This window comes from Capricornis sumatraensis, chromosome 1 (assembly GCF_032405125.1).
Source record: "Capricornis sumatraensis isolate serow.1 chromosome 1, serow.2, whole genome shotgun sequence".
NCBI classification, from domain to species: Eukaryota; Metazoa; Chordata; class Mammalia; order Artiodactyla; family Bovidae; genus Capricornis; species Capricornis sumatraensis.
The window spans coordinates 48,180,547-48,252,635 of record NC_091069.1 but is presented as its reverse complement, the minus strand read 5'-3'; positions in this window follow the sequence as shown (position 1 = coordinate 48,252,635).

Sequence of the window (72,089 nt, the reverse complement as noted above, 5' to 3'; positions counted from 1 at the left end):
CTCTTTCTTAGCATGTATAATAGATACAGGATATTCAGCTTGTGGTAAATCCTCAAGCTGTGCAATTTAATTTGTGGACTTTTTAAAAATATGGCTGCCTTATGATATAGACATAGACATAAAATTTTTAAAAATTGATGTGAAATATATTTTTAAAAGAAGATTTTTAAACAGCCTGAATTCAAATCCTTACTCACTTTGATAGCTGGGGCTTCCATAATTAGCATGAGGAATCCATAACTGTCATTTCACTTATGAAAAGCCTCTATCTACTCAGTTGTATGTGTGTATGTATCCATGTAACAGGAATTAGAAAGTTTTTAATGATCACCAACAGTACTGAAACAGTTAATTAAGAAGAAAATAGGTATTATCAAGCCAAAAATTCAGAAAGAGAGTATGTTTTTTGAAGAAAATAATCAGGTTTGAGTTATTATCCTTCAGAAAAATAAGAGATTTGATCTATTTGAAAGAAAGAAACAGCAGTCAGAGACAGAGACAGAGGAAGAGAGAGAGAAAGGAGACCTGTCTTTGAAACATTAAGTTCTTTAAGTAATTAACATGTATTTAGTCTAGCTGTTGATAAATATAACAGGAAAAAATAGTTACCATATTAGTCACATGAAAAAGTTGATGAGCTCTCCCATAAAATACTCCTACACAACAAATAGTTAAAAAGTATGAAAGAAAATTTAAGATCAGTAATTGATCCGGTGTTTCCAATATTCATATTCATTTATTAAGATTTTAACCAAAGGAAGATACAAGATAAAATACACATGCAGAAATACAAAAGCACAATTGAAGAAAATATGCCAAAACTTATGGGAAAAAAAAATCATGGAAAGAGATCAAAGTGTATTTCAAAGGTAGTATCATAAATGTGAGAAAACACATTAATATGTACAAAAGAAACAGTTACTGTAAAGATAAAGAGGAAGGAGTAAGTGCCTTATAACTTGACGAGAAGGAATATATATACAAAATGATTATGTTATGGTTCTTTTCAGACCATTTTTCAGAAATATAATGTACTGAAAATAGTGTAACACTTACCTCAAATTTAAGAATAAATATTTTAACTTAGTATCCCATTCTTGACCAAACTTTTGATCAAGAAGTAAGCAAGATCTTGCCAGTTAAGGATTCAAAACATCACATAGTCTTTCTGAAAAGAAAACTTATATACATATAAAAAAGGAGAAAACATGGGTATAAGAAACATGAGAAGCCAAGTAAGCACAAAAGCATATAATTAGTCTTAAATCCCACAGACAGAGGAGCCTGGTGGGCTACAGTCCATGGGAATCACAGAGAGTCAGACATGACTAAGTGACTTAGTTCAGTTCAGTTCAGTTCAGTCGCTCAGTCCTGTCCGACTCTTTGTGACCCCATGAATCACAGCACGCCAGGCCTCCCTGTCCATCACCAATTCCCGGAGTTCACTCAAACTCATGTCCATTGAGTCAGTGATGCCATCCAGCCATCTCATCCTCTGTTATCCCCTTCTCCTCCTGCCCCCAATCCCTCCCAGCATCAGAGTCTTTTCCAATGAGTCAACTTTTTGCATGAAGTGGCCAAAGTATTGGAGTTTCAGCTTTAGCATCAGCCCTTCCAATGAACACCCAGGACTGATCTCCTTTAGGATGGACTGATTGGATCTCCTTGCAGTCCAAGGGACTCTCAAGAGTTTTCTCCAACATGACTTCGTATGAGGAATAATTACAGAGATTTCAACAGTGAAACTTAGTAATGTTAAGTAAGAATTCTAAAAATAGAAGAATCAAGATGTTTGAATGAATAAACTTTCCCCCCTGTAATACAGAAATGGAAAAAAAAAAAAAAAAGGCCAAGAAGATTTTAATAAAAAGCAATGAAGAAGATATTTTAGGCAAATATAACAACAATAAAAGCAAGATCTATAATATTAATATATAAAATAAAATTACACACAATTGTATTAAGCAATCTGACAGTTAACAAAAAATTCTGTGTACCTTAAATTGATAACCTTAAACCATAATGATGAAACATTTGATATAAAAGGACAATGGATAATCCCAATGGGCATATTTAATAAACTCCTTTCTGATTTGGTAAGTAGATAAGATATGACTCATTTTCTGCTTCCCACTGAATTTCATAATTTGTTTCTTGGTTTTCTCCTATATTACAGAGCTATTTCCCTCTGGCCTGCAGCCTGAAGCTTCCTCCTTTGTGTCTTTTGTTAACTTTCTATCATCTGCCTGTTCTTTCCTAGAAATGCACTGAAACCTTTTGCCCATTATTGCTCAATTCCACTGCTTCCGGCTTCTATGGGTTGGTTCCCTTTGTATTTCTTTACAGAAAATTAAATGTGGCCATCAAATTATTTGAAGCATTAGTTTAGTTCTCCATCTTGAATTAAAAACCACTAAGAGTGTTCAGTTTCTATCTTGCATTAAGAATACAGCTATGGGAGTCTTCCTGATAGGAATGTAAGGACAGCAATTTTACTAAAATAATTTATTTTTGTTTGGGTATATGTGTTTTGAATAGCAAGTAGGTTCATGACTAGTTACTAAATAAAACAATATTAAGTGTTTTGCATTTTATTTCATCTACTGGTTTTAATTTAAATCATATGATGAGACACATATAAAAACTAATAATCTTATTTAAATTATCCTTTCTACCGGATGTTACCAAGAGTGATGATAAAAAAATAAAGTGTACTTTTTTCCAAGAAAGGCAAACATTTACCTGGAAAAGCTTATGGTAATTGACCAAATGATCAAAAATATTTCAGTTTTAATTCTATAATTGTGCATCACTTTGAGCTTACTTATTAAGAAAAGCTTCCTAAGAATACTTTATTATTCAGTAAAAGAAAAAGAGAATAGTTTCACTTAAGTAAATGTCTCAACACCTTCCCCATGTAGCGTTTAATTTAAATAATGTTGGAAAGGAGAGTCAGAAAAAAGAGAAAACATAAAAAAAACTAGCTGGACAATCTTGCAAAGGATGCAAAATGAATCACTCTCACTAAAAGTCTCCAGATAATTCATCACTATCCCATTCTATGAGCCCATGATAAAAACTTGAGCATTTACTAGAAGACAAACAATACAGTTGTCAAAGCTGAGATTCCAGGGCAGAGCTGCTTTGTATCTTCCTAAGCTAGGAATGGCAAATGATTTAATTAGTTAATTCTCTTGCACATGAAAATTGTCTCTAGTTTAATGATGTCTTATGGAATTTGCTTATTTATGGACATATAATATTAAATTATCATTTCTTAATGTTATGATATCATAGTTATTTGAAAAAACTATCTCAATAAGTCCTTTTGTGCTTGTCCATGATAGAGCAAAAGCAGCCATAATTCCTTGCTAAAGAAAAGGCATTGTTTAGCTGTCTTAAGTGACTTCTGGCTGTTTCTAATAAATAATGAAAATTATGATGCGATAATGTGTTTGGTCTTATTGATTGGGGGATATCCAAGTGTTCTTTGAAGTGAGAACATCAGGAAGGTTTTGAAAGGCTAGTACATGACTCCATCACCAGATAGACAGCACTACCTTTTCCTGTCTAATCTATGTCAAGCATACCTGTGTTTCTTTCTGGCCTAAAATATTTCATCATCTGCATAATATTTACAAGCATTGATAAACTACTTTTTCTGTATTTTTTGTCTTGTTCCTTCTTTGTGACCTATATACAGTATTACAATTATTCAGTTCAGTTCAGTTCAGCTCAGTTCAGTCATTCAGTCGTGTCCAGCTCTTTGCGATCCCATGAATCACAGCATACCAGGCCTCCCATCTCATCTTCTGTCGTCCCCTTCTCCTCCTGCCCCCAAATCCTCCAAGTGTCAGAGTCTTTTCCAGTGAGTCAATTCTTCACATGAGGTGGCCAAAGTATTGGAGTTTCAGCTTTAGCATCAGTCCTTCCAATGAACACCCAGGGCTGATCTCCTTTAGGATGGAGTGGTTGGATCTGCTTGCAGTCCAAGGGACTCTCAAGAGTCTTCTCCAACATCACAGTTCAAAAGCATCAATTCTCCAGTGTTCAGCTTTCTTCACAGTCCACCTCTCACATCCATACATGATCACTGGAAAAACCATAGCCTTGACTAGACGGACCTTTGTTCGCAAAGTAATATCTCTGCTTTTTAATACGCTATCTAGGTTGGTCATAACTTTCCTTCCAAGAAGTAAGCGTCTTTTACTTTCATGGCTGCAGTCATCATTTGCAGTGATTTTGGAGCCCCAAAAAATAAAGTCTGACACTGTTTCCACTGTTTCCTGTCTATATCCCATGAAGTGATGGGACCAGGTGCCATGATCTTCATTTTCTGAATGTTGATCTTTAAGCCAACTTTTTCACTCTCCTCTTTCACTTTCATCAAGAGGCTTTTTAGTTCCTCTTCACTTTCTGCCATAAGGGTGATGTCATCTGTATATCTGAGGTTATTGATATTTCTCCTGGCAATCTTGATTCCAGCTTGTGCTTCTTCCAGCCCAGCGTTTCTCATGATGTACTCTGTATATAAGTTATATAAGCATGGTGGCAATATACAGCCTTGATGTACCCCTTTTCCTATTTGGAACCAGTCTGTTGTTCCATGTCCAGCTCTAACTGTTGCTTCCTGACCTGCATATAGGTTTCTCAAGAAGCAGGTCAGGTGGTCTGGTATTCCCATCCCTTTCAGAATTTTCCACAGTTTATTGTGATCCACACAGTCAAAGGCTTTGGCAAAGCCAATAAAGCAGAAATAGATGTTTTTCTGGAACTCTCTTGCTTTTTCCATGATCCAGCGGATGTTGGAAATTCGATCTCTGGTTCCTCTGCCTTTTCTAAAACCAGCTTGGACATCTGGAAGTTCATGGTTCACATATTGATGAAGCCTGGCTTGGAGAATTTTGAGCATTACTTTACTAGCATGTGAGATGAGTGCAATTGTGTGGTAGTTTGAGCATTCTTTGGCATTGCCTTTCTTTGGGATTGGAATGAAAACCAACCTTTTCCAGTCTTGTGGCCACTGCTGAGTTTTCCAAATTTGCTGGCATATTGAGTGCAGCACTTTCACAGCATCATCTTTCAGGATTTGAAATAGCTCAACTGGAATTCCATCACCTCCACTCGCTTTGTTCATAGTGATGCTTTCTAAGGCCCACTTAACCTCACATTCCAGAGTATTCTACACATGGACATCACCAGATGGTCAACAGCAAAATCAGATTGATTATGTTCTTTGCAGCCAAAAATGGAAAAGCTCTATACAGTCTGCAAAAACAAGACTGGGAGCTGACTATGCCTCAGAACATGAACACCTTATTGCCACATTCAGACTTAAATTGAAGAAAGTGCAGAGAACCACTAGACCATTCAGGTATGACCTAAATCAAATCCCTTATGATTATACAGTGGAAGTGAGAAATAGATCTGAGGCACCGGATCTGATAGACAGAGTGTCTGACGAACTATTGATGGAGGTTCGTGACATTGTACAGGAGACAGGGATCAAGACCATCCCCATGGAAAAGAAATGCAAAAAAGCAAAATGGCTGTCTGAGGAGGCCTTACAAATAGCTGCGAAAAGAAGAGAAGCAAAAAGCAAAGGAGAAAAGGATAGATATACCCATTTGAATGCAGAGTTGCAAAGAATAGCAAGGAGAGATAAAAATGCCTTCCTCAGAGATCAATGCAAAGAAATAGAGGAAAACAACAGAATGGAAAAGACTAGAGATCTCATCAAGAAAATTAGAGATACTAATGGAATATTTCATGCAAAGATGGGCTCAATAAAGGACAGAAATGGTAGGGACCTAACAGAAGCAGAAGACATTAAGAAGAGGTGTCAACAGTACACAGAAGAACCTTACAGAAAAAAACTTCACGACCCAGATAATCACAATGGTGTGATCACTCACAATTACTCAGTTTCAGCCAAATTTCTCTCTCTGTGAAGCTTTTTTGTTCCCTGCAGGTGTTTTTTTCAGTTACCAGAAGTTTAATTGCATTTATCTTCTACCTCCCTTATTAAATGAAATTCGTGCAGCTCCCTATTTTGTATTTTCACTGAAGTATGGCTTCCCATGCAAATCTTACAAAAAAATACTATGATTTTTACTTTCACTCTATCATGACACTTAGCCCAGTTCTTTATACATACAAAGCTTATAAGATACTAAGACATAATTTTGAGAAGTGCATCATTATTATTTAAAACTAGGTTTTCTACTTAACCATGTCACCCGAGTTTGACTTACTTTATAACTTCTGATACATTTACAGCTATAGACAAGAAGTTACTTTTATAAAAGTCACTGTTATAGATCTGCAAAAAATATAATAGAAATATATATAATTATTTTCATATAAAATATATAATGCTTTATATGTAATATATGCTATATATAATGGATAGTATTTTATATATAATGTGATAGTAAATAATTCTGTAAATTCTTCAATTTATCCATTCAGCCATTTTTTCACTGTTCTATTTGGCTAATGTATATTGATTATATGCTGTATATCAAGGTTTTTACTAAATTGTAGGCATAAAATATGACATATATTCACAAATAATTTTGTCTTATGAAGAGATAAGCATGCACTTACAGAAGAGCTTGGTGAGAGATACGATCAGAGATATATCAGATGCTTTAATAATTTAGAGTTTATATCACATGTCTAAGGTGCATGACCTCTTCAAGTAGGCCACTCAAGCTAAGATATAAAGTAAAATAAAAGCAACTATATAAAAATCAAAATAAACCAAGATCAGGAACCATCATGTAAATAAAAATGTTGCTGTATATCCACAGTGAAGTATTTTGTCAAGATGTTTTAGTGGAGAAGGATCCTTGTAAGTCATAGTAAGGCCTTTGGATGCTATCCAAAACTAGGTTCAGCAACATTGAACAGTCCAAATCAGAGATAATTTTATGATTAAACTCAACTCATGGCATGATTCTGCCTGGATTCCAATCTCAGTTCTGCCACTAGAATTCATGAATTTATGGCAGGTAACTGCTGACTGCTTCCATTTGCTCATTTTTTAAAATAATGCAGAATACCTAACTTACAGACTCATTTGGAGGCCAAAATGAGTTAGTATTTGAAACTTAGAAAAGTGTCTAGCACATAGTCAGTGTGAAGAGAATGTTTGAAGATAGGAGAATTGGAAAACCGTTGTGGTAACATAGTCTAGAAATGGTGGTGATTTACTCTTGAATTGGTATGGCGATCTGTAGCTAAGCAAGCAAGCCAAGTTAGAAAGGGGACCCAGAGACAGGAAAACCAAGAGCCTGTCAGAAGAGAAGGGAGGCCCCTGGAAGAAGGGCAGGCTCGCTGATTTCTGTAAAGGCTCCTTTATGAATTTACAGGAATTGTAAGGACAGAGCCTGGACATGTTGAATGCAAGGCATAAGCTTTAGCTAGATGGATAGGACAAAGAACGGTTACACACTTTGAGCACATTTTACACTGTATTTTTTAAAGTAGCGTCTCCTCATGCTTGTTACCAGTTGTGAATTTAAAAATATGTATATATAAGAGAAAGCCTTCTGAAAATAATCGACTGACAAAACAGAGAAAAGACAGTCAAAATATGCTGGATATTTTCCCCTAAAACTAACGACACACAGTTCTTGTCCACAAACTCTCCATGTTGATAGATTTCTTTGAACCAAGGTTTCCTTAAGAAATTGCTTTTAAATATGGAGACATGTACAAATAGAAATAAAATATTATGCATCAATTATTTTTTTGAACTTCTTTATTGGTAATATTTTTTGTCTTTACTTGGAAATGAGCTATTTTTGTTAAGATGTTAATTTTGCAATTAAGAAATTAGCTAATTAACAATATTTTTCAATGTCAGTGAGAACGTAGGTTTTTCTTCTTAACCTGGTAGTAAACTAATCAGAAGGAGAAGTTTTGAAAGCAGGTACTAGTCCAGGAAAAGTCATGTTATTCACTCTTCCTATAATTTTAAGAAACTAGTAATATTTACTCCTCGGCATTTTGATACTTTATTCATGATTCATTAAATGATAAAATATTTGTTTATAGATAAGATGAATTGTGGCTCTTACAGAGAATTTCATTTGCATATTAACTTCTTTAATATGATTTCAGCTCTAGGTGATTTTATTAGCAGTTCACTAAAGAAACTAAATGCAAGAGGAAATTCAGGATGTAAAGTAGAGACTTTTCCCCCTGAAAAAGAGCATTAACGTTTACATAAAATAAATGTATCTTTGTTTAAATCTTGGGCATTAGTTTTGTTAAACTCATCAGTATCACCATTATTATTATTACAAAAATATCAGTGAAAAATTATAAAATCTTTCTTAAAAGATTACACTGGTATACTCTTCACATACATCAGCTTAAACGTTAGTAACCTCATCTCTTCAAAATGTTTAAACTTTAGCATATTTAGCTATATGTTCATTAAAATTGTATATAAATGTAAAATGCTTATAATACAGACTTTTGTTTCCTAAATGATTTTTTTTCCAGTTTTGGTAATTGTCTGTTTTAATTTACAGCTTCCTTGACCTACATTGTGAAAATGCATTTCTGTATTTTGTATATTAAAGTTCATAGAGGAGATCTGAGAGCTCTCTTCAAGTGGTTTACAGTTCATAAAATATCCATATTTAATGATAAGTTTAAAAGTATAAGCAATTTAAACTAATATATATTTTAATTATTAATTTTAAAGTATAAAATTAAAATCATGTGAAGTGATTCAAGAGAATATATACTATACACTAATGATATAGGCCCTTAGACAAAGCTTTATCAGTTGTTAAAAATAGTATTACATATCTAATCTATTAATTTTCCATCTAGTTTTTCTTCCTACATCTTTGCCAATCCATTTCCAGTTGAGTACTATGAGTATTAATCTAGACATAAATATAAAAACCGCTAAAATGTCTTATGATTTAAATGTACATTCACATACTTTGATATTTTTCTAAGCTATTATTACTGCATGCTGATACAATCATCTTCCCATCTTTCGTTGGAGCAGAATGCACTTATTGTGGGTGACTCAATATCACAACTATATGATTTCAAGTCAATGGAGCCAACAGGCTATATGTTGACTTTTGCTCTTTCTGTTGTTCAGTCGTTAAGTTGTGCCCAAATGTTTGCAACCACACGGACTGCAACAAGCCAGTCTTCCCTGTCCTTCACCATCCCACAGAGTTTGCTCAAGCTCATGTCCATTGACTTGGTGATGCCAGCCAATCATTTCATCCTCTGTCACCCACTTCTCCTCCTGCCCTCAACCTTTTCCAGCATCAGTATCTTTTCCAGTGAATCGGCTCTTCACATTAGGTAGCCAAAGCATTGGAGCTTTATTTCAGCATCAGTTCTCCCAGTGAATATTCAGGGTTGATTTCCTTTAGGATTGATTGGTTGGATCTTGACTTGGCTTGTCCAAGGGACTCTCAAGAGTCTTCTCTAGCACCACATTTCAAAGGTATCAATTCTTCAGCACTCAACCTGCTTTATGATCCAACTATCACATTCACAAAAATCATAGCTTTAACTATTTGGATCTTTGTTAGCAAAGTGATGTCTCTGCTCTTTAATACACTGGCTAGTCACAGCTTTTCTTCCAAGGAGCAATCATCTTTTAATTTCATGCCTACAGTCACCAACTGCAGTGATTTTGGAGCACAAGAAAATAAAAATCTGTCACTGTTTCCATTGTTTCACCTATTTGCCATGAAGTGATAGGACCCAATGCCATGATCTTCATTTTTTGAGTGCTGAATTTTAAGTCAGTTTTTCACTCTCCTCTTTCACCTTCATCAAGAGGCTCTTTATTTCCTCCTCACTTTCTGCCATTAGGGTGGTATCATCTGCATATCTGAGGTTGTTGGTTTTTCTCCCAGCAATCTTGATTCCAGCTTGAGCTTCATTCAGACTGGCATTTTGCATGATATACCCTGCATATAAGTGACAACTGTATGACAATATACAGCCTTGATGTACTCCTTTCCCAGTTTGGAACCAGTCCATTGATCCAAGTCCAGTACTAACTGTTGCTTCTTGTTCGGCATACTAATTTCTCAGGAAGCAGGTATGGTGGTCAGGTATTCCCATCCCTTTAAGAATTTTCCACTGTTTGCTGTGATCCGTACAGTCAACAGTCAAAGGCATTAGGTTAGTCAATGAAGAAAAAGTAGATGTTTTCCTGTAATTCTCCTACTTTTTCTGTGATCCAGTTGATGTTGGCAATTTGATCTCTGGTTTATCTGCCTTTTCTAAATCCAGCTTGTACATCTGGAAGTCGTTGGTTCATGTACTGTTGAAGTTTAGCCTAGCTCTTAGTCATACTACTTAATGAAGAAATGAGATGATAGTTGCTATAATAACAGGCATTGGTAAGACTGGGATGAGGTGATTTTTATAAACCTCATAATAGATTTCTCATTAAATATTTTAGCATTAATAGTCAATTTTCCATCATGTTAGATGTGGAGGATAATCATGTTACTGCTTTGTTTATATATTCTTTCTTTAGCCATCTAAGTGTTTGAGACAAGAAAATAAAATATTTAAGAAATAATTTATTACTCAGATATTCAAAAACACTGCCAAATGTCAGTATTCAGTACTTAAAGGATCAGGAAATTCACTAAGTTAAAGTAAAAAAGGAATTTGGAGAATACCTATGTGTGGGTTTAATCACTTTGAGAGATATAAGAAAAATTTATGCCTAATACAGCAAACATTAATCTCCTAGAGAACAATAGCTCAGTCAGCTGCAGATAGACAATCTGAACTTGTCTTATAAACCTTATAATGTCTTGAGTAATTTACATGAATCTTCTGTATCTTATCAGGTAAGTTCAGGTGCTCAATCATGTCTGACTCTTTGCAACCCCATGGACTGCAGCATGCCAGGCCTTCCTGTCCATCACCAACCCCCAGAGTTTACTCGAACTCATGTCCGTTGAGTCGGTGATGCCATCCAACCATCTCATCCTCTGTAATCCCCTTCTCCTCTCGTCTTCAATCTTTCCCAGTCTGAGGATCTTTTTCAATGAGTTGGCTCTTTGTATCAGGTGGCCAAAGTACTGGAATTTCAGCTTCAGCATCAGTCCCTGCAATGAACTTTCAAGACTTAATTCTTTTATGAAGGACTGGTTGGATCTCCTTGCAGTCCAAGGGACTCTCAGGAGTCTTCTCCAACACCACAGTTCAAAAGAATCAGTTCTTTAGCACTCAGCTTTCTTTATAGGCCAGCTCTCACATCCATACATGACTACTAGAAAACCAGAGCGATGATTAGATGGACCTTTGTTGGAAAAGTAATGTCTCTGCTTTTTAATAAGCTGTCTAGGTTGGTCATAACTATTCTTCCAAGAAACGAGCATCTTTTAATTTCATGTCTTTAGTCATCATCTGCAGTGATTCAGGAGCCCCCAAAAATAAAGTCTGTCACTCTTTCCACTGTTTCCCCATCTATTTGATATGAAGTGATGGCACCAGATGCCATGACATTAGTTTTCTGACTGTTGAGATTTAAGCCAATTTTTTCACTCTCTTCTTTCACTTTCATCAAGAGGCTCTTTAGTTCTTCTTCACTTTCTTCCATAAGTGTGGTGTCATCTGCCTACCTGAAATTATTGATATTTCTCCTGGGAATCTTGATTCCAGCTTGTGCTTCATCCAGTCCATCATTTCTCATGATGTATTCTGCATATAAGTTAAATAAGCAAGATGACAATAAACAGCCTTGACGTATTCTTTTTCCTATTTGGACCAGTTGTAGTTCAGTATCCAGTTCCAACTGTTGATTTTTGACCTGCATACAGATTTCTCATGAGGCAGGTCAGGTGGTCTGGTATTCCCATCTCTTTAAGAATATTCCACAGTTCATTGTGATCCACACAGTCAAAGGCTTTGGCATTGTCAAGAAAGCAGAAATAGATGTTTTCCTGGAACTCCCTTGTTTTTCTGATGATCCAGTGGATGTTGGCAATTTGATATCTGGTTCCTTTGCCTTTTCTAAATCCAGCTTGAACATCTGGAAGTTCACGGTTCATGTACTATTGAAGCCTGGCTTGCAGAATTTTTAGCATTATTTTGTTAATGTGTGAGATGAGTGCAATTGTGCATCAGTTTGAGCATTTTTTGGCATTGCCTTTCTTTGGGATTGGAATGAAAGCTGACCTTTTCCAGTTCTGTGGCCACTGCTTAGGTTTCCAAATTTGCTGACATATTGAATGCAGCATTTTCACAGTATCATCTTTTAGGATTTGAAACAGCTCAACTGGAATGCCATCACCTCCACTCACTTTGTTCGTAGTGATGCTTCCTAAGACCCACTTGACTTCACATTCCAGGATGTCTGACTCAAGATGAGTGATCACACCAGCGTGATTATCTGGGTCATGAAGTCCTTTTTTGTACAGTTGTTCTGTGTATTCTTGCCATCTCTTCTTAATATCGTCTTCTGTTGTTAGGTCCACAATGTCCTTCATTGTGCCCATCTTTGCTGAAAATTCCCTTGGTACCTCTAATTTCTTAAAGAGATCTCTAGTCTTTCCCATTCTATTTTCTTCCTCTACGTCTTTCCATTGATCGCTGAGGAAGGCTTTCTTATCTCTCCTTGCTAGTCTTTGGAACACTGCATTCAAATGGGTATATCTTTCCATTTCTCCTTTGCCTTTTGCTTCTCTTCTTTTCATAGCTAATTGTAAGGCCTCCTCAGACAACCATTTTGCATTTCTTTTTCTTGGGGATTTTCTTGATGATTGCTTCCTTTACAATGTCATGAACCTCTGTCCATAGTCCTGTACCTTATACCTGATATCTATACTATACAGGAAAATAAGTACTAAGTTATAAAGTTTTGTAAGAAAAATGTTAGGGCATATGAAGCTTTAGATATGAGTTGCATTGACTACTTCTATGGTTATCAATATTATGTGAACTTCTATAAGTCTTGTTTAACAGCAAGAACACCAGGGTCTATTAAACAATAGGACTGTTCTTATCCATGTTATCTAAAATCCAGGCAAACACACCACACAAGACTTTATTCACATTGGAAGTCAATCAGTACTGGGGTGTGGAATGTAAGGGAAGACAACATTGGAAGTGAATCAGTATTATGGTATGGTATGTAAGGGAAGGAAATATGGGGCTAGAAATGTAATACTAGATGTATCAGTTGACATTACTTCTGATGGTTTTTATGCATCTAATCCAAATATAATAAATTTCCCTCTTATTTTACAATACTGTTGATACCTTCTGCCTCATACTTGGCTTGCTTTTACCTAGACTGTTCTAATACCTTCTGAATGAAACTAGCTCCTTCTATTCTTCTGCACCCAACCGTATTAATTGCACTTACTCTGCTAGTGAGATTAATAAGTAACATTTGTATACAGCTTAATAGTAAATAAAATGCTTACACAGTAATTATCTCACTAAATTTAATTTTCCCACTTATTCCAGTTCAGTTCAGTTCAGTCGCTCAGTCGTGTCCGACTCTTTGCAACCCCATGAACTGCAGCATGCCAGGCCTCCCTGTCCATCACCAATTCCTGGAGTTCACTCACACTCACGTCCATCGAGTCAGTGATGTCATCCAGCCATCTCATCCTCTGTCGTCCCCTTCTCCTCCTGCCCCCAATCCCTCCCAGCATCAGAGTCTTTTCCAGTGAGTCAGCTCTTCCCATGATCTGGCCAAAGTACTGGAGCTTCAGCTTTAGCATCAGTCCTTTCAAAGAACACCCAGGGCTGATCTCCTTCAGAATGGACTGGTTGGATTTCCTTGCAGTCCAAGGGACTCTCAAGAATCTTCTCTAACACCACAGTTCAAAAGCATCAATTTTTCGGTGCTCAGCCTTCTTCACAGTCCAACTCTCACATCTATACATGACCACAGGAAAAACCATAGCCTTGACTAGATGGACCTTAGTCGGCAAAGTCATGTCTCTGCTTTTGAATATGCTATCAGGGTTGGTCATAACTTTTCTTCCAAGGAGTAAGCGTCTTTTAATTTCATGGCTGCAATCACCATCTGCAGTGATTATGGAGTCCCAAAAAATAAACTCTGACACTGTTTCCACTGTTTCCCCAATCTATTTCCCTTGAAGTGATGGGACCGGATGCCATGATCTCCGTTTTCTGAATGCTGAGCTTTAGGCCAACTTTTTCACTCTCCTCTTTCACTTTCATCAAGAGACTCTTTAGCTCCTCTTCACTTTCTGCCATAAGGGTGGTGTCATCTGCATATCTGAGGTTATTGATATTTCTCCCGGCAATCATGATTCCAGCTTGTGTTTCTTCCAGTCCAGCATTTCTCATGATGTGCTCTGCATATAGGTTAAATAAGCAGGGTGACAATATACAGCCTTGACGTACTCCTTTTCCTATTTGAAACCAGTCTGTTGTTCCATGTCCAGTTCTAACTGCTGCTTCCTGACCTGCATACAGATTTCTCAAGAGGCAAGTCAGGTGGTCTGGTATTCCCATCTCTTTCAGAATTTTCCACAGTTTATTGTGATTAGATAACTTTATTTTTCTTAATGCAGCTCCAGTAAAATCAACACCAAACTTTCCCAATATTCTTATGCTACACCTAGATTTATTAGTGTTAATTGTTTTAAAAATCATTTTATAGTACCTAGGAAACAGGGACAGATTTTATTTTCTTGGGGTCCAAAATCATTGTGGACTGTGACTGCAGCCATTATATTAAAAGACACTGCTCCTTGGAAGGGGAGCTATGACAAACCTAGAGAGCATATTAAAAAGCAAAGATATCACTTTGCCAACAAAGGTCCATGTAGTCAGAACTGTGGTTTTTCCCAGTAGACATGTACTGATGTGAGAGTTGGACCAGAAAGAAGGCTGAGGGCCAAAGTATTGATGCTTTTGAACTGTGGTATTGGAGGGGACTCTTGAGAGTCCCTTGGCTGCAAAGAGATCAAGTCAGTCAATCCTAAAGCAAATCAACACTGAATAGTCAAGGACTGATGCTGAAGCTGAAGCTCCAGTACTTTGGCAATCTTATGTAAAGGGTCGATTCCCTGGAAAAGACCCTGATGCTGGGAAAGACTGAGAACAGGAGTTGAAGAAAGCAACAGAGGATGACATAACTGACTCAATGGACATGAGTTTTAGCAAAATCCAGGAGATAGTGAAGGATAGGGAAGCCTGGACTGTTGTAGTCACGGGGTCACAAAGAGTTGCAAACCACTTGGCTGAACAACAACAGAGCTTTCACTAATAATTAAAGAAATTAAAAATACAACTTAAAAAATACCCATAAAAATATCATCAAGCAGTTAGTGCTCAATTTTTATTTCTCATCTACACATTTCATACATTCTGAAATTCTGTTTTTGCGAAGTATCCAGCAACCATTTGTGTGAAAGGTTAGATAATTGAAGCAAAACCACTTAATGAATAGCCTAATATCTACTGCTTATTTTTGTTTTTATTTCTTTTTTTTTTAATTTTTATTTTTACTTTATTTTACTTTACAATATTGTATTGGTTTTGCCATACATTGACATGAATCCACCACGGGTGTACATGTGATCCCAAACATGAACCCCCCTCCCACCTACCTCCCCACAACATCCCTCTGGGTCATCCCCGTGCACCAGCCCCAAGCATGCTGTATCCTGCATCAGACATAGACTGGTGATTCGATTCGTACATGATAGTATACATGTTTCAATGCCATTCTCCCAAATCATCCCACCCTCTCCCTCTCCCTCTGAGACCAAAAGTCCACTATACACATCTGTGTCTTTTTTGCTGTCTTGCATACAGGGTCGTCATTGCCAGCTTTCTAAATTCCATATATATGCGTTAGTATACTGTGTTGGTGTTTTTCTTTCTGGCTTGCTTCACTCTGTATAATCGGCTCCAGTTTCCTCCATCTCATCAGAACTGATTCAAATGTATTCTTTTTAATGGCTGAGTAATACTCCATTGTGTATATGTACCACAGCTTTCTTATCCATTCATCTGCTGATGGACATCTAGGTTGTTTCCATGTCCTGGCTATTATAAACAGTGCTGCGATGAACATTGGGGTACATGTGTCTCTTTCAATTCTGGTTTCCTCAGTGTGTATGCCCAGCAGTGGGATTGCTGGGTCATATGGCAGTTCTATTTGCAATTTTTTAAGGAATCTCCACATTGTTTTTCCATAGTGGTTGTACTAGTTTTCATTCCCACCAACAATGTAGGAGGGTTCCCTTTTCTCCACACCCCTCCAGCATTTATTGCTTGCAGATTTTTGGATCTCAGACATTCTGACTGGTGTGAAGTGGCACCTCATTGTGGTTTTGATTTGCATTTCTCTAATAATGAGTGATGTTGAGCATCTTTTCATGTGTTTGTTAGCCATCCGTATGTCTTCTTTGGTGAACTGTCTATTTAGTTCTTTGGCCCATTTTTTGATTGGGTCATTTATTTTTCTGGAATTGAGTTGCATAAGTTGTTTGTATATTTTTGAGATTAGTTGTTTGTCAGTTGTTTCATTTGCTATTATTTTCTCCCATTCAGAAGGCTGTCTTTTCACCTTGCTTACAGTTTCCTTTGTTGTGCAGAAGCTTTTAATTTTAATTAGATCCCATTTGTTTATTTTTGCTTTTATTTCCAGAATTCTGGGAGGCGGATCATAGAGGATCCTGCTGTGATTTATGTCAGAAAGTGTTTTGCCTATGTTCTCCTCTAGGAATTTTATAGTTTCTGGTCTTACATTTAGATCTTTAATCCATTTTGAGTTTATTTTCATGTGCGGTGTTAGAAAGTGATCTAGTTTCATTCTTTTACAAGTGGTTGACCAGTTTTCCCAGCACCACTTGTTAAAGAGATTGTCTTTACTCCATTGTATATTCTTGCCTCCTTTGTCAAAGATAAGATGTCCATAGATGTGTGGATTTATCTCTGGGCTTTCTATTTTGTTCCATTGATCTATATTTCTGTCTTTGTGCCAGTACCATACTGTCTTGATGACTGTGGCTTTGTAGTAGAGCCTGAAGTCAGGCAGGTTGATTCCTCCAGTTCCATTCTTCTTTCTCAAGATTGCTTTGGCTATTCTAGGTTTTTTGTATTTCCATACAAATCTTGAAATGATTTGTTCTAGTTCTGTGAAAAATATCGCTGGTAGCTTGATAGGGATTGCATTGAATTTGTAAATTGCTTTCGGTAGTAAACTCATTTTCACTATATTGATTCTTCTGATCCATGAACATGGTGTATTTCTCCATCTATTAGTGTCCTCTTTGATTTCTTTCATCAGTGTTTTATAGTTTTCTATATATAGGTCTTTAGTTTCTTTAGGTAGATATATTCCTAAGTATTTTATTCTTTTCATTGCAATGGTGAATGGAATTGTTGCCTAATTTCTTTTTCTACTTTCTCATTATTAGTGCATAGGAATGCAAGGGATTTCTGTGTGTTGATTTTATATCTTGCAAATTTACTATATTCATTGATTAGCTCTAGTAATTTTCTGGTGGAGTCTTTAAGGTTTTCTATATAGAGGATGATGTCATCTGCAAACAGTGAGAGTTTTACTTCTTCTTTTCCAATTTGGATTCCTTTTATTTGTTTTTCTGCTCTGATTGCTGTGGCCAAAACTTCCAGAACTATTTTGAATAGTAGTGGTCAAAGTCAGCACCCTTGTCTTGTTCCTGACTTTAGGGGAAATGCTTTCAATTTTTCACCATTGAGGTGCTTTCAATTTTTCACCATTGAGGATAATGTTTGCTGTGGGTTTGTCATATATAGCTTTTATTATGTTGAGGTATGTTCCTTCTATGCCTGCTTTCTGGAGAGTTTTTATCATAAATGGATGTTGAATTTTGTCAAAGGCCTTCTCTGCATCTTTTGAGATAATCATATGGCTTTTATTTTTCAATTTGTTAATGTGGTGAATTACATTGATTGATTTGCAGATATTGAAGAATCCTTGCATCCCTGGGATAAAGCCCACTTGGTCATGGTGTATGATCTTTTTAATGTGTTGTTGGATTCTGATTGCTAGAATTTTATTGAGGATTTTTGCATCTATGTTCATCAGTGATATTGGCCTGTAGTTTTCTTTTTTTGTAGTATCTTTGTCAGGTTTTGGTATTAGGGTGATGGTGGCCTCATAGAATGAGTTTGGAAGTTTACCTTCCTCTGAAATTTTCTGGAAGAGTTTGAGTAGGATAGGTGTTAGCTCTTCTCGAAATTTTTGGTATAATTCAGCTGTGAAGCCGTCTGGACCTGGGCTTTTGTTTGCTGGAAGATTTCTGATTACAGTTTCAATTTCTGTGCTTGTGATGGCTCTGTTAAGATTTTCTATTTCTTCCTGGTTCAGTTTTGGAAAATTGTACTTTTCTAAGAATTTGTCCATTTCTTCCACGTTGTCCGTTTTATTGGCATATAATTGCTGATAGTAGTCTCTTATGATCCTTTGTATTTCTGTGTTGTCTGTTGTGATCTCTCCATTTTCATTTCTAATTTTATTGATTTGATTTTTCTCTCTTTGCTTCTTGATGAGTCTGGCTAGTGGTTTGTCAATTTTATTTATCCTTTCAAAGAACCAGCTTTTGGCTTTGTTGATTTTTGCTATGGTCTCTTTTGTTTCTTTTGCATTTATTTCTGCTCTAATTTTTAAGATTTCTTTCCTTCTGCTAACTCTGGAGTTCTCCAATTCTTCCTTTTCTAGTTGCTTTAGGTGTAGAGTTAGGTTATTTATTTGACTTTTTTCTTGTTTCTTGAGATATGCCTGTAGTGCTATGAACTTTCCTCTTAACACTGCTTTTATAGTGTCCCACAGGTTTTGGGTTGTTGTGTTTTCATTTTCATTAGTTTCTATGCATATTTTGATTTCTTTTTTGATTTCTTCTGTGATTTGTTGGTTATTCAGAAGTGTGTTGTTCAACCTCCATATATTGGAATTTTTAATAGTTTTTCTTCTGTAGTTGAGATCTAATCAATGCATTATGGTCAGAAAAGATGCTTGGAATGATTTCAATTTTTTTTAAATTTATCAAGGTTAGATTTATGGCCCAGGATGTGGTCTTTCCTGGAGAAGGTTCCATGAGCACTTGAGAAAAAGGTGAAATTCATTGTTTTGGGGTGAAATGTCCTATAGATATCAATTAGGTCTAACTGGTCTAATGTATCATTTAAAGTTTGCGTTTCTTTGTTAATTTTCTGTTTAGTTGATCTGTCCATAGGTGTGAGTGGAGTATTAAAGTCTCCCACTGTTATTGTGTTATTGTCAATTTCCCCTTTCATACTTGTTAGCATTTGTCTTACATATTGTGGTGCTCCTATGTTGGGTGCATATATATTTATAATTGTTATATCTTCTTCTTGGATTGATCCTTTGATCATTATGTAGTGGCCTTCTTTATCTCTTTTCACAGCCTTTGTTTTAACGTCTATTTTATCGGACGTGAGTATTGCCACTCCTGCTTTCTTTTGGTCTCTATTTGGGTGGAATATCTTTTTCCAGCCCTTCACTTTCAGTCTGTATGCATCCCTTGGTTTGAGGTGGGTCTCTTGTAAGCAGCATATAGAGGGGTCTTGTTTTTGTATCCATTCAGCCAGTCTTTGTCTTTTGGTTGGGGCATTCAACCCATTTACGTTTAAGGTAATTATTGATAAGTATGATCCCGTTACCATTTACTTTATTGTTTTGGGTTAGGGTTTATACACCCTTTTTGTGTTTCCTGTCTAGAGAATATCTTTTAGAATTTGTTGGAGAGCTGGTTTGGTGGTGCTGAATTCTCTCAGCTTTTGCTTGTCTGTAAAGGTTTTGATTTCTCCTTTGTATTTGAATGAGATCCTTGCTGGGTACAGAAATCTGGGCTGTAGGTTATTTTCTTTCATCACTTTAAGTATGTCTTGCCATTCTCTCCTGGCCTGAAGAGTTTCTATTGAAAGATCAGCTGTTATCCTTTTGGGAATCCCCTTGTGTGTTATTTGTTGTTTTTCCCTTGCTGCTTTTAATACTTGTTCTTTGTGTTTGATCTTTGTTAATTTGATTAATATGTGTCTTGGGGTGTTTCGCCTTGGGTTTATCCTATTTGGAACTCTCTGTGTTTCTTGGACTTGGGTGATTATTTCCTTCCCCATTTTAGGGGAGTTTTCAACTATTATCTCCTCAAGGATTTACTCATGGTCTTTCTTTTTGTCTTCTTCTTCTGGGACTTCTATAATTCAAATGTTGGAGCATTTCATATTGTCCTGGAGGTCTCTGAGATTGTCCTCATTTCTTTTAATTCATTTTTCTTGTTTCCTCTCTGATTCATTTATTTCTACCATTCTATCTTCTATTTCACTAATCCTATCTTCTGCCTCCGTTATTCTACTATTTGTTGCCTCCAGAGTGTTTCTGATCTCATTTATTGCATTATTCATTATATTGACTCTTTTTTATTTCTTCTAGGTCCTTGTTAAATCTTTATTGGATCTTCTCAATCCTTGTCTCTAGGCTATTTATCTATGATTCCATTTTGATTTCAAGATTTTGGATCATTTTCACTATCAATATTCAGAATTCTTTCTCAGGTAGATACCCTATCTCTTCCTCTTTTGTTTGGTTTGATGGGCATTTCTCCTGTTCCTTAACCTGCTGAGTATTCCTTTGTCTCTTCATCTTGGTTATATTGCTGCATTTGGGGTGGCCTTTTAATATTCTGGTAGTTTGTGGAGTTCTCTTTATTATGGAGCTTCCTCACTGTGGGTGGGGTTGTGTCAGTGGCTTGTCAAGGTTTCCCAGTTAGGGAGGCTTGTGTTGGAGATCTGGTGGGTGGAGCTGGGTTTCTTCTCTCTGGAGTGCAGTGGAGTGACCAGTAATGGGTTATGAGACGTCAAAGTTTTCGGAGTAGGTTTGAGCTGCCTGTATATTGAAGCTCATGGGTGTGTTCCTGTGTTGCTGGAGAGTTTGTGTGGTAAGTCTTGCTCTGGAACTTGTTGGCCCTTGGGTGGAGCTTGGTTTCAGTGTAGGTATGGAGGTGTTTGATGAGCTCCTATTGCTTAATGTTCCCTGAATTCAGGAGTTCTCTGATGTTCTCAGGCTTTGGACTTAAGCCTCCTGCTTCTGGATTTCAGTTTTATTTTTACGGTAGCCTCTAGATTTCTCCATCTATACAGCACCAATGATAAAACATCTAGGTTAAAGATGAAAAGTTTCTCCATATTAAGGGACACCCAGAGAGGTTCACTGTTTTCGAAGACAATGGTCTGCTTTTCTGGTTGCCTGATGTCCATGCCAGATTCAGAAGTTGTTTTGTGGAGTTTGCTCAGCGTTGAAATGTTCTTTTGAGGAATTTTTGAGGGAGAAAGTGGTCTTCCCGTCCTATTTCTCCTCCATCTTAGCGCGAATCCCTACTGCTTATTTTTAAAGTTGACATTAACACAGGCTTCATTCAGATGATTTCCTGGTTCTTTATTTCCAAAATTATTTTTTTATTTCACAAAATTCACTTTCAAACTAAGTACCAGAAGGCTTTCATTATTAAAGTTTAATAACATCTTTAAATAACTTATGAGAAGGAGATAGCAACCCACTCCAGTATACTTTCCTGGAGAATCCCATGGATGGGAAGCCTGGCAGGATATAGTCCATGAGGTCTCAAGAGTCGGACAAGACTTAGCAACTAAGCCACCACCAAATAAATTAACAGGTGATCCTCCATGACTCATCTACTTTACAGTGTTCCTGGCTATCCCCTACATAATATACTTTCAATATGATAATGGTAACCAATGAATATATATGGTCCTGTATGCGTGTTTGTGTGTGTGTTAACCTTGGAGTATTCTTAGTGTGTTTTAGATGCTTCACTTATTTATATATAAAACAATAACTTTTTCTTTGTGGTTAATTTTAGTTTTTCATACACCAATATTTACTTCTTTCCAAAATCAAATTTCCTATGACTAAATGTATTCTTATCTTAATTAATTAATTTAAATAGTTAATTTAAAGTATATAGTAGGACATTTTATCTATCATTTATCTATTTATCTATCTAATCTTGTAAATGTACAATGCTATTCATTGCAGCATCATTCGTAAAATATAGTACAATAGCCCTAAGAAGTGTTCATTATGGAGCACATCTAGGTATGGGAATATCAGCTGTCCAGGAGGTCCAGGCTGATCCTTTTAACCTTTTTCTCCAATGGAATAAAACATTTAATCTATGATGGTAAATGCAACACTCAGGGCTTTCATCTTGATCTCTATCTCTCCCCTTTTAAAGATACTAAACTTTTGCAACAAGTAAAAATGTAAAATAGGAAAAATGAGCAAAGGGCAAACATGCTTAACTAATTCATGTCCATCAGAACAAATGGGGAAAGAGTGCACCAAAGAAGCTGCTGAAAGGTAAACACTTACTGAACCTGAAGAAGAGAATAAGGAGGACAAAACAAGGCTAGCTTAAGTGCAGGAGGCTGAACAGGAGAACCTAAAAATTCACACTAACACTCAGGGAGAGTACCTTGCCTAAAGCTTACTTACCCTTATTCAGATAGCAAAGCCCATGTTCTACCGTTAAGTTAAGAAACCCCAAATTATAAGGAATAGGATACAGTTGGAAGACACTGGGGACCTGAGAAAGCTTGTAGTTTGTTGTTGCACTGTTTGTCTTCTAGGTACAACAATCGAATTCCTGTAGAGAGAATTTGTATGGTTTAACAGACCATATCAACTTTTTTTTAAGATTCCTCATGTAAGTGATACCATATGATATTTCTCTTTGTCTGTCTGAATTACTTCACTCAGTAGGACAACCTCAGGAACTCTGCTCAATATTCTGCAACAACCTAATTGGGAAAAGAATTTGAAAAGAATGGATACATGTATATGTATAACTGAATCACGTCATACATCTGAAATTAATGCAACGTTGTTCATCAATTGACCTTCAATATAAAATAAAAAGTTAAATAAATAAATAAACAGATCTTACTAGTTCTGTTCTGAGTATTATTAGGTCTTTCCTTTGTGCCATACTTCTGAGAGGTCTCTACATAAACTTCTTTACAGTCATGAGATTTTTTTCCATAATAATTATTTATGTAAGTATTTTGACACACAGAAAACTCAGTTTTTATATAGTTTGTTAACAACTGCATAACTGTCCTGTCAATATTATAATGATTTGTAAATTCATTTTCAACCGTTTTCTTCAAGATTATTATCAGAATTTGTATACTGAAAAGCCAATTGAGTAGACAATCTTAAGTGTTCATTAAAAACTCATAAGTAGAGTGCAAAGTTATAATATCTTAATTTGGAAGACTCATTTCATTTGTTTATTTTTCTAGTTCTTTAAAAAAAAAAAAAAAAACATGAGGAAGAACCTCCACTAATTCATATTACCCAAAGGCAGCCCTAAAGTGCTCTGCCAATATGTGACATAAATAAAACCTGCCCTACTCCCTTCTATTGTGATTTACTTTTAAAAAAGAAAAACTGCATATGCAGTCATACAACTATCTAAGGTTAAAGCTTTGAGCCAGAGTCCTTTGTATTAATAAGAGAATGAATTCAGTTCTGTTAAACTGCCAGAGGGGTAGTTGGTTAGTTGATGACTGGAGGATTTTTATTTAAATTTGTGTGTTTTAACCTGGAAAAAAAAAATTTACTAGCACAAAATCTTCACAAGCTACTTCTTTCTTTCACACGTTCCATTTAGTGATAATTCCTGGAGACAGCACTGTTACTTTATGGAGTTTCAACTGATACATATGGAGTTTCTCATATGTATCAGTTGCAGTAGAGGGATGTATTCAGTTTTTCAGGCTATTTGAATGCTAAGGAACAGACACAAAGCACACTTCCAGAACTGCTGACAGGGCTTTGGGTCCAGTTAATTGCTGGTAAACAGAACTGTCTCTAATGCTCTTTTTAGTTCTGTGTTGATGTCTGCCAGCAGTTTTCAACAGGGGTTTTAAAATTTCTTTATCTCTGACTCCAGTTGATTGACAGGTAAATCATGAACTGGCAGTGTTTGAAGAACTGCACTAGATTTCTATAAAGCTGTGACTATTTCTTAAACCTTACAGAACAAGTTCTAAATACTACATTTTCTGCTGTGATTCTCTAATGCCTGAAAATCACTAAGCTGAAATACTAGTCAAATATTTTAGTGAGTTTATTCCTTATATAATCCTTTGAAAATGCATTCTATAAGTACAAATTTGATAGTAAGCCATGCTTATTGCAACATTTATTAGCACAGCTTTTAACTACATATTTGTTTACATTTTTGTTTATCAATATAGGATTCTTGCTTCCATTTTGATTTACATTCCAATTTATAACTAGTAATATTAAGAAACATGGGCTTTCCCAGTGGCTCAGCAGTAAAGAATATGCCTGCAATGCAGTAGACATAGGAGATGTGGGTTCAATCCCTGGGTTGGGAAGATACCGCCTGGAGGAGGGCATGGCAATCCAGTCCAGTATTGCTGCCAGGAAATCCCATGGGTAGAGGAGCTTGGCAGGCTGTAGTCAATGGGGTCATAGTGAGTTGGACACGATTGAAGCAATTAAGCATGCATGCACATTAAGAAATATATCTACAGAATATATTTTAAGTTTGCTCCCTAATTGATTATGTTTGCCAAGTTACAAGTAAACCAGTTACTACTAATTTTGAGGAGTTAGTGTAATTGTGATTTTCTATTGAGGGGACATGTAACATCTGTGTTTGAAATTTAAAGATCACAAATTACAATGTACATTCTGTCTCTCTCTTTTTTGTTTACCTCTGCTACCTTACTGTAATGAAAAAGGGAAGAAATTTTATTCATGTATAATTCTCTGAAATATAGGAATAGTGTTATTTATAGAAATGGAATTAAAACAGACTATATTACGTATTTTGACCACAAATTATCTGTTTTAACATAGTAGCCATCTTTCATCTGAGAGACAGTAATTAAGACCTTTTTCTCCCTATTATGCAAATCCTTTAAAAATTGTGAAAAAGAACACAGTGACAGGGTATAATCCAATGTGGATTGCAAAGGAAGTAAAATAAATGGAATGTGTGATACCAAAGTCTTTCTTTTATGCTACAGATTTCAGCATTCTGCAGCCAATCTTTTTGAAAAAGAACTTCAAATATTTCTTAAATGCAACTGCACTTTTTGTTTATCATCCATTCCAGAAGTGTAATTTTTTTAAACTTTTATTTGTAGTATTTAATATTTTCATAAGCTGATTTAATATGAAGTCGTTTTAGGTGTTGGCTGTGCATGTGGACACCACAGTTGATAAGTAGTTCTGTGAAATCAAGAATCAACATTTTTTTATCCTGAAAATAACACAGACTCGTTAGAGACTTGACTTCTTATGCGAATAGTTTGCTTCATTTTAAATAGCATTTCATATTTTCTACATATGATTTAGGGCTCACTCTTTGGTTCTCTTAGTGGGCTGAAGAGAAAATACTAACTCTCAGAGCTCAAACTACCTGCACATATGAAAATTAGAAGTGTAAGGCATAAAACATAAGGTGAAATACAAACTTCCTTAAGGATATAAATATCTGATCTGGGCAGATATGCAAGGTTACTCCATGATTTAGGACTTCACTAGTTAATATGTGAAGGTCTCAAGATCATCATATCTAAATAGGAGGTTTCAAAGTAATGATCTTAAAGGACTTTGTAGCCTAAAGATTTTCTTATCCAGGAAATGCACATGTTGTCTTTGTAAATGATATAGTTATTCCACATGCACATAGCAATGCTGAACAATAGCGTACGCTTGTTCTCATTGTTCTAATGAAATGACGTGTGTTTTTACAATGTTACTTTACAATTATTAATTTAAAAATCAGCAACAAAGAAAAGAGTAGCTAATTAACTATATGACAGTGACAGAAAAAGTTATGCATGTTGGAAAATAAAGGCTTTTATTCATGCCTTGGAAAAATTCATTTTGATTTGTAAATCAAAGTAAATAATACTTAAGCAATAACTCTTGATCAAGTTATCTAACCACCTAGAATATTGAAATTTGATGACTATATGCTGCCTTCTAGTAAAACAGATAGAATATCAGAGCAAAATTAGCCAACTGAGGAAAAATGAAAAGGTACACAGTTCTGCAAACATAAATTCTTTCATAAGAGCTATATGTTATATTATTATGATGTACACCTTAAACTGATGTAATGTTATAAGTGATTTATATCTCAATAAAACTGGAAATAAAATTGTGGAGAATTTACTATACTTTAAAAAGTGTCCAATTATTTGGCACTTAACAGATTTATAAAAAATAATAATATAAAAAACAAACACAAAACCAAAGAGTAAGAGATCCCATGTATATATGGGATATACATATATTACAGATGATTATTAAACAATGTTTAAAATGATATTGAAATGATATCCATCAATTTGGAAAATAGTTAAGTTTTTAACCTATGTTTTCTCATATACATAAAAAATTAAGATAAATGAAAGATTTTACCAGAAGAGTACATACACATATATACACACACAGATGTATAAACATGTATGTATTTGCATGCTAAGTCACTTTAGCTGTGTTGGGCTCTTTGCAATCCTATAGATTGTAGCCATAAAGCAAATCATCAGTTGAATTAACCATATGGAAATTAAATCAATTTTAGGTGGCAAAGGCAATATGAGCATTCTGAAAATATGATGTTCTGAAAAATAAGAAAGACATTTTTGAATAAATAATGGACTGCTAAGCTTCTAAATCACTTCAGTTGTGTCCAACTCTGTGCGACCCCATAGATGGCAGCCCACCAGGCTCCCCCGTCCCTGGGATTCTCCAGGCAAGAACACTGGAGTGGGTTGCCATTTCCTTCTTCAATGCATGAAAGTGAAAAGTGAAAGTGAAGTCACTCAGTCATGTCCAACTCTTCACGACCCCATGGACTGCAGCCTACCAGGCTCCTCTGTTCACAGAATTTTGCAGGCGAGAGTCCCGCAGTGGGGTGCCATTGCCTTCTCCAAAATAATAGACTAGAACAGTAATACAAATATTTGTGTCAAAGCTATAAGGAAAGAGGTAACTTCATTGGTGGCTGAGATGGTAAAGCATCTGCCTACAATGAGGGAGATGGGTTCAATTCCTGGGTCCAGAAGATCTCCCAGAGAAAGAAATGGCAACTCACTCCAGTACTCTTGCCTGGAAAATCCCACGGTGTTGCAGAGTCAGATATGACTGAGTGACTTCACTTTCTATAAGAAAAGAGTCAGTACCACAGGCAAAAAAAAAAAAAAAAAAACACAGGGAGCAAAGCTACGAACTGTCATTATGGACTTGAGTCTGTTAACATAAGAAGTAAGACAAATTGTCCATAAACTAAATGAGCACATTAAATGCATTAAGCATCGCAGGTAATATCTAAAATTAAAATTAAAATACTTGTGTAATACCATTGAGGTAAGCCAATTAAAAATATATATATAATTGTTAATTGGCAAGATTATGGGGAAGCACTCATTCCCTACCCAATTGTTGGAAGTTAAAACTGGAATAGCTCTTTGAGATGATTTTTTACTAACAAATATAAAATGTATACTATTTGACCTGCCAATTACATTTCTTCTATTTATTAGAAACACTGGCACCAGAATACAAAGTTATTTGCTCAAGGACATCCATTGTGATATTTTATGTAATAGAGAAAATTTGGAACAGAATATTGACCACTATTAGGGAAAATTCTAAAGAACATTCTACTTTACTTGAAAGGAAAATGATAGATCTATTTTTCAAACAGGAAAATATTTTCAAAGCATAATTCTACTTAGGTGAAATTGAAATACAGAGAAAAAAAGCAAACACGTGGTATATAGAGAAATATCTAGCAAAAGTACTTGCATGCTTGAATAGTGCTCTCTGAGGTGTGTCATAGTATTAGTTGAGAAGTTGGCTGAGTCACGTTAACTTTGGCATCCTTAAATTTTGGTACTATTTGTACATTTTAACAGTAATAATCATATATTAATTTTTCAAAAATATTCTTCCTTTTGTGGATTTAACTATTACTAGATTATGGCATTACTTATTTTGAGTTTTAATATGCACTGGGATGTATTATGAATGATATTTAATATTTTTCTATAAATGTAAAATAATATATTCACATAGAATCTGTTTAGCTGCCCATTATCTTCATGCTAATCACAGTGGAATAACTTGGCATGTGTGTATTTTGAGGCTCTAGAATTTTGAGAGAACAAAAGATTTCTTAAACTGTGGTACAAATTGCATGATTATTTTCCATGAATAACAAAACATCTGCAGAATAACATGATTAATGTCTGCAGAACAATGCAAATAAAATGTCTGTGGGATAAAAGATCCATTACTGGAACAGGAAACAAAATATTATATTCTACCCTTATCTCAATAAGAATTAGCTATATGACTAAAAATAAATGTTTAACCTCTCCAGGTCTCCATTTGGTAATTATCTAATAAAAGGAAGGGCTATGCAACACCTACATTCCATTCAGCCTTTGTTTCATATTTGTTAAATTCTGTTTTCTAAAAGCCAAGTTAGAAACTTGATTAACCTGCTAAAAATTGCAGTCATATTTTTTTCATGGGTAGTGAAAAATAGTTAAAAACTCTAACAAGGATTACTAAGTTCTTAAAAATGCAAACACTGAATCAAGAGGTAGGCATATTTTAAATTTAAATTTTAGTACCAAATCATCCTCAAAATGTATGTATCAAGCTGTAGTAGGTATATTATATAAAAACAACCTCACCCTCTTATCTTTGGTATCACTGAAAATATAGCATTTTTTAAAAGTTGTGACAATATGAATGTATTATCTATATTTTGCTATTGGATTTTTAGAGCCAAATTCAATTATTTAAAATTCTAACATTATAACTTTGCTGCTATGATATTAAGCAGTTAAAATATTAGACAAAAACCTCTTTGGCTAGGTTAATAAATATGTAAAGAGGCGATTATGGGAACTGATTAGATAATTCACATAAATAATATAGTATTTTACAGGGAGTATCTGTGGTGTTTTGCCACAGCATCGCAGCAGGTAGGGACTGAAAGTGGTTGACGCACAGTTTGGGAAAAAGAAACTAGAGACAGAATTACACTTGTAAATATGGGACTGGGGGACTCAAGACCTCTACAATGAAATCAGCCTTCTGTGTCCCCGATCACCTCTCCCATTTTACTGATTACTTTAAATTGTCTTTGTTATTTTCTTGTACAAGGGCTATCACCTAGCTGGAAATCATAGACCCATATATGCTTGGGAAAACATCTTAGTGTGTACACAGCAGTGTTCTGAACTTGCGCTGACCTGGCGTTCGAAGGTCCACACTGTTTTTCCTTACCTTAGCAGGGTATGCCGACCCCAACTAATCAACCCGATGTACTTTTATTGGGGTTATGCTGTATTGCTATATTTTACTTTTATTTTTTTCCCATGGTGATTTTCTTATGGCTTAGCCAGAGCAACAGGCAGCTGACTATTAAACCCTGCAGTATGTATTATTTTTAGTTTCTTTACTTAATATGGCCTTATGTGCACTTAAGATTATAAATATATTCATAAAGGCTATTCTAAAATACTTCCGTAAGTCATTTAGAATCGATTCTTTAATGTAGTATGAGGTAAAGAAAGAAAGTGAAAGTGAGGTCATTCAGTCTTGTCCGACTCTGCGAGCCCATGGACTGTAGCCCGTCAGGCTCTGCTGCCCATGGTAGTCTCCAGGCAATAATACTGGAGTGAGTTGCCATTTCCTTCTCCAAGTATGAGTTAAGGATTCTTTATTTTTTTCCCCCAAATTAGATCCTCCATGTTTTCCTGAGTTGTGTCAATTTTCACTGTTAAAATTCCCTAATAGATTCCTATAGCTAAATGGATCTGTTTTCAATTTATATAGATAAATGAAAATACACCATCGTCCTGGGGAAAAATTAGTATTTAACTGCAATTTTACTCTGCTTATCTGCTTATACCTTTAGTCTCAGATTTTGAGGTGTAAACCATATGGTGGGGCTTAAATTATTCCATTTTAACAACATTGAAATATTAACCTTTAGCTTTATTCACTGAAAAATTTTCAACCATACTTTTCATAAAAGTATAGTTACATTAAGCATAGGTACCTCAATTATATTAATATCACGGGGGTTTTCAAGGGCAGCAAAATTTTAAAAAACGATCCTAAAAATACACCAAGAGTTGTAATGATGTGATGAGTTTGGGAAACACTTCATACTTTCCCCCCCCCCGCCTTATTATTGAGTTAAGTATTAGGGAAAATTGAGTAAGTTATTTAACCTTGTCTGCACAGAATTTTGCTAAACAAGTTCAGTCAGCCAACTCTTAATATAATCTTTCATATTTCATGGAATACTGTTTTCTATAGAGTATAGCTTAAAAATATGAAATACGGATTAATATTATTTGATTAAAACAAAAAAAAAATAGATACCAACTCATGCATTCGATTTCTCTCTTGTTGGAAACCAAAGCACAGAAATCTATAACCTTCATGGTGAATAATCAAGTAAACTGTATTACCCAATTTATAACCTGATGGGGTCAAGTCCTCATTCCCTTTTTCCTGCTGTAGTGAAAGAAATTAGTCTTCCTGAATGAATGGTTTCCAACCTTACCTTACAGAAGCAAACATATTTTGAGACTTGGTTTTCACACTATTCTACCTGTCTAGATGTAGTAATCTAAACTCATAATAATATCATAAGGAACATTCAAGTGATAACTATGTGAAAAATAGTAGAGAGTGCTTGTAACTCAAGAATTCTAATTTTTGGATTAAAATCTGATGATCTACCCTTTATGAGTTACGTGACATTAGGAAAATTGTTTAAATTCCATGGACCTCAGTTACTTGATCTAAGTAAGTCAGAAATAATATAAGCACGTGTATGTTTTTATGTGTGGAATGAATGATTTTAAGGCATGTAAATTTCTTTGAAGAGTTTCTGGTATATAATAAACATTCAACAAAAAATAAGGTACTTCTTATTGTCATTCTGTACTAGCAGATTTTAGTTCCTCTTTAAAAAAGAAGCATTAATATTGATTATTTTATTCCAGCTGTATATATGATTTGTAAAATGTTTTTTAAGCCCATATCCTACCTAATTAATGTGGGATTTTTGCTTGTATTAAATCAACCTTATTTTTTAGGGCAGTTTTAAGTTCACAGCAAAAATTTGGTATATGATACAAAGATGTCTCCTATATGTCCTGCCCCAACTCATGTATTGCCTCCACCATTATCAATATCCCTCACCAGAGTGGTACATTTGTTACAACCAATGAACTTACATGATCATAATCACCCACAGTCCATAGTTTATATTAAGAATCACTCTTGGTGTTGTAATTCATGGCTTTGAACAAATGTAATTTGTAGTTTCATACAGAGTAGTTTCTGTGCTGCATCTATTCATCTCTATTTCACTCTCAACGTCTAGCAACCAGTAATTTTTTACATTTCCATAGTTCTACCTTTGCCAAAATATCATATAGTTGGAATTATACAGCATTTAGTTTTTCAGGATTGGCTTCTTTCACTTAGGAGTGTGCACTGGAGTTTCCTCCATGTCTTTTCATGACTTGATAGCACATTTCTTGTTAGTATTGAATAATCTACTGTCTAAATATATATTAATGTGTTTACCCATTCATATCCTGAAGGACAACTTGGTCATTTCGAAGTTTTGACAATCTTGAGTAAAATTGCTATAAAAATATCTGTATGCAAGTTTTTAACTCCTTTGGGTAAATACCAAGGGTTGCAATTGCTTGATTGTATTGTAAAAGTGTGCTTGGTTTTATTAAAAAATTGCCCAGTGTTTTCCACAGTGGCTGTACCATTTTTCACTATCACTGATAGTGAATGAAAATTCTCATTGCTTCACATTGTCACCATTATTTAATGGTATGAGTGTTCTGGATTCTGCCTATGCATTTCCCTTTTGACTTTAGGGTGTTTTCCTTTTTCCCAGAAACTTAACTTAATAGTATCTTAAATGTAGATTAAATAAACTTAATAGTAGATTAAACTATATCAGCTTAACTATTTGGCTATGCATTTTAATGTCTTATTTCAAGAAAGGTACATATGGAACAGAAAACATAATCTTGGCAATTTATCCTATAGAAATCCTAGAGTTATAAAATTGGGCCACTTATCTCTTTTCTCTCAAATCCATTACAGCTGAGAAAAAGGGAAAAAAAAAAAAAGCTCTTCTTGCTCATTCCAGACTACTACTCAAACTCTTTCTGGAAAAAGATGTATTTGCATATAATTTATTACTTATAATAATCTTAATTAAATTTATGTATGTTTATGCATGTATAAATGCAGTTAAGTAATACATGTATTTACAAATATAAAAGCATATATATATATGTGTATATATATATGTATGGCTATTTGTGTGTATATGTGTGTGTACACCTTTGTTATATAAATTATCTGACTATACTAGTTTGATTCTTGGCTTATGTTCTTTCAAACTGGCTCTCTCCCACTGCTTTACCTAATATTTTACCCCATCTAACCTACTCCTTAAGTGTGTTTTTCTTTGAGATTTCGATATGTTAAATCATACATTACAGCCAATTATTTTTATGTCATTTCTAAGAGATATTTGTTCTCCTCACCTATTTTTTCTCTCACCTATTTTCAAAAGACTATACAGTTTTTCATCAATTAAAAAGAGTTTAGACCTGATCATTAGTCTTCAATTTGTATTCTTCCAGTTTAAATATTTTACTACCACAATTATTTTACTTATTCATATAGCAATAAATTATCATAATCTCCACAGCCTTTAACTTATACTTGATGAAAATTGTAACTGAAATCAGGAGCCACATATTTCAATGGAACTTAATGAAAATTCAAAATGATTTTTTAAAAAGTGTTTATTTGTTTTCCTTTGAGCTCCACCTGTATCTGCATGATTTTTCTCACTAGATTATAGACTCCTAAATAGTAGGAACCATATCGTATTCACTGCAACACCCTGTGTACAGTAAATACTCTAAAAATGTTGATTATATTGAAGCTGAATACACAGGCTTCTTAAGAACAAAATACAATGAGCTAAATATATATAATATGTTATTATATTATACAATTAATATCATAATATATATTATAATATTATGTGCTTTTTGTGTGTGCTTAGTTGCTCAGTCATTTCCAAATCTTTGCAAACCCTTGAACAGTAGCCTACCAGGCTCCTCTGTTCATGGGATTCTCCAGGCAAGAATACTGGAGTAGGGTGCCATTTCCTATTCCAAGGGCTCTTCCTGACCCAGAGATCAAACCAGTGTCTCTTGCAACTCCTGCTTTGGCAGACAGATTCTTTACCACTGTCCCACCTGGGAAACCTATTATATAAGTATATATGATTAATAATAGTATATTTATTGTATTATTATTGCTTTATTATACAAAGAAAACTTTAAAATGTCATTCTTTTACACATGGTTGACCAGGTTTCCCAGCACCATTTGTTGAAGAGACTGTCTTTCCTCTATTGTATATTTTTGCCTCCTTTCTCAAAGATAAGGTGTCCATAGGTGTGTGGATTTATCTCTGGACTTTCTATTGTGTACCATTGATCTATATTTCTGTCTTTGTGCCAGTACCATACTGTCTAGATGACTGTAGCTTTGCAATATGGTCTGAAGTCAGAAAGTTTGGTTCCTCCATTCCATTCTTCTCTCTCAAGATTGCTTTGGCTATTTGAAGCTTTTTGTGTTTCCATAAAAATTGTGAAAGTATTTGTTCTAGTTTTGTGAAAAACATGTTGGTAGTTTGATAGAGATTTCATTGAATCCACAGATTGTTGTGGGTTCAGTTCAGCCCAGTTTAGTCACTCAGTCATGTCCAACTCTCTATGATCCCATGGACTGCAGGATGCCATGCTTCCCTGTCCATCACCAACTCCTGGAGTTGCTCAAACTCATGTCCATCAAATTGCTGAGGCCATCCAACCATCTCATCCTCTGTTGTTTCCTTCTCCTCACACATTCAATGTTTCCCAGCATCAGGATCTTTTCCAATGAGTTAGTTCTTAGCATCAGGTGGTCAAAGTATTGGCGTTTCAGCTTCAGCATCAGTCCTTCTGATTAATATTCAGGACTGATTTCCTATAAGATTGACTGGTTTGATCTCCTTGCAGTCTGAGGGACTCCCAAGAGTCTTCTCCAAAACCACAATTCAAAAGCATCAATCCTTTGGCACTTGGCTTTCTTTATGGTCCAATTCCCACATCCGTACATGACTACTGGAAAAACCATAGCTTTGACTAGATGGACCTTTGTCAACAAAACAATGTCTCTGTTTTTTTAATATGCTGTCTAGGTTTGTCATAGCATTTTTTCCAAGGAGCAAGTATCTTTTAATTTCATGGCTTCAGTCACCATCTGCAGTGATTTAGGAGCCCAAGAAAATAAAATCTGTCACTGTTTACATTGTTTTCCCACCTATTTGTCATGAAATGATGGGACTGGATGCCACGATCTTAGTTTTCGAATGTGAGTTTTAAGCCAGCTTTTCCACTCTTTTCATTCACTTTCATCAGGAGGCTTTTTAGTTCTTTGCTTTCTGCGGTAAGGGTGTTGTCTTCTGCATATCTGGCATATCTCCCAGCAATCTTGATTCCAGCTTGTGCTTCATCCAGCTAAGCATTTTGCATGATGTACTCTGCATATAAGTTAAATAAATAAGCAGCATGACGATTTGCAGCCTTGACATACTCCTTTCCCAATTTGGAACTAGTTTGTTATTCCATGTCCTGTTCTAACTGTTGCTTCTTGACCTGCATGCAGACTTCTGGAGGCAGTAAGGTGGCCTGAAATTCTCATCTCTATAAAAATTTTTCACAGTTTGTTTTGATCCACACAGTCAAAGGCTTTGACATAGTCAGTAAAGCAGAAGTAGATGTTTTTCTGGAACTTTCGCTTTTTCTATGATCCAACAGATGTTGGCAATTTGGTGTCTGATTCCTCTGCCTTTTCTAAGTTCAGCTTGAAAGGTTCCTCCCCACCCCACCTTTTTTTTTTCTTTGTCTCTCTGAGATTCCCATGGTTTGTTTTGCTATGTCACATTAGCTCCCACAGATTGTCCTCAGGGCATTCAAGCCAAGTCCTTACCCTAAGGAACAATAATGCAGTCCGCACCTCTGTGCCCAGCCCCAACTCCCTCCTGGTAGATGGGAGCATCTGAGTTGCTTCTCCACTAGTAATGGCAGTTAGGTGCATATTCTGTGTGTGTGTGTGTGTGTGTGTGTGTGTGTGTGTGTGTGTGTTTCTGTTTGGCTATATTGTTTTCTGAGATTCCAAAGCTCCCCACTGACCCCATCATGAGACGGTTTCTTATTGTATGGAAAGTTCTGCTCCTTCACTACTCCCTTCCCAGAATGGGTCCATCCCTAAACCCTTTGTGTCTCTTTTCATCTTTTATTTTTTGTTCTACCTCCTTTTGAAGACATTAGGTTGTCTTTCTGGGTGTCTGGTGCCCTTCGCCAGTGTTCAGAAGTTGTTTTGTAGATGTTTCTTCACATTCATATGATCTTTAGATGAATTTGTGGGGGGAGAAAATGGTCTCCCCATCCTAATCTTCCACCATCTTAGGACCACCCCCTCAAATTTCTTACATTTTAGAATAATCTCACTAGGACATTTAAATTATTATAATTAATATAGTGAGGAATATAGTGGCAAAAGTGAACAACTTATATGAGAAAGTTAGGATTTTCTGAAAATGATGCAAAATTTAAGAAAGGAAATGTAAGAAATACATTTTTTAATGATGTTATGCAAAAAAGTCCTCAGTGGACACATTAGTAGACTCAACAATGCTGAAGATTCAATGATTCAACCTATGTGCAATTGGAGTCTCAGATAAGAACAAGGAGAAGAAAAGGAATTATTTAACGAGATATTTGTCAATAATTTCCCTCAAATAATAAATGATGGCAAAGCACATATTCAAGAATCTCAGATCATTTCAAGTAGGATAAATATAAAATAAAACACAGCTATATACATCATATTTAAAGTATTATAAATGAAAAATAAAGGAGATTCTTGAAGGGAGCTGGGGGATACACCTTATCTGGAGAGGACAATAATGAAGATCATTGCACATTTCTTGTCAGAGCTCTAAAAGTAAGAAGATGATAGTGTGATATCTTTGAAGCACAGAAAGAACATAAATAAATAAATAAAACCTTGTCAAAACAGACTTCTATGCACAGTAAGAATATCTTTTGAAAACAAAGTGGATAAGGACATTTCTAAAGACACAAAAGTTTAGTGAATTCACTTCCAACAGACTTGTGCTACAAAAAATGATAAAAGGATGTTCTTAAAACAAGCTATATGATACCAGAGAAAACTTGGATCTATATAAATAACTGAAAACCTGTGGTAATGGTAAAAATGGAGGTGAATATATAAAATGTTTTTCTATTCATCTTCTTTCCTAAAAATGTAACTTAATGTTTAAAGCAAAAATTAGTAAAAATTTGCTGTGGGTTTATGACATATATAAAAATTGTAAAGCTTTTGTACTATATGTGAACTGGTCTAATCTTACCTAAAGACAGGTTATGATAAATTAAAGACATAAATTATTAACCCTAGAGCACTTCAAATTATAAAAGATTATAACAAGTAAGCCAAAGGAGAAGATATAATGGAATAAAATGAACACAATCATATAGCAAACAAACATTGGAAAAGGGAACAAATAGAAAACAACTAAATATCATGGTTGATACAAATTGTTGCATTAAAGCAGATACCAAACAATGTACTCAATTGTTGTTTATCCCCAACTGTGTGAAATTAGTTGCTGAGTTTAATACGGAGTAATATTCTCTATACAGGTTTAAGCACTAAACTTTGGTGCTAAAATTCTTGCATTTTATCCCATATCTTGAGGCAAGAATTTCAAATTTGTGTTTATCACTTTCTCATTTTTAATGTTGCTATGAGCAACCTCCATTTGTGTAGTAGGAAAGATAATGATCAGGTTTCCTAAGGACAGTCAAAATAGCAGTGGATGAACAAGATAGAATTTTAAAATTCTCTCAGCTTATAGTCCAAATATAAGGAACCAAGGGCTCTGTAAATGTTTCTTAGTGAAGCTCAGACATCTTAAATTCATGGATTTGATACTGTGCTGTAAGATTTTTTCTACCTCCTTTTACCAAGACTATTTTCTAGCCAGTGGAAAGTTGGAAGGAATGAAGATCTTGCTTGCCCCTTCACTTCCTTAGTATGACCCAGAAATTTCACAAATGCTTTTGTTTCACGCCATTGACTGGAACTCAGGCAAGTGGCCATACCTAGCTGCAGGTAAGCTGCAGTCTTTGACTAGTGGCCCTACTCCAGAAAAATCTTGTCATTTTTCACTCTAAAGAAATAAGAGCAACATAAAGGTGAGCAAAGGGTTGTCTTTATTAAAATTGACAGTGTTCATCTTTAAACTAACCTCTCTCCATATGACACAGTTCAGTTCAGTTCAGTCACTCAGTCATATCTGACTCTTTACGACTCCATGAACTGCAGAACAGGCTTCCCTATCCATCACCAACTCCTGGGGCTTGCTCTAACTCATGTCCATTGAGTCAGTGATACCATCCAACCATCTCATCCTCTGTCATCCCCTTCTCCTCCTGCCTTGAATCTTTTCCAGCATCAGGGTCTTTTCCAATGAGTCAGTTCTTCACATCAAGTGGCCAAAGTATTGGAGTTTCAGCTTCAGCATCAGTCCTTCCAATGAATATTCAGGACTGATTTCCTTTAGGATAGACTGGTAAGATCTCCTTGCAGTCCAAGGGACTCTCAAGAGTCTTCTCCAACACCACAGTTTAAAAGCATCAATTTTTGGCACTCAGCTTTCTTTATGGTCCAACTCTCACATCCATGCATGACTACTGGAAATATGACACAGTAATCACAGGTTTTATTCTCAGTAAGTATGTTGGTGATTACTTGAATATCTGGTTCTTCAATGTATACTGTATAATGCTATTCTACTCAGGATTTATATATATTCTGTAATCCTCTATTTACTCCATCTTTTCAACAATTAATTGTGAATGTGCTATTTCACTTGAGTCATTTGCTTGCATTCCTCTTTATCAAATGGATTTCTTGTAAGAAATAGAAAGCAAATCTGGCTAACTGAAAAAATAAATAAATAAAGGATGATAATGAAAGAATATTGATGTCTCACCATTAACAAAGGACAAGGTAAAAAGCAGGCTGTGCCTAAGATTTCACCAGCATGAATTCATGAAACTTCATCAAGGGCTGTCAACAATAACTCAACTCCAACAGCCTTTAGTCCCTGAACCTTCCCTCATGATTCAAATGCCCAGGTAAGAAAGTCTGTTTGAGTAACTTTGGCCACAGTTTCATCCCTCTTTTCCTGGAGTATGTGTCAAGAAAGAAAAGAAAGGGCAGGATTGGAGCAGAGTAGGTATAGTTCCTGGAGAAGGCAATGGCACCGCACTCCAGCACTCTTGCCTGGAAAATCCCATGGAAGGAGGAGCCTGGTGGGCCTCAGTCCATGGGGTCGCTAAGAGTCGGACACGACTGAGTGACTTCACTTTCACTCTTCACTTTCATGCATGGAGAAGGAAATGGAAACCCACTCCAGTGTTCTTGCCTGGAGAATCCCAGGGACGGGGGAGCCTCGTGGGCTGCCGTCTCTGGGGTCGCAGAGTCAGACATGACTGAAGCGACTTAGCAGCAGCACCAGCAGCAGGCATAGCTCCCTAAAGAGAGGGATGATGAGCAGCAAACATTAGGGATATCTTCTCTCTTCCTTTGAAGATACAGCCACTTTTAATTTTCTATGTATTTGAGTATTTTACTAACTTCTATGAGAAGACAAGTCACAACTTTTTCAAAACACCACTTTATCCTCTGTTCTCTTGGGTAAACTTTTACTTGCTTTAAGTATAAATTTTATTATTTTGAGTTAAATGCTACTTCTTGTAAGTTCCTTTATATGTTTACATCAGAAAATTTCTAACATGTCAGTTATATTTTTGAACTTAGAAATATTAGTTTTCATACTTATTAAATTAATGAGCATTACAAATAGATTTGTTGTTGTTGTTCAGTCTCTAAGTCGTGTTCTACTCTGCGACCTTATGGGCTGTACCCGTCCAGGCTTCTCTGTCCCTGGGATTTCTGGAGTGAGGTGCCATTTCCTTCTCTAGGATATCTTCATACCTCAGGCATCCCAGGGGTCAAATCCAAGTCTCCTGCATTGGCAGGGGTGTTCTTTACCACTGAGCCACCAGGTGGACACAGAATGATTTATGCGGTTACTAATCCTTGTAGTTTTATTTCTTTTCTCCCTTTTTGGTCTATGTATAAAATAATAGACTTAATAAGAGATCACTTACTAAGATTTTATCTTCTGGAAAGCATAATTCAGTGCTAATAATTTATTTACCATTCCATATGTGCTTCTTTATTAATAGTTTCATTTAAGTTTTTCAACTGCTGTAGTTTTACTAATTCTTCAGATTAAAAGATTAAGAAAGTTAATTTATTAAATAAACACCCTCATATCTATAACCCTTCATATTTCAATATCTATTGATCAGTCAAAGCTATGCGAAGTTGGACAAGGAGGTTTTTGAGTCTTGATTAAGTGAGATTCAGTGGGAAAAGTTATTTTTGAGCATGTGGCAATATGTATGCTTGCTTAAAAAAGACTAGCACCTCATGTGTGATATGAAGCATCTAGGAAATGACAAAATGCAGGTTCTGTTTCTTATGGTCTGGGGTGGGACACAGATTTTGTATTTTAACAACCTGTCAAGTGATGTGAATGAAGTCTGCTCTTCCACAGACTGCACTTTGAGTATAAAGGACATAAATGTTAATTAATCAACCAGACAATTTCTCACTGAGTTTTTGGCTTTTATAAATGAAGATTTATGTGTACATGCAGAAATTTTTATTGACACTTCACTATATACCAGGCAACTTCCTAAGTTTAGGAATATAGCCATGAATAAAACAAGTCCCTGTTCTCACAGGTCTTATATTCCTGTCTGCATGTGAGCATGTACATGTTTGTGCATGTGTGTATGAGTTTAAGGGAGGGAGAAGAATAGGTCAGGAAAGAGCAGAATGTCAGAAATTAAACAATTGCAAATATAAACTAGTATCTAAACAAAGAGTATCTTGCTCTGGGAATAATTACTTCAATTTCCCTTTTCATTTTAGCAGCAAGTATATCCAGTTCTCATAATAACATACACATGCCCATTTACAAAGAATACACCAAAATGAATAAATTTTGGATACCAAAATGAAGATTTTTTCCAACTGACATCATGCCTTCTGTATACAAGCTTAAACCTTTCTTTAACAAACATAACAGGTTAAAAAACAGTGAAAACAGTGCTTGACATCCCTATGATCTTTCTATCCTACTTAGGTTCTGTTGAGTTTGCCGTGAGTTATATTATGGCAAAATGGATTCCAGTGTCAGGTGCCAAAATTTGATAATAGCAAAATGGGTCAGCTGCATTAAAACAATCAAAGTAATCTAGGGAACAGTCTAGGTGCTCCCCACTGCAGAGACAAGTTGTCATTTGCAGGTCCCAGCCTACTATTCCTTTTTGCTATTATAATGAAAACTCAGTAAGATCTTCACTCACATAGCCATTATTCAAAATAGCAAAATTTCTGAAGAGGATGGACAGTCAGAGGGGAGAACTCAACTATGAAAATCGTGTATACTGAAGTCATCAAAAGGGACTATTTAATTAATTATGAAAAGGTTGACTTAGAATTAGTATTTAAGCTGAAATAAGACATTAAAGTAGAAGGAGATGAAGTATTGTTCACTGACAAATCTAAGTGTGTTTGTTACCCAACAGGGTGGGAGCTAAAAGAATGATAGAGAAGTGACAAAAAGAAGTTACATTTTTAAAAAATATTTGATCACATTATATATTGCTACAGAACCCATTCTTAAGATCCTTCCCTCTGTACTCCTTAGTAAACTACCAATGAAGGAGATGCAAGAAATGTGGGTTACATCCCCAGGTCAGGAAGTTCCCCTGGAGGAGGAAATGACAACCCACTCTAGTACCCTTGCCTAGAGGATGTCCAGTACTCTTGCATGGCCAGGAGTCATACACAACTGAGAAACTGAGTATACAGGCATGCAGCTACAGGTGACCTTGATACTATTACTCAACTGGGCACACTATTGACAAAAGCAAAAACAAAAAAACTCCATAGTCCTACTAGGATGTTATGATTTTTCTGAAGTCATAGCACAAAGAGAAATTCAATGCTGAAGCTAGATGGCCACAATTTGAAAATAGTTTCTCTAAGAGATGTCAGCTCTAGTGTGAGTCTATTACCCTTTCCTGAGATGTTCTAAATCCTTACATCTCACCTATGGAGTAACATAGTACAAAATAAACAATGTTCGTAATTCATTTGGCACACTTCTGAAGAAAACATATATTCTAAGGAAGCACAATACTGTATACCAAATTATACATTTTCTTATTAGAAATAAAGGTAGCATTTTAGTCTGAAGTTTCTGGTTTGCTCACTATTCACAGGTGCAACAAGGACAGTGTAGGTCTTGTCACATACCCTCATGCCTTAAAAAGTCCAACCTACCACTTTCTGTCCCAGATCATAGTTAGTAATGTTTCCTAAAAATAAATTCTAATCTCCAAATTAGAGACTATAAATTTGTTTAATACTAGTCAGTTTTATAGCTGAAAGTACAGTTGAAATTTAATGCTTACCAGGTATTCCTTCAATCTAGTGCCTAATTTCCTCTTTTCTCTTTCCTTCCTTCATCCCTTCTTAACTTCCTGTGCTGTGCTTCATTGCTCAGTCATGTCTGACTCTTTGCAACCCGTGGGTGTAACCTGCCAGGCTCCTCTGTCCATGGGGATTCTCCAGGCAAGAATACTGGAGTGGGTTGCCATGCCCTTCTCCAGATGATCACCCCAACTCAGGGATGGAACCCAGGTCTTCCGCATGTCTAACATTTCTTTCTTCTTCCCCACTTTCTTTATTTTCTTCCTTTCTTCCTTTCTTTTGTTCTTTCTTTCTTTCACAATGTACAACTTAGCTTGAAAAATAACAATTGGTTTAATGATTTTTAGTACAATACTATAATACCTTAAAATATTATATATATTAGCCAATAAGGGAAAATGAAAAAATATTTCATTCTCTTTAACCCTTTTTTTCTTTACCTTTGATTGAAACAGTATTCAATACATTAATTTTCTGAGAGGAATAGCGTATAAGAGTCTTCATGGTTCAGACTGTTTTGAAAAAGTGTCCAAGGATAAACATTGTTCTTCATAAATTATTATTCTTGTAAGGTTGAAAAAAAGGTAAGAAAACATATATCCTATTATTGATGTGAAATAGACTTTCTTACTTGAAGAAAGAAGGGAATTGGCCCTCAGGGCTTAAAGGAAGTGTTAAACTCACAAAAGTCAAATGAATGTTTCTTCTGAAGTTTAAATATTCTAATTATCTATCATAAAAATAATCATAAACTGTCCTACCTTTTATATCCTGTTATACTTTCTAAATGCTTTCCCATATGTTTTGATATAATTTTGTCCTCATAAATATCCTTGTGAAGGAGGGTGGGGAGTTATTAATTTTCTCTTTTATTCTCAGAAGCAGCCTGGAATCCTCACTGAGTAGATTAAATATGCATAACTTCATTTTTCATTCCCTGACTGATTCCAGAGTCAATATCTTAATATTGCTAAGAGAAGTTGCCTTCTTTAAACTAATGCCTCTGTGATACATACAGAATATTTATAAGGTAATAAGCAAAGCATTTTTATGAAGAGGAGTGCCAGTATTATGAAGAAAACATTTCACATTTATCATAAAATTTTAATTATTAGAAAATATTTCAACCAGGTACCCAAGAATTTTACATATTAAAGTGAGTATAATTTTATTAAAATGCATTTTCTTTGAAAATGAATTTTTGTATATCCTAAGATTTAACTCTTGCACATCTCTTAAGATTCTAAGTCTCTTACAGATTCAGGAAGGATTTGCTTCACAAGTTAGAAACCTGTAAAAAAGAACAGAAAACCTAGTGTTGGAGGTTACAATTTTGTTTTGTGCAGCAAGGTGTGGAATGGAAATCAGGGCATTTGGGGAATGTAAAAGAAACTTCACAAACAAATTCAAGCTCAGAAGTGTGGAGAATGAAATTAATTCCATTAAAGTCCAGGTCAAATGATGTTAAAATATACCATTGGAAATTGAAGACAATTTTTCAAGGAGGAATGATTATCACTCTTATTTCTAAGAAGTTCATAAATGAAAGAGAAAAATAAGCCAGGTAGATATCTTAGCACATCTCTAAAAGGCTTATTGTTCAAGGTAACTGTAAAAAATATCACTCAGAAATAGTCATTATTTGAAAGGCATGTTTTTGCAGATCTTTTTTCCATGTAAATGCATGTATTGACATGTATATCCGTACTTAAGGGCTTTCCTGGTGGCCTAGATGCAAAGTCTGCCTGCAATGTGGGAGACCTGGGTTTGATCCCTCGGTCAAAAAAATCATCTGGAGAAGGAAATGTCAACCCCTCCACTGTTCTTGCCTGGAAAATCTATATCTATGTATTTTGTCACCTACATAAGTAAAAGGTGTATATACAAGTTAAAATTTTAGTGATCACATTTAAAACTAAAAATTAAAGGTGACATTAATTTAATAATACATGTATTTAATGCAATATACATACAGTACTACAATTTCAACATATGTAAAAACTTGTGATATGTGATATATAAATTAATTATATGAAATCAGTATAAAAAGTTAAGGTAATTTTCCGTTACAATCTCAGAAGTGAAGGATGATGAAGAATGCAGGCAGTTTGAACATCTGAAACATGAATCAAAAATAAAGATCTTTCTTAATAGCCATACAGCATTCTTTTGTAATATTTAGCAAATTGGATTAAATTGGTTATTTGTTAAAAGTTCTTGCTCATATTTTACATTACATACAAGATTAATAATCATTTTTGTATATATGTCTTTGCCTAAATGTATGTAAAAATCTTTGTAAAGGCAAGTTGTGTGAAAAATAGGGATGTATATAGATATTATAAAGCTGGGACTAAGATATCTTGAAATGTACTAATGTTCTCATATCATTCACATATTGGAGGAAAAGACACACACAGGAGACAATGAAATACAATGGACCATGTGACTTGGCAACTCTGAACTTTGAGTGCAATGAAGTGCTCTAGTGGGAGAGATTTGACTATGTGGAAATATAGTATTATTTACCTTGAGAAACCTATATGCAGGTCAGGAATCAACAGTTAGAATTGGACATGGAACAACAGACTGGTTCCAAATAGGAAAAGGAGTACGACAAGGCTGTATATTGTCACCCTGCTTATTTAACTTATATGCAGAGTACATCATGAGAAATGCTGGGCTGCAAGAAGCACAAGCTAGAATCAAGATTGCTGGGAGAAATATCAATAACCTCAGATATGCAGATGACACCACCCTTAAGGCAGAAAGTGAAGAGGAACTAAAAAGCCTCTTGATGAAAGTGAAAGTGGAGAGTGAAAAAGTTGGCTTAAAGCTCAACATTCAGAATACAAAGATCATGTCATATGGTCCCATCATTTCATGGCAAATAGATGGGGAAACAGTGGAAACAGTATCAGACTTTATCTTTTAGGCTCCAATATCACTGCAGATGGTGATTGCAGCCATGAAATTAAAAGACACTTACTCCTTGGAAAAAAAGTTATGACCAACCTAGATAGGATATTCAAAAACAAAGACATTACTTTTCCAACAAGGGTCCATCTGGTCAAGGCTATGGTTCTTCCAGTAGTCATGTATGGATGTGAGAGAGAGCGCCAAAGAATTGATGCTTTTGAACTGTGGTGCTGGAGAAGCCTCTTGAGAGCCCCTTGGACTGCAAGGGGATCCAACCAGTCCATTCTGAAGGAGGTCAGCCTTGGGATTTCTTTGGAAGGAATGATGCTAAAGCTGAAACTCCAGTACTTTGCCACCTCATGCGAAGAGTTGACTCATTAGAGAAGACTTTGATGTTGGGAGGGATTGGGGGCAGAAGAGGACGAGAGAGGATGAGATTGCTGGATGGCATCACTGACTCGATGGACGTGAATCTGAGTGAACTCCAGAAGTTGGTGATGGACAGGGAGGCCTGGCGTGCTGCAATTCATGGGGTCGCAAAGAATTGGACACGACTGAGTGACTGAACTGAACTGATGCTAAAAAAAGACGTAGAAATAAATTAGACAATATCTTCTTAAAGGTTAGAGAGAGTTTGTTAGGGCCACAGATACAACCTCATCTTTTTATACCCTGTGATGAATAAAAATATTTGCATGTGCATGCACTAATGTAACAAGGGTGTAAAACTTCCTCCTCATACAATCCTTGGTGCTCTGCCAGAGCCTCTTTCTTAACTACTGAAAAAGCAAGACTCTGGTTCAACAGAATTGTGAAAGATAGAGCAATCGGATTATAACATGCAGGAAATCTACTTAAAATATTTGATTATCTCAAATACAAAATTTTATAATTCCACAGTAGTTAATAGAAACAAGTTGTTAACAACGCAATGATTTGGTCATTTCGTCATTCTCCAAAATGAAGTCACTGACTTTTACAAATTGCTTTGCTTCCATAATAGAAAATGTCTTGTGAGTATAGCAAGACTGTCACTCATACAGACAAAAGCAAATGAAAATTTAAATTGCAAACTTCTTTTGGCATATTTGACTCAGATTTATTTTGCTATCTTCAAACACAAGAAACCACAGGCTTTAAAAGGTGTTATACTAAAGTATCTAGAGAAATCTGGGTTGGGAAAAATCATCAAAAAAACTTAAATAGCTTTAAATGATCCATTTAAACTTCTAAAATAAATTTCTGGGAAAATTAATGGACTCTCTAGGTACAAAGTGAGATCAACTCCATAAAAGTAATTTAGAAGGCTGGCAGGGGAAAAGCTTGAAATGGAAAAGAAGATAAATTATCAAGACCAAGGATTTACAAATAGAAAATTAGGAAGTATGGAAAATTGTCTATACACCAAAATGTTCATGGTGGCTATTTGCTGTTAAGCTTATTTTTTTGTTTGTTTTAATATATTTTCCAAAATCTCTGCAGTGTCTGTGCAATAAGTTTATTAACTAGAACATAAATAAATGGTATGAAATACATAGACCATTTTAAATAAGATTGGAAGGAATTGAAAACAGTTAAAAAACATTATCAAATAATAAAACTCCATTTAGATGGTGTCTCACTATTTCATTCAAACTTTTGGAAGACAAATTATTACAAAAACAAACATTCAAAATTTGCATAGTATAACTTAAGGCATATTTTTAACCAAAATTATGCCTTTAAAAACAGGCAACTACAGTAAAAGAGTACTGGAAAACAATCTTTTTTTAATGAATCAATATGCAAGAAAATACTAAGTGCTAGTAATAAACAGCATTTAAGAATATCAACTGAAAAGACTAAGAAGAAATTAATACATGGAGCAAAAAGTTGCCTTAATATGAGAAACTTAAGGCTAAGTTACTACAGATACAAAAACTGAAGCACCACACAAAAAATAAACAATATTTTGTGTTATTAAAATTTCTACGTAGTTGCCCCTCCATCCTGCTACTTTGCATTCAGAAAATTGCAAACTGTTCCTTCCCTGGAACTCACAGTGCTAGTCTGCTTTAGGGCATAAAATATGTAGAGTCAATCCAAGGCTGTGTTTATCACTCTAAAATTTTTTAATAGAAAAATTATGTTCATTAAAATAAGGTACTAGAGAATTTTTGTATATAGGCAAGTCCTTCCTTACTATCTTCTTGACAATATTTTTTTTTTCCTTTAAAGTATGTTCAGGAATATTTTTAACAAAAACTCATCAAGATGGTAACTATATAAAATGTAAATATATTTTTGTATGTTTATAGGGCAAATTTAATGCTTTCTGACTTTATTTTATTTTTTAAGTGTACTATTTTTATAGTGAAGATGCCTTCCAAATAATTTATATAATTACTACTTTAATTATAAAATCACACGAATTAGCTGGCTACAAATCATTATAAAATATATACCTTAGTCAAAAATGAATAAATTATTAATGTTATAGGAAAGTGATGGCACTGTGATAAAAAGGTAGAGAATACTTTTAAATTGTTTATTTTATTTTACCCATTGTCCTCCTTTTAAAGAACACTCCTACACCCACATACTCTGTTTTTCCGACTATAAACAGTTTAGTCCTCTGCTGCTGAAATAACTGGGGAAACTCATAATGATTAAACCAAATTCAAGTTTATGATCATGAACCATGTGCTTCCCTCAGTGACTCCAAGCAGTTGAATTTTTTTTTTTTTTTCCATGACTTGCCAGCTATAAGAAAGCACCTTGAGCTAATTAAAACTTCTGAGCTCTGGTGTCCCCCATTTGCAAAATGGAGATAGATAAAACATACTTCATTAGATTGCACAGATGATTGAACACAATTATCTTTGCAAAATAAATAGCACATTGCAGGGATTTGGGAAGATGTAGTTATTGTAATGGCGCTGATGTGATCATGAAGATATTCATTTTATAGATAAGAAGTTCAGGTGCAGAGGGGTAAAATCACTTATTTGATCAACTAAGCAAAATTTGAATCCAAATCCAGTTCCAAAGCCATGGATACTTTTTGCTGCTAGTTTTATGTAATATTTATTGAACATTTTGACAAATATTTATTTTTGTAAGCCTAAAAGTGATTCTTTGAAAGTTTAAAGAAACTTGACCAAAAGACAGTACAAAAACACTGGCACTTGAATGTTGAATGTCACCGTATGCGTGAAATTATATATTTCGGGGTAGTGTGAGCTTTTAATGTTAAGTCATATTAAACTCTTAAGTCAAATTAAGCAGACCCAGCATTGGCAGTGTAGCCATAACTTTCTGATGTTAGTAAAAACAAAATTGGCGACTTTAAATTAAATCATGCCAAGGTTTTGATACACTCGTCTTAAGATATTAATGAAACACTTCAAAACACTGATACGAAGTGTCCATATTCAAATATTGTGTGTTTTGTTTCATTGTGTATTTTTTTTTTTTTCCAGTGACTGTCTGGCTCATTGCAATCCTGAAACATGTGGTTATCTTTGTTGTATTGGCATAGTCAGTGACTTGGACATTCAGCGATAGCATTTGAGCAAGTTTTATCAGCAAGCAATATTTTCAGTTAATAAATAAGGTTTCAAAAATCATGTAAGAAGTTAAACTTGCTGAATGTAAAGATTGAACCTCAAATCACTGTAGCTTTAGTAATTGCTTATTGTATTAGTTTAGATGCTAGCACTGCATGTGCTGTGCATATTCTGATTTTATTAAAATAAAAGTTGAACTGCACAGTCTAAAAAAAAAAAATCTGATGCAGTGAAATGAACATGGCTTTGGAACAAACAGTTGAATTTTAAATCCTTAAGCCACTCACACTTTGTGTGTTCTTCTTTTATAGTAGACTTCTGTTTCTCATTCTTTGACTTTATCCTTCAGTTCAGTATCTTCTCTTCCATTGTTTTTCTCTGTTAATGGTCCTTACTTTCTATTTCACTTGAAATATAGCTGCAGTTAGGCTAAGAGGAATGAGAATCCTTGATATTGACTGTCTGTCACATGGCCCAGCTATTCTCTTTTTAAGGACTTTCCTGCAAAGTCTTCCTACCTCCTAGCTCTTTGGCCTTGCCTTCTAGAGTTGGCAAATGGGTTACAGGTGAAACATGTTTTACTTTAAGTATACCAGCTAATATGCTAAGGGAAGGGGGTCTAGCTCAATTTCTATCTCAAAACAGATTCAGGAAGGCATGACTCACTTGGAGTTCAGTTCTGTGACTAAAGAATGATAAGAGCTATTGGCATTGTGGCTAACATTGTGATTCTTTCTCCCAAAAGGTACAAGAAGGGTAGAGTAGACATTACAGACACTACCAACAAGAAGAGAATATGTATACCCATGGCTGATTCAGGTTGATGTTTGGCAGAAACCAATACAATAACGTAAAGCAATTATCCTTCAATTAAAAGCAAATTAAAAAAGAGCGAGAGAGAATAGCAGATGCACCTAGGATGAGAGGGAAGAAGCATACAGACTGTCACTTTAAGACATTTGTCCTTGAGAACCTCATTGTGATCCTTTTAATCTCAGTGAGGTTTTAACAGTTTTTAATCATTGGCCCTGGAACTGTAGAATACCAGATGTGTCCAGATTCCTAATAGTTGACGTTTTAGCATGTCCCGAGCCATATGTGTCTTCCTAAGTTGTCCAGGACCATAATTAGAATGGTGTGTAGCAGACAGAGAAAATGTACTTTCTATTTGTATATATCCAAATTACCAAGCTGGCTTTCTTCTGAGAAAAAGAAATAAGTACATTAAGTAAGAAAACATGCTTTATTATAACTGGCTTTAATTAAAACAATTAATATCATGATTTCTTAAGTTGGTAATTCATCCTAATTTTGTTTTTATATATGTTTGAACAAAAGCATAAAAGCATTTTAAGCCTACCAGTGTCAACTGCTTTGCTTTATCTGCTGGAGAGACTGACACTTATTTCAAATATGATTAATATTGCCTTCGTAAAATTGTATCAATACAATTCACCACTGTATATTTCAACTCTAGTGATCCAAATTGTTTTTTTATATAACATTAGGAGACACGGGAGACAGGACTTCAATTCTTGGGTTGGGAAAATCCCCTGGAGGAGGAAATGGCAACCCACTGCAGTATTCTTACCTAAAAAACCCATGGACAGAGGAGCCTGGTGGGCTATAGTCCAAAGGGTCGCAGATGGGCAGACACGACTGACAGCCTGAGCACGAGCGTATCAAGATGAGGCCAGCTTTGAAAATATAGTATTTTTTTCTAGGCACAGTTTATGACAGAAAAGAAAGGAAATGGAAGCATTGATCATGTTTTAATTGGGTGGTACATTTCCTTTGATCACCATTTCTCAAGGTGATGAAAATACCCTTTAATTTTTGCTCGTCTGTCAATATTCTTTTTGAATGTTTCAAATTGCTCAAAGGAATTTGACACCTTTTTAGATGATGAAAAATTATATTTCATCTAGTTGTAATGCCCTTATAATTCTGAAGAACTGAACATTTAAAAATTATATTTAAATACCTAAGCCTAAATTCTGCTTCATAACCACTTCTGAGATAGACCGACATAGTCCATTCTGAAGAATAGATCGGCTCAAGTTCTACGGTATGTTTTTTTTCCTCTCTTTTTAGTTGTTTGCTATCTCTCTTCCACCCTTGAGCTTGCTCTCTCTTCTTTCCACCGTCTCTCACTTTGTACTTCCTATCTCTCCCTCTTATCCTTTTTTTTTTTTTTTCCAAACTTCACGTATCAAAACTAACTGGTAGCTCAGACAGTAATGAATCTATCTGCAATGTAGGAGACATGGGTTCGATCCCTGGGTCAGGAAGATCCCCTGGAAAAGGGAATGGCTACTCATTCCAGTATTCCTCCTTGGAGAACACCATGGACAGAGGAGCCTGGCAGGCTAGTCTATGGGGTCGCAAAAAGTGGGACAAGACTAAGCTACTAACACTTTCACACTCTTTCACAACTAAACACTTAAATCCGCTTGGTACCTTAACAGAAAACTCTCCACATGCACTGTGCTTCCACATACTTTCTACATGCAGAGTTCTGATGGCTCAGGGAACTTCTCCTGACTCTTCATTTCATCACGTCTTTCCTCTACCCTCTTAGGAGGATTGCTCCTCAACCTTGAGATGTGCCCCTTCATACTTAGGCTTGGTTGCATCTTCTATCGGAATTTAGTTTTTGTTTCAGTCCCAGATACTCCCCCCTCTCCCTGTAGGATAATTTTGGGTTCACAGTCTGAAGCCTGTCCTTCTCTAGCACTGGTCTCATGTGTGTGTGCATACTAAGTTGCTTCAGTCATGTCCGACTCTTTGTGACACTATGGACCATAGGCCACCAGGTTCCTCTGTCCATTGGATTCTCCAGGGAAGAATATTGGAGTGGATTGCCATGTCCTCCTCCAGGGGATCTTCTCAACCCAGGGATCAACCCTGTATCTTTTATGTCTCCTGCTTTAGGAGGTGAGCTCTTTGCCACTAGTGCCACCTGGGAAGCCCTAATCTCCTTACCTATGCCTGTAAAGAAGGGAGTATGGGGAAAAACAAAATGGAAAGAAAATCAAAATGAGACAAGGTAATGCAAAGTGATAGTTTATTTCCTGGTATATTGGTATAGAACAGAAGGTAAAGGACTGATGTTGAAGACCTTTATTGCCAAAATATATGTCATCAAAGGAGTTTATGGAAGCCTTTGTTATTAGAGTGGTAAAGTGTTGAAAGTAGTAAAGTTTAAGTTAATAAAAAAAAAAGAAAGTACAAGAATAATAAAAATATATATAATGCTGAAAAGACAGAGCCCAAATAGGAGACAGTGTGATATGGAAGTGTGGTCAATAGCCAAGTGGTATCATGAAAATGGGATTTTCCTTCTCTTTTTTGAACCCATGCTGAATGCATTAATTAACGCAAACCTAGTGCATTAAAAAAATCTATTAGATTTAAAAATGATATTGAATATCCTTATAGTTTTATAATTCATTTGTTTCTACTTTACAGCTCTGTATTTTTAAGACAGTGCTCATTTCTTAACAACTGTTGCCAACAATTCAATTTACGCCTGTGTCTCTTCAGTTTCTTGAATTTTCCAGCTTTTCAGTCCTGTGAACACGAATCTATGTTTTGATAAACCCTTAAAAGTGAATTTTTCTGACCTCCCTTTGAAATTATTTTTTGAAGCTCAAGTAATTAGAAAATAATTTTTGTTGAAGACTATGTTCCTTTTTTTGCTATGGATTATATATCTGCTCTACTTTTAGAAATTTAAAAGCTGCTACAGATCAAAGGAAGCAATAAACTTGGTGGCAGGGTCTGCACATGAAACATGATCAATTATATGTTCTGCATCTTTATTCAAAGTGATAAAAAAGAAAAAAAAAAAAGAACCTGATGAGAAAAGCCAATATTTTAGTTTTCTATGTATCTGCTAAGTTCATTGTATTTCAGGAATGATAAATGCCTTACTAAGGAAAAATGTGTTTAGTTTGCTTACATATTATCAGATGATAAAGACTAACACAGCAAGGATCAAATAGCCATTTTTCTTAGTGAATATGTTTTAGAATTAATGTGGAAGTGTTATATAATCCTAATACATGTTAACTAGAGCTGTGGACTTGTGGCTTGTTATGCATAAAACTATTTTCCAATGGAATGTGTAATTTCCAATTTGGGATGGAGTGAGAAAGAAGCTTTCATCCACAGCACCATATTTGTAAGAGAGAAAATTAAGAAAGAAATAAGTTAAATAATTTATCCAATGTCTCTTCGCCTGTCATAACTGAATCAGGGCTAGAACTGTGGTCTCCCAGCTCACTCTCCTTAAAATTTTATTCAAGATAATCTTCCTTTATTTCTGAATGACATCCCCTATGTCTTTCCTGAAAAATAGGAAACAAAAAACCAGATTTGTCTTTTATTGTTTAAACATATCACCAGCACAGAAGTTTGACCACCCCTATGCATAAATATTGCATTTAATTAAAAAACACAAATGTTTTCTTTTCCCCAATCACTGACTTGTTCTCTGTAGTCACTTACTACCATGTGTGTTCATACGTACGAATTTGTTTCATGTTTTAAGTAGTATTTTAAGTGTATGATTATAAAGCATGTAAAATTTTGTTCTACATACTAATCACTAACTCCTAAAAATGACATCCTTTTTTCCTAGCCAAAGTAGAGGAAATTAGAAAAAAGATAGATTTAAGTAACAAAGAAAAATATTTAGCAACATAATTATTTTTAAAGTAAGTCAGGGAATTTTTACTTTATTCATTTTTTTCTTTTTTAATGAGAAGACATCACCATTCTTTTGGATTTCATGTGAAAGATTTTAGGTCTTGCATTTTATACAGGTCATGTATTTTGTAGCTTGGAAAATGTTTTATTTAAGGAATAGATGTTACGGGGCTGGCAGGAAGCAGATCTCCTTACATAGTCTATATAAGTGTTTTTAGGAACATGAAAAATGCAAGGAAGTTATGTTACTTTAATAAAATAAAAATAATAATTTAATTTGTTTTACCCATTAGCCACTTTTAGCTCACAAGCCTTATTAAAAGAGGTCATAGTTTGTGATACCTGGCCTAATCTGCTTTTTTCAAATAGAAATATAATGTAAACCACAGATTTACTTTAGAGAGGTTCATTTTCACATTTTATTTAATTAAATATATACAAAATATCAATACATTGTAATCAATATAAAATTATTGAAACATTTTACTTTCTTTTATTTTTACACTATGCTTTCATAATCCAATGTGTATTTTTCACTACTTTGTTTTAATTTTGACTATTCATATATTGCATATTAATAGCTACAGGTGATCAGTGATTGGGTTTCACATGCGGCTCAGAGGTAAAGAATTCACTTGCCAGTGCAGGAGCCACAGAGACACCTATTTGATCCCTGGGTGGACAAGATCCCCTGGAGGAGGAAATGACAACCCACTGTTAGTATTCTTGCCTAGGAAACACTGTGGACAGAGGAACCTGGTGGGCTACAGTCCCTGGGGATGCAAAGAGTTGAACACAACTGAACGACGGAGCACTCACATTTAGTGGTACTGTGTTAGACAACACAGGTCTAGTCATTTGAAATGCCAGGTGTCCAAAGCAGAGCCCTTGATCTTTTTCCCATAAATTTGATTCTCTCAAGATTCCTCGGAGAAGGCAATGGCACTCTACTCCAATACTCTTGCCTGGAAAATCCCATGGACGGAGGAGCCTGGTAGGCTCCAGTCCATGGGGTCGCTAACAGTTGGACACGACTGAGCGACTTCACTTAGACTTTTCACTTTCATGCATTGGAGAAGGAAATGGCAACCCACTCCAGTGTTCTTGCCTGGAGAATCCCAGGGATGGGGGAGCATCATGGGCTGCCGTCTATGGGGTCACACAGAGTCGGACACGACTGAAGTGACTTAGCAGCAGCAGCAGCAAGATTCCTTGATTCTACAAAACGTGACCCTCCCATTTGCTTAAGTTCCAACACTAAACTATATTCTTTTTCTTCTCTTTTGTATTTATTTACCATTAAGTCCTGCTGTTCTTGCTCCAGACAGAAATCTAGACTTGTTCTACCTCTTTCCATTTTCCAGGCTCTGTTTCAGACCACTGCTAGATAATTACAATGGCCATATTTCTACTTTTGTTAGCTCTAATCTTTCTCCAGCATCATATTATTATTTAAATCTGCCTCATATTATTTCACTTCTCTTCTTTAAACTTGAAAATAGATCCTGTCACTCTTAAAATCTAACCTCCTTGTCATGGTATACAACGTCATGTAAATTCTCTTTCTGTCACTCATCCATGCCATAAATTAACATGAATCTCACAGGGTTATTGTGATGACTAACTGATTTAATGAATATTGAAAAATATGTAAAGTTTGTGTAGTCTGCCTTAATATAAGTTCTTATTTATCCACAAATGACAGGACCAGCCTAGCTTCTGAATCAAAGTGCTAGTGTATAGGTATTTAATGAAATCATCTGAGAGTTGAAACAAGAAATGGAAAACCAACAGAAACATGGAACAATAATGACAAATTTATATTTTCTGAGGATTACAAGCAACTGAAAAGATTTTGTCGTTGCATTATTTAATGATGTGAGCTAAATAAATTTCTCAATGCCGAAAAAATTTCTGACAAAGCATATTTGATTATTGAAAGCACTATTTTTCAAACTTTGTATTATTTCACTTCCAGAGACAATGTGAATAAATTGAATGCCAATATGTTTGTTGTCTAAAATTTATAATAGCATTTTAAAAAATATTTATTTATTTGACTGCTGTTTCTTAATTGCTGCATCTGGGATCTATTCCATGGCCAGGGACGGAACCCAGATCCCCTGCATTGGGACCATGGAGTCTTAGCCACTGGACCACCAGGAAGTCTTTAGAATAGCATTTTTACAAGGAAGGAAAAATCATTTGAAATTCCTTGAAATTATATATTGCACTTTATTGGATGACTCTGTTCAGTTTTTATGAAATATTAGAGTATTTATCAGAAAAATTCATATGTGTACATGATAATTTAAATACCTTTAGCATCAAATTACAGAGATAAAAACTTTGTGCAAAGAAATCTATGTGTCACTCAAAAGAACTATAAAAGAAATAACCTGAAGTATTCTATTAGCTTAAACTTTTTAAGAATTAGATTTAGGTCAAAATAGAGTTTATTACTGTTACTTATTTAATATATGTAGTTTTGTTAATTCAAAGATTTCTGAGTTTCAATCACAAAGCTTGAGAAGCCAATTAATAACAAATTTCCTCAAGGTCCTGTTCTGCAAACAATATGCACTGCAAAGAAAGAAATGCCTTTGGTTAAACTTTATCTAAATTTGTGGAAGTTGAACAGAATGATTTTATATAATTGAATTTTATCAAGGCATCAAAATATATTTAAAATTTTAATATAATTTGGAAATATAACATATGTAAGTATAAACATATCAGTTCAGTTCAGTCGCTCAGTCGTGTCCGACTCTGCAACCCCATGAATCGCAGCATGCCAGACCTCCCTGTTCATCACCATCTCCCGGAGTTCACTCAGACTCACGTCCATCGAGTCCGTGATGCCATCCAGCCATCTCATCCTCTGTCGTCCCCTTCTCCTCCTGCCCCCAATCCCTCCCAGCATCAGAGTCTTTTCAAATGAGTCAACTCTTCTCATGATCTGGCCAAAGTACTGGAGTTTCAGCTTTAGCATCATTTCTTCCAAAGAAATCCCAGGGTGATGTCCTTCAGAATGGACTGGTTGGATCTGCTTGCAGCCCAAGGGACTCTCAAGAGTCTTCTCCAACACCACAGTTCCAAAGCATCAATTCTTCGGTGCTCAGCCTTCTTCACAGTCCAACTCTCACATCCATACATGACCACAGGAAAAACCATAGCCTTGACTAGATGGACCTTAGTCGGCAAAGTAATGTCTCTGCTTTTGAATATACTATCTAGGTTGGTCATAAATTTTCTTCCAAGGAGTAAGCGTCTTTTAATTTCATGGCTGCAATCACCATCTGCAGTGATTTTGGAGCCCCCAAAAATAAAGTCTGACACTGTTTCCACTGTTTCTCCATCTATTTCCTATGAAGTGATGGGACCAGATGCCATTATCTTCGTTTTCTGAATGTTGAGCTTTAAGCCAACTTTTTGACTCTCCTCTTTCACTTTCATCAAGAGGCTTTTTAGCTCCTCTTCACTTTCTGCCATAAGCGTGGTGTCATCTGCATATCTGAGGTTATTGATATTTCTCCCGGCAATCTTGATTCCAGCTTGTGTTTCTTCCAGTCCAGCATTTCTCATGATGTACTCTGCATAGAAGTTAAATAAACAGGGTGACAATATACAGCCTTGACGTACTGCTTTTCCTATTTGGAACCAGTCTGTTGTTCCATGTCCAGTTCTAACTGTTGCTTCCTGACCTGCATACAGATTTCTCAAAAGGCAGGTCAGGTGGTCTGGTATTCCCATCTCTCTAAGAATTTTCCACAGTTTATTGTGATCCACACAGTCAAAGGCTTTGGCATAGTCAATAAAGCAGAGATACATGTTTTTCTGAAACTCTCTTGCTTTTTCCATGGTCCAGCAGATGTTGGTGATTTGATCTCTGGTTCCTCTGCCTTTTCTAAAACCAGCTTGAACATCAGGGAGTTCATGGTTCACGTATTGCTGAAGCCTGGCTTGGATAATTTTGAGCATTACTTGACTAGCATGTGAGATGAGTGCAATTGTGCGGTAGTTTGAGCATTCTTTGGCATTGCATTTCTTTGGGATGGGAATGAAGACTGACCTTTTCCAGTCCTGGGGCCACTGCTGAGTTTTCCAAATTTGCTGGCATATTGAGTGCAGCACTTTCACAGAATCATCTTTCAGGATTGAAACAGCTCAATTGGAATTCCATCACCTCCACTAGCTTTGTTTGTAGTGATGCTTTCTAAGGCCCACCTGACTTCACTTTCCAAGATGTCTGGCTCTAGACTAGTGATCACATCATCATGATTATCTGGGTCATGAAGATCTTTTTTGTATAGTTCTTCTGTGTATTCTTGCCACCTCTTCTTAATACCTTCTGCTTCTGTTAGGTCCATACCATTTCTGTCCTTTATCGAGCCCATCTTTGCATGAGATGTTCCCTTGGTATCTCTAATATTCTTGAAGAGATCTCTAGTCTTTCCCATTCTGTTCTTTTCCTCTATTTCTTTGCATTGATCGCTGAAGAAGGCTTTCTTATCTCTTCTTGCTATTCTCTGGAACTCTGCATTCAGATGCTTATATCTTTCCTTTTCTCCTTTGCTTTTTGCCTCCCTTCTTTTCACAGGTCTTCGTAAGGCCTCCCCAGTCAGCCATTTTGCTTTTTTGCATTTCCTTTCCATGGGGATGGTCTTGATCCCTGTCTCCTATACAATGTCACGAACCTCATTCCATAGTTCATCAGGCACTTTATCTATCAGATCTAGGCCCTTAAATCTATTTCTCACTCCCACTGTATAATCATAAGGGATTTGATTAGGTCATACCTGAATGGTCTAGCGGTTTTCCCTATTTTCTTCAATTTAAGTCTGAATTTGGCAATAAGGAGTTCATGATCTGAGCCACAGTCAGCTCCTGGTACTGTTTTTGTTGACTGTATAGAGCTTCTCCATCTTTGGCTGCAGAGAATACAATCAGTCTGATTTCGCGGTTGACCATCTGGTGATGTCCATGTGTAGAGTCTTCTCTTGTGTTGTTGGAAGAGGGTGTTTGCTATGACCAGTGCATTTTCTTGGCAAAACTCTATCAGTCTTTGCCCTGCTTCATTCTGTATTCCAAGGCCAAATTTGCCTGTTACTCCGGGTGTTTCTTGACTTCCTACTTTTGCATTCCAGTCCCCTATAATGAAAAGGACATCTTTTTTGGGTGTTAGTTCTAAAAGGTCTTGTAGGTCTTCATAAAACCATTCAACTTCAGCTTCTTCAGCGTTGCTGGTTGGGGCATAGACTTGGATAACTGTTATATTGAATAGTTTGCCTTGGAGACAAACAGAGATCATTCTGTCGTTTTTGAGATTGCATCCAAGTACTGCATTTCGAACTCTTTTGTTGACCATGATGACTACTCCATTTCTTCTGAGGGATTCCTGCCCGCAGTAGTAGATATAATGGTCATCTGACTTAAATTCACCCATTCCAGTCCATTTTAGTTCGCTGATTCCTAGAATGTTGATGTTCACCCTTGCCATCTCTTGTTTGACCACTTCCAATTTGCCTGGATTCATGGACCTGACATTTCAGGTTCCTATGTAATATTGTTCTTTACAGCATCAGATCTTGCTTCTATCACCAGTCACATCCACAACTGGGTATTGTTTGCTTTGGCTCCATCTCTTCATTCTTTCTGGAGTTATTTCTCCACTGATCTCCAGTAGCATATTGGGCACCTACCAACCTGGAAAGTTCCTCTTTTGGTATCCTATCATTTTGCCTTTTCATACTGTTCATGGGGTTCTCAAGGCAAGAATACTGAAGTGGCTTGCCATTCCCTTCTCCAGTGGACCACACTCTATCAGACCTCTCCACCATGACCTGCCCATCTTGGGTTGCCCCGCAGGCATGGCCTGGTTTCATTGAGTTAGACAAGGCTGTGATCCTAGTGTGATTAGATTGACTAGTTTTCTGTGAGTATGGTTTCAGTGTGTCTGCCCTCTGATGCCCTCTTGCAACACCTACCATCTTATTTGGGTTTCTCTTACCTTGGGCATGGGGTATCTCTTCACGGCTGCTCCAGCAAAGCACAGCCACTGCTCCTTACCTTGGACGAGGGGTATAAACATATAAAATATATTATAAAGTATAAACATATAATATATATTATATGTAATAGATAAGTATAAAATGTATATTAAAATGAAACAAATTCTTAAGAAATTATATGGAATAATCTATTGTATATTATGGACTAGCCTTACATCCCAGGGAGAAATTAAATTATAATAGAAAAATAATTATTTTCTCTTAAATGTTTTAACTATAATATTATAAAAAGTCACATGAGGAGATGAGAGAGTATAAAAGAAAAATAATAATGAAGCTTAATTTACTGAAGATTATCTGTTTGAAATTCAGGCCTGTCACATGTTTATACTACATTAGTGGCATGCTTCCTCCACTAAAAAAATAAATGGACTTGGTGAAGTTTGGTCCTGTGGACCATGATTGGCATGATTGTCAAATATTTCAAAGATGAAATCAGCAAACCTACAGTGATATTTAGAAAAGATCAATGAAGTCAGTAATTGTACAGAATGAATATTTGCTGAAATATATTCTCATCGGTAAAACTCAATTCTATCCCATAAATTGAAATTTTTCACATTTCCATAGTGTTTTGCAGTGTAAAATCCAACAGCTTTCCAGATTATGTATTTTGGCTTAGAAAAGCAGGTTGGACAGGACCAACCTGGCATTAAGAGTGAAAATCTCTGACCTAATCTCTCTCTCAATTTTGTATTTTTTACTACACAGTATAATTCTGGAGAATAATTCCACTTAATATGTTTTTGTGGTGATTTCTTACATTTTTTTAATTTGAATTTTGCTGTCTCCAAATGGTCTTCTCCTTTCACGAATGCTAATTATAATTCCTATGCAATGTCTTGTTTACTAACTTGTTATTTAGTTGCTCATTCGTGTCCAACTTTTATGACCCTATGGACTGCAGCACACCATACTTTCCTCTCCTTCACTATCTCCCAGAGCTTGCTTAAGCTTGTGTCCATTGAGTCAACAATATCATCCAGCCATCTCATTCTCTCTCATCCCCTTTTCCTTCTGCCTTCAGTCTTTCCCAGCATCATGGTCTTTTCCAATGATTTGGCTCTTTGCCTCAAGTGGCCAAAGTATTAGAGTTTCAGCTTCAACATCAGTCCTTTCAATGTATATTCAGGAATGATTTCCTTTAGGATTGGCTACTTTGATCTTGTTGCCCAAGGAACTCAAGACTCTTCTCCAACATCAGTTTAAAAGCATCACTTCTTTGGGGCTCAGCTTTCTTTAAGGTCCACCTCTCACATCCATACATGACTACTGAAAAAACTATATCTTTGAATATAAGGACCTGTTTCAGCGAAGTGATGTCTCTGCTTTTTAATATGCTTTCTAGGTTAGTCATAACTTTTCTTCCAAGGAGCATGTGTCTTTTAATTTCATGGCTGCAATCACCATCCACAGTGATTTTGGAGTCCAAGAAAATAAAGTGTGTCACTGTTTCCATTGTTTCCCCTTCTATTTTTCATGAAATGATGGAACTGGATGCCTTGATCTTAGTTTCTTGAAGGTTGAGTTTTAAGCCAGATCTTTCACTCTTCTCTTTCACCTTAATCAAGAGGCTCTTTAGTTCCTCTTCACTTTTCGCTATTAGAGTGATACCACCTGCGTATCTAAGGTTGTTGACATTTCTTCTGACACGCTCGATTCCAGCTTGAGCTTTTCTACCCTGGCATTTTGCATGATGTACTCTGAATATGAGTTAGATAAGCATGGTGACAGACTTCCCTGGTGGCTCAGACGGTAAAGCGTCTGCCTACAATGTGGGAGACCTGGGTTCAATCCCTGGATCAGGAAGATCTGGAGAAGGAAATGACAACCCACTGCAGTATTCTTGCCTGGAAAATCCCATGGATGGAGGAGCCTGGTGTGCTATAGTTCATGGGGTCACAAAGAGTCAGACATGACTGAGCGACTTCACCCACTCACTCACTCACTCAAGCATGGTGACAATATAGGCCAGGATATATTCCTTTCCCAATTTTGAACCAGTCCATTATTCCATGTCTGTTTCTAACTGTTGCATCTTGACCTATATACAGATTTATTGGGAAGCAGGTAAGGTAGTCTGGTATTCCCATATCTTTAAGAATTTTCCAGAGTTTGTTGTGGTGCACAGTCAAAGGCTGTCTCATAGTCAGTGAAGCAGAAGTAGATGTCTTTTTGGAATTCTCTTGCTTTCTCTATAATCCATCAAATGTTGGCAATTTGATCTCTGATTCCTCTGTCTTTTCTAAATCCAGCTTGTACATCTTTAAGTTTTCAGTTCATGTACTACTGCAGCCTAGCTTGAAGGATTTTGAACATAATTTTACCAGCATGTGAAATGAGCACAACTGTGCAGTAGTTTGAAAACTCTTTAGCATTACTCTTCTTTGGAATTGGAATGAAAACTAACATTTTACAGTATGTTTTCCGAGATTATGAAAGCTTTATCTTTGGCTTCTCCACCATTTTCTATGTTACTACATAGATGTTACTACTTCTAAGAAGTCAGGTAACTACTTCTAAGTTACTGACAGTTATTACTACTTCTGAGAAGAAGATGAATCTAACATATTACTTATATGACATCATTTTTGTGAATTGAGATAGTGGATATAATGAATAAAAAATGCAAGATTAAAATTTTGCTACTTTTTCCATTAATGACTAATTTTTGAAACTAGCATACAGGCAGTTGTACACAATATAAAATACTTATATTTATTTGGATTGCTTTTGCTAACAAAATAAAGTGTGTAGCTCAACTTAATATGCAAGTTTTCAGTAGCTTGTTATGTACGATACAAACAACTTTAATGTATGCTTTCCTTTTATGATCTGTACATTTGCTAAGCATAATGTCATATATTCTCTTCCTAGTATCTAATAATCTGTCAGTTAAGGGTACGAACATTTCATTCAGATCAAAAGTTTCCTTGTAATTTGCATATATTGTGGACAATTTTATTTTCCTTGAAGAAGTACTTTTAAACACAATTACTGTGTTTGTAAAAGATACATTATACTAGCATTTTGTAATATAGGACTTTAAAAACCATCATATAGCAGGCAATGACTCTTTCTAAGAAACATAATATAGACACAGTTATTGAAGTAATGAAATAAAAATTCTACTAAGTTGCTATGTACTCCTCAGAGAAAATAGTTGAAGTAATTTTCCCCTCCTTCTTGAATTCATCTGATCACCTTGAAAATGAATAGTTGAAGCTATTATCTTATTCTCAGAATGGCATGCTGTCTAGCATTATCTATCTTCATGTTTTTCTTCCAACTTCCTCTCATGAATATTATTTCTCCAACTGATATAACTTTTTTCATTTTCTAATAAACTTGGGACCCTGATTAACAACTACCCTTTTTTGTTAAACTATGTAGTTGCTTTTACAAAGTCCACATATGCTTTTGGAAGATAGGATTTGTGAGAAACTGTAAGGGTTTTTCTTTTTCTAATCCCAAACCAATCATTCAGTTTCTCTTTTGTGTTCATACATTAAATGATCAGAATAAAAGTGTGGTCAGCCATAACTGTAGGAAACATTATCAGCAAAATGATGCTGGGAATAGTGTGCTTCATGGGAGAATGTTTAAATGCATCTTACAGTCAGTGTAATTGAATTTTACCACCTGTAGTTTACTGCTGATCTTTAAATTATGTAGGTCCATTACCCCCAAAGTATTTCCAACTTTAGCCATAGCATATCCTTATTAAAAGTCATAATTGTGTGTTTATATGATATTCTTGAATATTTATTATTGTAGTCGTGGAATACCTGTGTCTGCAGCATGTTACACCCTATTTGCTATTGGCAAAACCACATATAACTCAACTTAAAGTGTTTATGTCCCACTGCATATTGCCTATTATGGTAATTGTAAAATCTTGGTTGTGCATGTCTTTAATTACATATTGATTTTGGATTCCTTATTAAACAAGTTTTCTGGGAAAAGTCTTGGTTTTAGAGAGAGAAGGATTTGACTAAATAGATTAATTCTTATCTTTCTGAAAAATGACCCAAATAATAAAATAGGAACTGCCCTGAGAAGGTAAAACAAAATTTTTTTAAATTATTTTTTTATTGAAAGATAATTACTTTACAGAATTTTGCTGTTTTCTGTCAAACTTCAATGAGAAGTTTAACTCATTTAACTCATTTAACTTCCTTTAAATGAAGGAACTTCTGTGTGGAAAGAAATGTGGAGCAGTTATGCTTCCTCAGTGGCTCAGTGGCCCAGATGGTAAAGAATCTGCCTGCAGTGCAGGAGACCTGGGTTCCATCTCTGGATTGGAAAGATCCCCTGGAGAAAGGAATGGCTACCCACTTCAGTATTCTTGCCTGGAGAATTCCACAGACAGAGAGCCCTGGCAGGCTACAGTCCCTGGAGTTGCAAGGAGTCAGACATGCCTGAGTGACTCACACACACAGACTTCCAATGTTTGAAGTTAATGTTGATTAAAAAAATAATAATAATGTCCCGTGTTAATAAGAAAATTTTCTGATGTGCTTCCTAACATCTATAGGACTTCTGGTTTCAGTTAGTATCCTAGACAGTGTATAAAATTTTAAGTAATTACCTAAACAACTTTTAAAAATCTCTACAGATCCAATGCTAACTTGAACACCTGAGTCAGTTTAATATATGGAATAAGAATATGGCTCTACAACCAGACTGACAAGACTTACATCAAAATCTGTAACTTTCTACTGGTGTGCCATTGGGCAAATCACACATTCTTACTGGACCCTGCATTCTAAGTTGTAAAAAGAGTGAAATAATCACATCAGATGCCTGTGATGCCCTGCCTAGATCTTCTGGAGTGCATTATTCAGTTCTGTGGTTGTGCCTATCTCCCATATGGGGTGCTAGGTACTTTCTTAAACAGCACACCGTTGTATTCTTAAGGAATATCCTCCTGAAATTGAGGTTACCTCACTGGAGCTGCTTGGGAATTATACCTGTCCCTCTCCCATGTCTTCTGTCTTGAAACTCCCTCCCTTGAGGTCACAGACAATGAGAGAAACCAAAGCTCTTCTCCTTTCACTCGAAGTAGAATAGAGTTTTTGGAGTAATTTATCCTCCAGAGCACCCCTTGAGATGATATTCAGTTAGACTGCCCCTGAATCCACATTCTTTTACATGCCTAACTCTTGTCTCTATCCTGCTTTTCTCATGTCCTTACAGGTAACTCAGACAATACTCCTTCAATAAATCACATACTCATAAATCTTTTTCTCTGGTCCTACTGCTAGGGAAGTCAACTTAAGTCATCTATCTCCTTGAGTTATTACAAACATCAACTTAATTCATTTAAAATCTATAGAAACACACCTGACACATTGTAAATACTCAATAAATGTTAAGTAATATTCTAATCATTGATATTGCTAAAACAAAGGAAAATCATATGTGAGTCAAAGAAGATTAGTTTAATTTGACCTGTAGAAGATCATGAAGATGAAAATGATATACAAGAAACTCCATTGAAATGTTTAATCTGTCAATGAAATATTAATTATCACTTGATTAAATGGCCAATTGCTAATTATCTTGATCAATGGATGAATATTACTTTTCTTAAAGGTTAGAGTAAGTTGGTGCAAAAATTAAAAAAGAAGAAAAAAGATACAAAAATGCAGTAAGAAAAATATTATTTCCAGTGTTGTGAGACTTAGGAAACAATTCTGTTTCAAAAATGCATTACTGAATGATGTTTGTCTATTTTAATTAGTATGTAAATTTTGATTGTCTCAAGTCAAAAGTATGGACAAAAAATAAAGCATATTTTCATATTCATATATGATATAAAAAGGAGACAAATGGACTGAAAAGCAAAACTTAATAAACTTCTGCATTTTTCTATATTGTTTACACTGAGATAAACTAAATAGAACAGAGAAAGCAATGGCACCCCACTCCAGTACTCTTGCCTGGAAAATCACATGGATGGAGGAGCCCGGTGGGCTACAGTCCATGGGGTCGCTACGAGTTGGACACGACTGAGAGACTTCACTTTCACTTTTCACTTTCATGCATTGGAGAAGGAAATGGAAACCCACTCCAGTATTCTTGCCTGGAGAATACCAGGGATAGGGGAGCCTGGTAGGCTGCCGTCTATGGGGTCCCACAGAGTCAGACATGACTGAAGCGACTTAGCATCAGAAGTAGCAAACTAAATTGAAAGATATAGAAGATAACTTCTTCAGTAACTTAATGCTTTGGAAAACTCTTCTATAGAGGATTCAAGCATTATTAATGGAAGGGTCCATCAGAATATCATCAACATTTTGTCAGCATGTAAAAAATTTTAAAGTCAGAATGGAGTCAGTATGGCCCGTGGTTTGTGAAAGGTCACTTGAATGTCTGAAATTAGTCTATGTTTTAGAACAGTCAAACTTCATAATAGAATGCTTTTATTTTCATCATTTAAATGGCAAAGTCATATTCTCATTGTGAAAATAATTATTAAATCACTATTTATTCATGTAAGTAAATTGATGTGTGATGTCAGATTTTAAGGGAAAATGTGAAAAAAATCATGTAATAACTGATGAAATATAACAATATTTAACTGCACATAAAGGACTATTTCCTAAATACAGTCATTACACACTAAATGAAGTTGATAATAATTACATAGTATCCCACTAGATGTGATAGATAGAGTGCCTGGTGAACTATGGAATGAAGTTCGTGACATTGTGCAGGAGATAGGGATCAAGACCAGCTCCATGGAAAATAAATGCAAAAAAGCAAAATGGCTGTCTGGGAAGGCCTTACAAATAGCTGTGAAGAAAAGAGAGGAAAAAAGCAAAGGAGAAAAGGAAAGATATAGGCATCTGAATGCAGAGTTCCAAAGAATAGCAAGAAGAGATAAGAAAGCCTTCTTCTGCGATCAATGCAAAGAAATAGAGGAAAAGAACAGAATGGGAAAGACTAGAGATCTTTTCAAGAAAATTAGAGATATCAAGGGAACATCTCATGCAAAGATGGGCTCGATAAAGGACAGAAATGGTATGGACCTAACAGAAGCAGAAGATATTAAGAAGAAGTGGCAAGAATACCTGGAAGAACTGTACAAAAAATATCTTCATGACCCAGGTAGTCATGATGATGTGATCACTAATCTAGAAACAGACATCTTGGAATGTGAAGTCAAGTGGGCCTTAGAAAGCATCACTATGACAAAGCTAATGGAGGTGATGGAATTCCAATTGAGCTGTTTCAAATCCTGAAAGGTGATGCTGTGAAAGTGCTGCACTCAATATGCCAGCAAATTTGGAAAACTCAGCAGTGGCCACAGGACTGGAAAAGGTCAGTTTTCATTTCAATCCCAAAGAAAGGCAATGCCAAAGAATGCTCAAACTACCGCACAATTGCACTCATCTTACATGCTAGTCAAGTAATGCTCAAAATTCTCCAAGCCAGGCTTCAGCAATACGTGAACCGTGAACTCCCTGATGTTCAAGCTGGTTTTAGAAAATGCAGAGGAACCAGAGATCAAACTGCCAACATCCTCTGGATCATGGAAAAAGCAAGAGAGTTCCAGAAAAACATGTATCTCTGCTTTATTGACTATGCCAAAGCCTTTGACTGTGTGGATCACAAAAAACTGTGGAAAATTCTTAGAGAGATGGGAATACCAGACCTCCTGACCTGCCTTTTGAGAAATCTGTATGCAGGTCAGGAAGCAACAGTTAGATCTGGACATGGAACAGACTGGTTCCAAATAGGAAAAGGAGTATGTCAAGGCTGTATATTGTCACCCTGCTTATTTAACTTGTATGCAGAGTACATCATGAGAAATGCTGTACTGGAAGAAGCACAAGCTGGAATCAAGATTGCTGGGAGAAATATCAAGAACCTCAGATATGTAGATGACACCACCCTAATGGCAGAGAGTGAAGAGGAAATAAAAAGCCTCTTGATGAAAGTGAAAGAGGAGAGTGAAAAAGTTGGCTTAAAACTCAACATTCAGAAAACGAAGATCATGGCATCCGGTCCCATCACTTCATGGGAAATAGATGGGGAAACAGTGGAAACAGTGTCAGACTTTATTTTTTTGGGCTCCAGAATCACTGCAGACGGTGACTGCAGCCATGAAATTAAAAGACACATACTCCTTGGAAGAAAAGTTATGAGCAACCTAGATAGCATATTCAAAAGCAGAGACATTACTTTGCCGACTAAGGTCCGTCTAGTCAAGGCTATGGTTTTTCCTGTGGTCATGTATGGATGTGAGAGTTGGACTGTGAAGAAGGCTGAGTGCCGAAGAATTGATGCTTTTGAAGTGTGGTGTTGGAGAAGACTCTTGAGAGTCCCTTGGACTGAAAGGAGATCCAACCAATCCATTCTGAAGGAGATCAGCCCTGGGATTTCTTTGGAAGGAATGATGCTAAAGCTGAAACTCCAGTACTTTGGCCACCTCATGTGAAGTGTGGACTCATTGGAAAAAACTCTGATGCTGGGAAGGATTGGGGGCAGGAGGAGAAGGGGACGACTGAGGATGAGATGGCTGGATGGCATCACAGACTCGATGGACGTGAGTCTGAGTGAACTCTGGGAGATGGTGATAAACAGGGAGGCCTGGCGTGCTGTGATTCATGGGGTCACAAAGAGTCGGACACGACTGAGTGACTAAACTGAACTGAACTAAACTGAACTGATCCCACTATTTAGATAAAAATCCTTCATTGGATATTCTTCTAGTAATTTCATAAACATATTTAAAGTGATATCATACTTATATACTACTTGACACAACTATGAAACTTTAATTATACAAATATTAAGAACAACCTTCTACATTGCTACATGTTGCCTAAGAAGTTAGTTAAATGATTATATAATACTGTTACTGTTTAGTCATTAAGTTGTATCTGACATTTTGTGACCCCATGGACTATAGCCCATCAGGCTTCCCTGTCCATGGGATTTCCCAGGCAAGAATATTGGAGTGGGTTGTCATTTCTTTCTCCACAGAATCTTCCTGACCCAAGGATATGTCAGGGGAGTGTGTAATTTCCTTGGTTCTGTCTCACTGCAGCAAAGATTTGAAATGGGGGACCAGTGTTACAGCTTGGTTACGATCCAAACTTTTATTCGCAAAACAAATGATAATATACCCATCAGGTGTGAGGGCGGGCCAACCCCAAAGGAGAGGCCTTAATCCCTCTTGGCTTCTTTATCTTATACATTTTGTCTCCTCCCTCCTGAGCCTGTCCTACACAAATTGGGCTAATTTGGAAGGCTGTCTGTTTCACCCAAGATTCTCACTCCAGTCTATGAATTTATTTTTGTTCCATTTTTGCAGGCTTTTCCCTTCTTTGTCTTTTAGCCACCACCATTTTGGACTCCCTTTTCCTATACTAACAACCTAACAGATTGAACCTATGTCTTCTGCATTAGCAGGTGGGTTCTTTACCATTGAACCACCAGGAAAGCCCCTTTTATTATTCCACTGTATAAATTATAAGTTTATCTAATCTACTTTTTTAATTTATAGAGAATTTGAACTGTCTTAATTATGGTCATCCTGGCAATGCAGATTATTATGATAGCCAATGGTTTTGCAACTATTTAGGATTTCTTCTTTAGCACATAGTCCTTCTGAAAGTTTATAACAATATACACTTTAGATATATTTGAAACTGTCCATTTCATTGCAACTTCACTGTTATTAAAAAATATATTTTGATCATTAAGTTAAAATTAAAAGCTAAAAATTTTGACTGTGAGTAATACTAGATATGGTTTCACTCGTTTCAGTTCAGTTCAGTCGTTCTGTCCTGTATGACTCTTTGTGACCCCATGGACTGCAGTAGGCCAGGCTTCCCTGTCCATCACCAGGTCCAAGAGCCTATTCAAACTATGTCCATTGAATCAGTGATGCCATCCAACCATCTCATCCTCTGTCATCCCCTTCTCCTCCCACTTTCAATCTTTCCCAACATTGGGGTCTTTTCACATGGGTCAGTTCTTCCCATCAGATGGCCAAAGTATTGGAGTTTCAGCTTCAGCATCAGTCCTTCCAATGAATATTCAGGTATGATTTCCTTTAGGATGGACTGGTTGGATTTCCTTGCTGTCCAAGCGACTCTCAAGTGTCTTCTCCACACCACAGTTCAAAAACATCAGTTCTTTGGTACTCAACTTTCTTTATAGTCCAACTTTCACATCCATACATGACTGCTGGAAAAATCAAAGCTTTGACTAGAAAGATCTTTGTTGGCAAAGTAATGTTGCTTTTTAATATGCTAAGTTGGTCATAACTTTTCTTCCAAGGGGCAAGCATCTTGGAAGAAAGATGGCTGCAGTCACCATCTGCAGTGATTTAGTAGCCCAAGAAAATAAAGTCTGTCATTGTTTCCATTGTTTCCCCGTCTCTTTGCCATGAACAGATAGGACCAGATCCATGATCTGAGTTTTCTGAAAATCCAACTTTTTCACTCTCTTCTTTCACTTTCATTAAGAGGCTCTTTTAAAATGTATCATAGTTACATTTTAAACACTCTCTTATTGGAATTTTAAAACTTTTCTTTTTACTTGGTAATATCTCTTATTTTATATTTTTATGCACTCCTGGTTTTTCATTTTACTTTCAATTTCCGTGGTATTTCTAGTCATTGTACAGCTATTGTACATTCAAACCAACCTTTTAGGACTTATCACATATTTTCTAAGACGTTTCTACAAAACGTGTAAAAGACTTATTGTCACCGGCTTTAAAATGGATGTGACAAGGACAAGGGTAGGGAAAAGGGCAGGAAATGAGAAGTGCATACTGAATCAGCTGAGACAAAGAATGGAGACTGTGTTCGTGTTTGGACTGACCAGGCTCAGGGATGGCCACCAGTGCTCGTGCTGCTGAGTCCAAGCTCACTCTGCTCACCACACGACAGGCCAGTGAAGCCAAGAGATGAGGTGTTGAGGCAAGGAATACAACTGTATTCGGAAGGCTGGCTAACTGAAAAGTTGTCAGACTGGAGTCTCAGAGTAATTATCTTGTCATGGTCTGGATGCCAGATTCTGACTTTTACAAAGTCAGGGAGAGAGAATCAATGAGGAACTGAAGTTAAAAGGCAGAATAGAGAAGGAGAGGTAGTGGGGAAACAGAGTGAAAGGGAGGGAGAGGCGATGGGGAAGTAAAGTGAAAGGGCCTTCAGTCTTCCAAAATATCTCTGGGAATGGCCAACCTTCCAAAGAAGGGGTGTGTTAATCTCTTCTTTTTGCCGTAGGTATTCATAGATGGGAGAGGTCAGATTGTTTCTCTATGAGCTGAACAAAGGCACTCTAGTTTGCATTCAGGAAGAGGGGCAGGGCTTCCTTGGTGGTTCAGAAGGTAAAAAAAATCTGCCTTCAATGCAGGAGATCCAGGTTCAATCCCTGGGTCAGGAAGATCCCCTGGAGAAGGAAATGGCAACCCACTCCAGTATTCTTGCCTGGAGAATTCTATGGACAGAGGAGCCTGGCGGGCTACTAGAACAAGGGGTCACAAAGAGTCAGACATGACTGAGCAAATAATATTTTCACTTTCAGGTAGAGGGGCAGGGTCCTCTGAGGCAGGCCATTATGTCTATATAATAACAAAAGCAATGAGAAACAAGACAAAGAAAGAGTTTCCAACATGGAGTCATAATTGGCTTTTCTGCAACACTCAGAGTTGACAGTAGCAACAGGAGAAGGGGAATTTCTTCCCTAACAATAGTCTTAACTGTTGGTGATATTTTTAAGCTTTAAAAAAATATCTTGATATTTACCTTCATTATCCAGTGGTAAACAAGATTAGGCACTTGGAAATATCAGTGGAGTTGAACCTTTGGGAAGTGTGCTGAACTTCTGAATAAGACAGATTACTTTTAAAAAGAACACTCTTGATCTTATTTAGCTCTATATATTGCAATATTGCTGTAGGACAAAAGCTGTATTTTTGCTTGAAGATGACTCCTGGGTTTTTGTTTCTTTTTTCTTTTCCTTTTTTTTTTAACTCATGTGTTATTTACTTTAGCCCTTTTGAGTTGCTGGGTTTTTTTAGTTTTGGATGACAAAATCTTAGAGGCTCTATATTTTAATTTTGACAATCAATGTACTTGCATTTGTTTCATTGTTGTTTTCCTTGGACTGCAAGGAGATCCAACCAGTCCACTCTAATGGAGATCAGTCCTGGGTGTTCTTTGGAAAGACTGATGCTAAAGCTGAAACTCCAATACTTTGGCCACCTCATGCAAAGAGTTGACTCATTGAAAAAGACTGTGATGCTGGGAGGGACTGGGGACAGGAGGAGAAGGGGATGATAGAGGATGAGATGGCTGGATGGCATCACCAATTCAATGGGCATGAGTTTGAGTGAACTCCGGGAGTTGGTGATGGACAAGGAGGCCTGGAATGCTGCAGTTCATGGGGTCACAAAAAGTTGGACACGACTGAGCAACTGAAGTGAACTGAACTTTCTTTGAAATTGGAGGATAATTGCTTTGTAATATTGAGTTGTTTTCTGCTGTACAACAACATATATCAGCTGTAAGCATATATATATATGCCTTCCCTCTGGAGTCTCCCTCTTACTCCTCATCCCACCTTTCTAGGTCATCACAGAGCACTGAGCTGAACTCTGTGTGCTATATAGCAGCTTCTCCCTAGCTATCTATTTTGCACATGATAGTGTATCTATATCAAAACTACTCTCTAATTCTGCTACTTATTCACTTTTTAAAAAAGGTTTGTACTATTTTACAGGACAGATAATCAATTTGAGATGACATTACCACACATGACTAAAAGGATTTTTAAAAATAGACTTTCATTTTTGAAAAGTTTCAAACTTATAGAAAAGTTGTAAAGATAGTACAAAGGAATTTTATGTGTCACACTGTTGCAGGAAGGGGGACTCTTCCAGGGCCCAAAAGCGGGCTCCTATCTAACACTTAGAAATGAATTG